Source organism: Bufo gargarizans, chromosome 11 (assembly GCF_014858855.1).
Source record: "Bufo gargarizans isolate SCDJY-AF-19 chromosome 11, ASM1485885v1, whole genome shotgun sequence".
In the NCBI taxonomy this organism is placed as follows: Eukaryota; Metazoa; Chordata; class Amphibia; order Anura; family Bufonidae; genus Bufo; species Bufo gargarizans.
In genome coordinates this window covers 84,835,433-84,907,521 of record NC_058090.1, presented here as the reverse complement: position 1 = coordinate 84,907,521, position 72,089 = coordinate 84,835,433, and the positions used below count along the sequence as shown (strand labels likewise).

Below are 72,089 nucleotides of genomic sequence, written 5' to 3'. Positions count from 1 at the left end.
TCAGTTCCTCGACATTTTGGGCTCCTGCTCCCTGATCCACGTTGGGTTCTACATTTTCTCCAGCATCTCTCAAGCCTCACGCCATGTTTTCCAGGGTCATCACAGAGGTCTGTCTGGTTCGATTTCCATTTAGGTGGTTTCCTCCAGGTACCAGTCTTAGGTCCCTCTCCATCCAGGTCATTCCAGTTCCACGGTATCATACGCCAAGTCCAGGTAAGTTTCGGTTTTTCACTACTTCGTCCTTCAGGATCTGGCCGGAATCATCTGTCGCCTTTCAGGTAATCTAGGCCAGCTCGTCAGGTAGGTCAGCCCTCTTACCCCTCTTCTTGGTGACGGCTTTTTCTATCACACTTCGGTGTTTACATTCAGAGGGTTCCGCAGGTTCATTCAAGGGTTCACCCTCCTTACTTTACGTCATTTATTTCACAGCACGATGTCCCACACTTCCAATATCGCCGAGACTCGCTCCATTCCGGAATCACCCAGCTCGGCCCATGGAAGCAATCTTTCATTCAGGCAGTGGACCATTCTAAAGCTAATGACCAAACTAACTAGGAGAGGCATCCGCTATCCTGCTTTGGCTCGCAAAGCAGAGTTGTACAGACTGCTAACTGCGGAAGAACAAGTGTCCCTGTCCACAATCCAGACAGCGCTGGCCCAGCTTCACTCAACCATCAACACTCTTGCCAGTTCAGTGTCTGACATCCAGACCAGGTTGCTGGCTGTGGAGACCAGGCTGTCAATTCTGAACATTCCTACCTCTCCGGTTCCAGGCCCCTCCGCCACTCGTGCCCCAACCCCAGGTAGGGCTCCCAGCTCCTTTACCATTACCCGGAAGGATATTTTGGCAGGTAAAGACATAAACCTGGCTTCCATACTCATTTCCACCCACGACTCCAACGAAAACAAGACAATTGCATGTGGAGACGTGTCAGTGGTTCTTAAATCCAAAGATGCCCGCTTGCACAAAAAACTCTCTATTGCGGAGTTTGTGCTGGCTCTCAGCCTATTCCGGGATATTCTATGCTCTGCCCAACCACACAGTAGGGTGGAACTTGACACCTACCTATACAGGGTCACTGATTTGGGTCACAAGTATGGAGGTCATGCTTTTTATGACTACCATTGCTCGTTCTCTGCCAAAGCCGCAGCTGCTCTGTCCCAATTCCCGCACATCACGGATTGTTCCACACTAGACATGGAGCTGTTCTACAGGTATTTTGCGGGTCTAAAAGCGCCCACCTGTGCCACCTGTCAATCCATCTTGCATTCCTCCGACTGGTGTCCCAATTCAGGATCTCTTGCCCAAGGTAGACCCTCTGCCATCCCTTCCGGTTCCTCAAGTTCAGGGCAGAATGTTGACAAATGGGGCAGGCCCATAGTGTTTTTGGGCAGGAGTTAGGTCTGCAATAATTTTTATTAGTCTGTCTGTTATTTTACAAAATGCAAGGCTTTGCACGTTTGCTCCATTTGTTTCAGGGCCCATCCCCAGTCGTCTTGTCTGCAAAGATCATCCAAACATCTATGACTAGCTGGAGTCAATATTGATCTATTAGCTGCCCTCCTTTTGCATCATCACGACACCACATTCGTGCAGTTTTTGATTTCAGTTTTTTTTACAGGGGTTCCACACAGGGCTAGTTTCCTCCCCGCAGACAACATAGTCAGTGGACTACTTCATCCAGTCCGAAATCAGCAAGGGTTTTCTCCTAGGTCCATTTGCAGTCCCCCCCCCTTTTGACATCTGGAGGGTCAACCCCATTGGTCTGGTCACAAAAAAAAATTCAAATAAAAAGGCTGATATTTGACTTCTCTGCTCCTCATGCTTCCAGCACACCTAGTTTAAATTCGCTAATTCCTTTGGAAGACTTCTCTATGCAGTACTCTTCCTTGGATGAAGCCACATTCGGTTGATTCTCCAGCTGGGACCAGGCGCCTGGCTTTCCAAGGCAGACATTGCCGACACCTTTAAACTACTTCCAGTCTCACCTCAATTATGGACGTTTTATGGCATCAAGTGGAGGAAACTGTACTATTTTGCAGACAGATTGACCTTTTGGATCAAAGAGCAGCCCCTGGCTGTTTGATCAATTCGCCATAGCTCTCCACCGGGTCTTGGTCAATCACGGCGGATGTTCCAGGGTCATTCACTACCTTGATGACTTCCTGTTGATGGAGACCTCAGATCAAGCACCCAATCAGCTCCAGGTACTTCTTGACATATTTTCAAAACTAAACGTCCCGGTTGCCCCGGCAAAAGTTGAAGGTCCGTCTTCAGTAATAACCTTCCTGGGTAACATCTTGGACACTGGTAAGATGGAAGCCAGACTGCCCGACGACAATCAAAAAAAAAAAATCTAAGATTCTATCAGGAAATCAGTCACGGCCAGGACCCTCGCCAAGGTTGAACTCCAGTCACTTTTGGGAATGTTAAATTCTGCCTCAAATATCATGCCTTAGGGGCGAGCTTTCATTTCCAGATTGCTGCAAACTTTACCTGCTGCCTCGGATCAGGACGCTTTGATCCATCTCGATGCCGCCGCAACGGCCGATTTACACATGTGGCACCATTTCCTTTCAAACTGGAATGGCATCTCCCTCTTCGTCCCTTCGTGGGACCACAATTCACCCACAGTCTTTTCCGACGCAGCAGCTTCAAAAGGTTTTGCAGCCATATTTAACAACCACTGGTTCGCAGGTCCTTGGCCGCTTCAGATTTCTTCAGTTCAGAGTTCCATCAAATCCTCTCCACTTCCAGAAATCTATCCCATTGTCGCACCTGCCCTGATCTGGGGGGAGATTTGGAGGAATAAGCCAGTCATCTTCGTCACAGACAATCAGGCAGTCGTAGAAATCCTCAGCAAAGGCCGTTCCTCTTCTCCACAAATCATGCCTTTTGTCCGCAGACTAGTGTCTTGCTTTACAGTTCAATTTTCATTTCTCATGTAGGTTCATACAGGGTTCAGCAAACACGGCGGCTGATGCCCTCTCTCATTTCAACTTCCCTGTTTTCTTTCAGGTAATGCCAGACGCAGATCCATCGGGGGTCCCTCCACCCACCCTCGAGACCCTGACGATGGCCTAAGCAAGCGCGTCAGAACGGCTAAATTACTCATCCATAATTCCTTGTCCCTCAATACAGCCAAGAACTACAAGACAGGGTGAGAAACCTTCATACAATTCTCCCTCAGACATCCGCAAGAACAATTGGCCAGAACAACTTGCGTCATGGCATTCCTGGCCTATTGTCACACAGACCTTCACCTATCATTCAATACCATCAAGTTAAACTTACCAGGGGTGCAAATTTTTTCACTTTAGATCATCCAGCCAGTCCATATTTTCTTCTCAAGCCATAAAATCCAACCTGAGAGGAATTCAAAAGAACAGCAACAAGCCAGAGTCCCGCAGGAAACCAGTCACCGGGGCAATGTTCAGGGCCTTTTCCACCTCCCTAGACAATGATCCTTTCAGGCCATATAAAAGCATAGTGATCAAAGCAGCCATGTACCTCTGTTTTTACGGGTTCTTATGGCCCGGGGAATTCACCAGCTCTCCTGTACACGCAGGCCCCACATTAGATCAATTAGCCTGGCAGCAGACGCATTGCACCCTATCACTCCACTCCACCAAAACCTCAAGTTGGACCGCCAGTTAAAATTTGCTATTTCCAGACCTTCAATGACTGGTGCCCTGTTGCCGTGTTCAAACAGCTATTCGCCACCTTAAAAGACCCTACGCCAGGCAGCCCTCTTTTTCCCTTCAACTCCAAACATCTCACGGCATCACAGTTCGTTCACCACATCAGAATCTTAGCTTCCGGACTAGGGTTCGATGCCAAGGCCATTTCGGGACATCCGTTTCGCATAGGGGCGGCATCTGCAGTGTCAAGTCATGGGATCCCAGCGCATGTCATCCAAAAAATGGGCAGATGGCAATCTTCCTGTTTTACGCACTATGTTCCAAACCCGCAGGTCGAGATTGCCAAAGCCTTTACCAGCTTAGCTCTGAGTCCCGTAATTAACCATTTCCTACCTGATTGATTTTTGCCCCTCATTTAGCTCGCACACGGCCATGGCTTCCGGCACACCTCAGCCATTTATAGTTGAGTCAAGTCACTCTTCCCCCAACTTGGTTCGTCCACTCTGTTCCCACCGTAGCCAGGACCACAAGTGGTTAAGGCTGAAGCTCAGCCTGCGTTTGTGGGAGGGGCGAAGGAGGCCTATATAGCGCTGCCTCGCTTTTCAATCATGGACGCCGCGCTACCCCTCCCATCCTTCCCCTTTTTTCACCTCTCACCATCAAGGCATGCCCCTCATTTAGCTCGCACACTGCCATGGCTTCCGGCACACCTCAGCAATTTATAGTTGACAGTCAAGTCACTCTTACCCAACTTGGTTCGTCCACTCTGTTCCCACCGTAGCCAGGACCACAAATAATATATTCAATCTTTATTGATTAAAAAATGTATAAATACATGATTGTGGACACTAAAAAGGGTTCACTCCTTACAAAAATTCCTGCTGACAATAATACAGATTTAACAAGAAAGCTGCATAATGGCTATAATGTGCTGTGCTATCTAGGACGACCAATTGGACCAGGTGTAATTACCCTATGCTGGTCAAAATAATGATGCTTTATCATGTTTGCTTAAGCCATAGGGTCCAACCTTAGAGGCAAATGGCCATGTAGATCAAATCGCTGGTTGCATGGTACAAAAATGTGGGCAAAATGATTCAGGCGCTGCATGAATTACAAATTGTAAAGACCTATATCTGTGGGCTACAATGATGCAAGAACCGGTAGTGTCCGCACCGTGATAGCGCAACAGAAGGTAGTGTCTACACTAATGGTAGCACCGCACAAGACCTACAAAAAGACCCCTCTGGTAGTCTATGGGTGATAGCAGTGGACCTCAATAGAGGTCTACACTATAACACCAAGCCATGCTGAGTGACACAATAGCCTAATAGACATACAGCATGCTTACATAAGAACAGGGGCACAACAGTCATACAAGAACCAAACAGAGATCCATTTTGTCATTCAAACGCGCTATGCTTCTATGTCTAATTTCTCTTAAGCGAGTTTCAGATGTTCGTGCCGTAGATATTGCTCACAGACTACTTACCTCGGGGTGTAAAGTTCTATATCGTCCATCGCACTAAGACCAATATTTCTTCAGTGTTCTACAAGATGTTTCCCCAACAAGAGAAATTGGGTAGTCCGCTGCTTACAATCCTACAAGGAGAGATCTCTTCCTCTTAGAAATCCTTCATGCTCTCAACTCCTTATTTCCTTCTGCAAGCTCCATGCTCCTGTTTCTGTTTCTACTTTATCCCGATGGATATCTCAAACTATGTCCCTAGCTGGGATTGATACTTCCATCTTTAAAGCCCACTCCACCAGGGCCGCTATGTCCCCTAAAGTCAGGCAGGCAGGAGACTTTCTGATATTCTGAAGGCATCTAACTAGGCTTCTGAATCTGCCTTCAAAATCTTTTATTTCCGCCCCGATCCTCAGTGTCCATGGTGTTATTTGACTGATACTAGTCTTATGTTGTCTTAACTGTTATTGTTGATTGCATATTTTAGAAGTATAATCTTTAAACATGTGTAATGGAGTCTCCTGTCTTGAAATTAAATTGAAGATTTTTCTAGCCTTCAGTGAAGGAAAACATAGATTTTATGAAAGAAAGGAGACGAACATTATCCTTCCCTAATAACCCACCCATGTATTGCTTATTCTCTTTCAGTCTAATCTACTTTAATGTTTGGAGGAGTTTCCAATTTCATCTTCAAGTTCTGAAAATTCGTCTTCATTGAGTTACTCCTTGGTTACCTTCAGTTCATTTTGGATCTACCGTATTTGTCTCCAGAAAGAAGGGAGTCACATGATTGCAGAGGCCATTTATCACCTGAGATACCTTGCTATTGGCTACTGACTACACCTGGTTTGCATATTTATGTAAATTTCTGTAACACATTTAACTATTCTGCTGCTGGGAGTAAAAAAGATTTATTAGCATAATGTTCATCTCTTGTCTTTCATAAAATCTATATTTTCCTTCACTGAAAGCTAGGAAAATCTTCAATTTTCCCACAGACTGACAGTTTGTGAAGGGTATGAATAATTTTGGACTGGACACTTTTTGCTCAAATCTAATTAAAAGCAGAGAAATGTTTTTTCCCCCCACAGTAATGCATCTTGTGTATCGTCTTATTATCTTTTTGGAGACACCTATGTCATTTCCTGTCAAATAATTACTTGCTGGTTGAATAAAAGTAACAAAGTCAAAATTTGCCAGGGGTATGAATAATTATGGGCAGCACTGTATATACTCTGTGAAACTGGCCTAATAAAAATATATATATTACATTTAATTTTTATACTGAAGAATGTGATTGGAATGGAGCTGACCAGGTCCTGGTGGAATGGTGGAACCAGCACTAACATGAGCTCTACATAAGATTCTCTGAAGGACGATGTTGATATCTGAGGGGCTTCTGGTCTGGAGGGATATGTTCTTGGAGCCGCTCTCATTGAGTTGGGCATCTCTGCGTTCTACCCAAAGCTATCCTAGCAGGATTTTACCTGAGTGGAGGATCCAAGATTTTATTTGTAAATGATGGTGTAAGATCCTATTGTACTGATGTGCACCACAGCCACCAGCACACCTACTGTGCTTTAGCCCTAATGAAAAGGGAAGGTATCAGAGATGTCCTCCAACTATCTGAGCCTCTGAGTAAATTTACTCCTGTGACTACATCAATTACTGAAGTCGGGGTCTATCTATTTACTTGGAAATGATGGATTCTGGTCTTAGTTATTCCAACTATTTTGTAAATGGTTGTTAATGGTTTTGCAACATATGCCTGGAGTGGTTTCTTACCTGTCTGTGGGACTGGTTTTTTTTAATTTAAAGAAAGTGTCCCTGGTTTTTCTTGTCCTCAACCATTGTACACAGATGATCAGTTTATACAAACCCCTTAGCCCAAAGAGAAGTGTCTACAATCGACTTCCTGCCATCAGCTGAAGGATAGGTACAAGCTCTTTATGATAACCAGTGAGGGGCCTGCACAGAGAAGACCATGTTGCTGGTTTGTCACCACTTGTGTCATCATGGTAGTATTGAGCTCCATGATGGCTTGTTGATAAGCACCAGTGTTCTTCATACCTGTCATCTTGAGGGCTTCTAACATTAAGGTGCTGCTTAATTGATTTGTAGGGGAGATGATGAGTCAATCAGGTTTGTGAGTGAGGATACACTCTACAGTGCTAGGAAAGTAAAATAAATGGTGGTTTATGGTAGAAAACACCAATGAATATTACTTCAGTTGGTGTATATGTTGATAGTCTGCCATCATCTTGAGAAATAAGTGGTTCCGCTGGTTTTGGCTACCAGATGATGAAGGACTTATATGATTGGGGAGAATAATAAAACCTTCTATGAAGATGCTGCATATTATCAGACCACCCTGGTCCTGTATGTGACCAGTCCCAGAAGATACCAGCTATAAAATGCCACTAATAAGACTTGTCACCCTGCTGTCCACAGACCCAGAAGACCACATAACGTGACATAGTGGTGGAGAGGTCCCTTCTCCCTCACTACTACTACTACTACTACTCTGCTTCCTATAACTGGTACTCCCATCTGTCCTGTACACCTTAATGCTCAGTTCAGCCAAGCGTGCATGAGTTCTTATTGGTGTCAGGGGGAATAAGCCGCAGCTTCATCATGGGCTAGGGCTGGTGAGATGATACTTCCAAAGGGTTTATTTACTGTTTATTGCTGCTGGTAGTAGACATTGCCCCCTGTGATCAAGCCTGCACTACGTGAATCCAGGTAATAGAGACAGTACTTATAGTGTTCTGTGCTTCTTATAGGCAGGGCAGTACATCATCATAGCCTTTAGGTACTTGGGTCATGTATGTGACCAGGGGTACTAGGCTTAGGAAGCTTGAGATACACTGGAACTACAGTGTTTCTCAAGCTGTTCTGACCACCATAGAAGTGAAAGGAGGATTCTGGGAGTTGTAGTTTCAGAACAGCTGGAGGTTGCTTATCTCTGACATATAGGCAGTCCTCCCATTGCTGGTACATGTCATCATTCGCCTCCTCGGACTTACTAGTACTGAGCTGAGTGGTGGCTCAGTGGTCAGCACAGGTGTCTTTCAGTTGTGAGGCTCCCCGGTTCAAATCCACCCAATGCTGTTATCTGATGGAGGTTCTGTGTTCTCCTGAAAGATGCAGGTTGGTGGTAAGAGATGAAGGAAAGGATTCTTTGTGCGATACAAGTATAATTAATGGTGGTCTCCCTGGGTGGGAGACCAAGGAACAACCAGTATATATAATATTTTTAAAAACTAAGTCCAAAAGTTACTTTTTTTTAAATCTTACCTCGCACTCTTTCTACCTACTCAAACATATTTCTTTTCCTCTCCCGGCTGACCTCCAAACATATTCTCTTTCTCCATCTCACACCAAATTACTACATTCCATTTTTCCATCTCACACCAAATTACCACCACTCACAACTCCATACAACTCTCACCCTTGGTCAGATTTGAACCAAGGACCTCACTGCTCTAACACACCAGCACCAACCACTGGAGCCACCACACTGCCCAACACATGAGACCACTCGGAGGTGAGCAATGACATGGTCCAGCAATGGGAGGAGGTTGAAATGCAAATTATTTTTGCTGACCCATATAACAGCAAGATATTACACTGCCATAGTCAAGTGTAAGAAGAAACCCAGTGAGAACACACAATCTTCAGGAAAGTGTTGGGATTTGAACCAAGTATCACAGTACTAGTAATACACCAGCACTAACCACCAAACCACCATGTTGAAAACACTATGAAGGAAAGTATTCTTTGTGATATGCAATTACAATTCACGGTGGTCTCCCTGAGTGGAGACCAATATATAATTTTTAAAAACCTAAGTCCAAAAGTTTCTTTTTCCTACATCACACTCTTTCTCACCAGTCAAACATATTTATTTTTCTCTCACAGCTGACCTCCAAACATATTCACTTTCTCCATCTCACACCAAATTACCACCACTCACAACCAATTAACAGACAGCACTTGCCATTGCTCAGATTTGAACCAAGGACCTCATTGCTCTAAGAAACCAGCACCAACCACTGGAGCCACCACACTGCCCAACACAAAAGACCCCCTTGGAGGTGAGCAATGACATGATCAAGCAAAGAGGAGGCATATTTCCATTATGCCCACTGTGTTTTCAAAAATGCTTTTGTGTGTGTTGGGCAGCATGGTGGCTTAGTGGATAGCACTGGGATGCTTGGTTCAAATCCAATTTGCTCTCCCATTTAATCCAGGGAGAACACACAAGCTTCATGCAAGTGATGCTCTTGATCAGATTTGAACCAAGGACCTCTCTGCTTTAAGACATCAATCCTAACCACTGGAGCCACCACACTGCCCAACACAGGAGACAACTAGGAGGTGAACATCAAGTTTGTTAGGATATTTTCATCAGTCCCATAGTGGTTTCAGAAATGTTGGTGGAGGCCAACAAATACTTAGGTTTTTTAATAGTTAAAAAAATACGAAGTCCAAAACTCTTCTGTTTCCCACACCCATCATCACCACTCACATTCAAACTTCATAGAGAATTAGACCTTGCTCTCCCGCAACCACTCTTGCTCACATTTGAACCAATGACTTCATCACTCTAAGATGGTAGCATGGTGAGTGCTGCAAACATAGGAAACCACTCTGAGGTAAATGATGACATGACCCAGCAAGGGGACGAGGCCCCGATTTGGCTTTATTGTTATGTCCATCATGCTCACTGTGTTTTTAAAAATGCTTTTGTGTGTGTTGGGCAATATGGTGGCTTAGTGGATAGCACTGGGATGCTTGGCTCAAATCCAATTTGCTCTCCCATTTAATCCAGGGAGAACGCACAAGCTTCATGCAAGTGATGCTCTTGATCAGATTTGAACCAAGGACCTCACTGCTCTAAGACATCAATCCTAACCACTGGAGCCACCACACTGCCCAACACAAGAGGCCCCTAGGAGGTGAGCAATGACATGATCAAGCAAAGAGGAGGCATATTTCTATCACGCCCACTGTGTTTTCAAAAAATGCTTTTGTGTGTTCGGCAACATGGTGGCTTAGTACATAGCACGGGGATGCTTGATTCAAATCTAATTTGCTCTTTAATCCAGGGAGAACACACAAGCTTCATGCAAGTGATGCTCTTGATCAGATTTGAACCAAGGCTCTTTGCTCTAAGATATCAATCCTAACCACTGGAGCCACCACACTGCCCAACACAGGAGACTGCTAGGAGGTGAGCATCCAGTTTGTTAGGATATTTTCATCAGCCCCATAGTGGTTTCAGAAATGTTGGTGGAGGCCAACAAATACTTCGTATTTATTTAACTATTAAAAAACCTAAGTCCAAAACTCTTCTGTTTCCCACACCCATCATCACCACTCACATTCAAACTTCATAGAGAATTAGACCTTGCTCTCTCGCAACCACTCTTGCTCACATTTGAACCAATGACTTCATCACTCTAAGATGGTAGCATGGTGAGTGCTGCAAACATAGAAAACCACTCTGAGGTAAATGATGACATGACCCAGCAAGGGGAGGAGGCCCCGATTTGGCTTTATTGTTATGTCCATCATGCTCACTGTGTTTTCAAAAATGCTTTTGTGTGTGTTGGGTAACATGGTGGCTTAGTGGATAGCACTGGGATGCTTGGTTCAAATTCAATTTTCTCTCCCATTTAATCCAGGAAGAACACACAAGCTTCATGCAAGTGATGCTCTTAATCAGATTTGAACCAAGGACCTCACTGCTCTAAGACATCAATCCTAACCACTGGAGCCACCACACTGCCCAACACAAGAGACCACTAGGAGGTGAGCAATGGCATGGTTGGGCAATGGGAGGAGGCATCCAGTTTGCTAAGATATTTCCATCAGCCCCATATTGGTTTCAAAAATGTTGGTGGAGACCAAGAACTACTTTGTATTTTTGTAACTATTAAAAAACTTAAGTCCAAAACTCTTCTCTAGAAGAAGGTGAAAACTAGGATGTGAGCAATAACATGAACCAGCACTAGGCAGAGGTCCCATTTTTTATGTTATTTCCAGCACCCCATAGAGTTTTCCAAAAACACGTTTGTGTGGTGGCTCATTGGATAGGACTGGAGTCTTGTAGTGCTGGGATCCTTGGTTCAAATTCATTTTATGTTTGCGCTCACCCATGTAACAGCAACGTATTACACATTAATAGTCAGGTATAAGAAGAGTGTATAGTGAAATTATTAATTTTATTAAGTGAGTATAACCTAAACTACCTAAACATTTTTAAAAACATGTAGGTTCCTTTGGGTGAGGAGGCCACCACAGGTAGTGAGAAATGGTGCGGAGGGGCTTAGTGAATGCGGATGACCTGCACTACCAAACAGAGTCTATGGCAGTGATAGCTAACCTCCGGCACGCCAGCTGTGGTGAAACTACATCTCCCAGCATGCTCCATTCATTTCTATGGAGTTCTGAGAACAGCCAAGCAAGTGTACATCTTGGGAGTTGTAGTTTTACTTCAGCTGAAGTGCTGTAGTTTAGCAATCACAGGCATAAATTATGGACAAGAGTGGTGCTAAATCAGGAGGTAATTGACCAAGTCTTTCTAATCTCATTCGCCGCTACTAACATGTTAATTTCAGAATTTGGCTTCAGCAATAAATCTGTCCTTCAGGACAACACTTGTCCTGTCTTGTAACAATCTGGTGCTCCCTGTGGTATGTGGATAAAAGCTATGTCCAGAATAGAGGAATTAAGGAGAACCCATGCAAAGGAATGTGATGTCAGGATCTATGAAATGGGTGTAGATAAATGATATCTGGAGCAGTTGAAGTTTTTTTGGGGTCATTCTCTAATATACAGAAGAGCCAAAAGAATCTCTGTTTCCCAGTAGCGGCCTTCATCCATGATCTTCTAGTCAATGAAGGATCAGCTCAATGGAAAAAGCTTGTGCAGGGACTACAACTCCTTTTCACTTCTGAACACCAGAACCTGACTTTCTTGTCTAGGGGGAGAAGACCAGTGGGAGCTTCAGAAATGATTTTTAGGCCATGTCCAACCAGACCAGCCTAAAATATTTTAAGTTAGATCATGTTTCCTCAAGAACCGAAGGATGGATGTGATCCACTTTTTGGAAAAAACATGCATAGCCAATGGTAGATCCATGAAATGAGGATGAAAATTGGCATAAACCCTTTAAAAGCGTTGTCCAGGATTTTTTTAAATTCCCCCTCCACCCAGTGATACCTATGAAGAAATCTATCCTTACTTGCTCCCCGCAGCTCAGCTCCGACTCCCTGGCACCTGGGCCATCTTCAGTGGACTTCCATTTCCCTTCTGTCATATTCTTGCTCGGATGGGGTCATCTGCGCCACTGCAGCAAATAACTGGCCCCACAGTGATGTATCCCCAAGTGGCATGTCCCTGATGGATCACATGCTGCTTGAGGACACGCCACCACGAAGACAACGCATTGGCTGCAGCAGCTTGTCCAAGCAAGAAGTTGACAGACATGGACCAGAATTCTGTAATGTAGATCTGAGATACGTGACATCCTGATCCGTTTCCTTTCTCGGTGGAAGGGAAATCATCACCCCGGATCGTGAAGACTTGTGTTATATAGTTATAGCTTTATTACATCCGCTTAATACTACAGAGTCACCTCCCCTTCTAGTCACAGGAAATACAAGACGACGCCGGAATATTCTTGGTCTGATGGAACCTCCAGGAAATATAAAACTACAACTCGCAACATCAGCTGCTCTCAAGTCCCACAGAACTAAATGGAGCATGCTGGGAGTTGTAGTGACTCCCGTTCTAAGCTGTGGAGAAGGACGATTAGTCTAGGGCAGTCACATTGTCTCTGGGAGGTACATTGTCTGAATGTGCTAGAATATTGTAGAATTCCACCCAAGTTTATAAAAGGAAAGCGATGACGCAATGTGGAGCAGGCAAAGAAGTTACTGGTGAGGGAGAAGGAGACCCTCCTGATTATATATATATATATAAATATATATATATATTTTTTTTTTTTAAAGAAAACCATTACTTATGAAATCATTTTGACTAAAATCAAAGAAGAACTGACGTGTCATATCTGTCTTGGGGTTTTACACCAGCCTCTAATACTAGGATGCGGACACAGCTTCTTAGCTGTATTGTACAATTTGTGCATACAGCTCTGAAGGCACAGGAAGGATCTGAGCGGCCCACTTGTACCCTCTGTAGGATGAAACTTGAAGAGCCCCGAATGACGATCAGGAATATAAAGGTGTTGTATTCGATCTGTTGTCCACACCACCAGACGAGGAGAACCCTCCCCTGGATGCAGCTATACAGACAAAAATCTTCTCGGTAATCATCATTTTCCTAGCTCTGCTTTCTTGTTTAAATCTTTTTTGGATGTTTTATATTTTATTACATCAGATGAGGTTAACGTCTACCACTAATTATGAAGATACATCAATAGTACCAACAAAGATAAGTGTCAAAATATCCTAATAGAAAAAATGCCTCTTTCTCCACTTATAAGGATTCAGCCAGACGGTCAGGTTCCGGGATGAAGTTTTGGAAGCCAAAATCAGGATTGAATAGGCACCGATGGAATTTCGGCACTGCTGTTTAAGAGTGTTGAGCGAACTTCTGTTTTCAAGTTCGGCATACAAGGTTTGGGTTATCTAAGGGCACTTTCACACTAGCGGTTTTTCTTTTCCGGCACCGAGTTCCGTCCTAGGGGCTCAATACCGGAAAAGAACTGATCAGTTTCATCTCCATGCATTCTGAATGGATGCATCAGGATGTCTTCAGTCTTCAGTTCATTGCTGTACCCACACTGGAAAGCTCTGCCCTTTCATATGTTTTAGTCCTGTCAGCTTCTACTCAGACACCATCTTGAATTTTAGATTTAAAGGTAGCCTGTCAGCAGTTTTGTCCATGCTAAACTGCTGACAGCACTAGGCAGGGACTGCAGCGAGCAATACAAATGTATCTTTTATTATCAGAAGTCATTAAAGTATTTTATTCTGCCAGATTCTGCTCCTGCACAGGAGGCGGACCTTCACGGTGAAGTGCTCTCTGCATTGATCTGCTTCACAGCCCCACCCCTCTGCTCTGAGTGACAGCAGTAGCATCCAACCAGGAGACCACTCAGAGGGGAGGGACTGTTAAAGAGTAAAGCTCCGCCTCCTGTGCACTTGCAGGAGCAGAATCTGGAAGAATAAAACATTCTCATTACTCCTGATAATCAAAGCTCTACAAAAGGTAGGATGAGATGATAAAGTGTTGTCAAACTACTACTAACTACTGGAGAAGCCCTTCAATTTTCAGGTCTTGGGCATCAATCTGGGGGCATGACATGGGGTGTGGTCTCTAAAAGGGGTGTTGTGTGTGTGTGTAGAAATGTTTGCTATTGGTCATTTTTGGTTTGGCTGTCCAGAAAAATTTGAAGATAAGGGTTGGGAACTTTCATAATATCTGCGTGACATGAGCTATCTAACATAATCAGTGAACAGTCCATGCAGTTTCATCATAGAGGAGCTTCTGGTGCCTATATGAATTACACATGGTTCCCATGGACTTAAGACTCAGTTAGTAGATGGAGCCTGATGATTGAGTCACACTTTTACTACAGCAATGAAAACAATGGGTGAGAGACTGGACACATGGAACACAATTTATGTACCGATACCTTAGGCGCATGCCCTAGCTCCACCTGCTTTTTCTACAGCGTCTGGCTTCCGCCATGTCCTTGTTAGTTTTGTCAATGGCTTTACTGATGACATCAGTGTCGTCTGGTTGCCATGGTAAATGGTGCCAGAAGATGACGTCGGGCCCAGCAACCTATTTAAGGGGGAATCATCCTCATGTTTGAAGGACCATGTTTTCCTGTCTCCTGTTCCTTGGTATTGCCTCCTGCATTGATCCTGAACCTTGTTTTTCTTTCTGACTAGCCTCTTGGCATGTCCCTTGGATCGTCTACCTGGTATTTATAGTTCTATATCTGGCTGACTCTTGGCAATGTGTCTGATACTCACGCGTTGTGTCTTCTGGTTTGTCACATTTTTATGGACCTCCTGGCGTTGACCGTCAGCATTGTTCCTAACCATGCCACGGCTTCATCAGTAATATTGTCAACAGACCAAAAAGGTGTGCTGATGATTTCAGAAGAGCTGCCATGTCTACTCCTTTGCCTGTAAACATTGATTACCCGACTCTAAGAAGCCTCTGTGGTGCAGAAGACCTACATTGTGACTGCTCCACCAGAATGTTTCACATCAGCTTCTCATGGGACCTCCACTGTTTGATTGGAATCCTAAGGCCTGTCCCCCACAATTGCACTATGACTGAGCTGAGGTGGCCATGGCCTCAGCATTACTCCAGTCATCCTTCCTGGGTACATTCTGGAGGATCTGTAAGGAACCCGATTGGGCCTCTTCCAATGCTTCTTCCCTGTAGATTCTACAATTGGTTATTTTGCTAAAAAATAAGTAATATCTGATTCGAACAGAATAAAAGTTCTTAAAAAAAAAAGTCTTTGTATTTTATTTTTTACATAAAGGAGAAGAACCAAAGGTGACAGGTGGACATACACTGTTTACTGTTCTATGGAATAGCGTTGTCTACTTCATTATTTTATGCCAGATTTTTTTCACAATGGAGGCCAAAAGTACAGTCTTTTGGCCTCCTCGGGTGAATGCAGCCCAATGGAGATGCTTAGCATTGGCCCACTGGGGGATCCTTTGGCGGGGTCACCCTCTCTTAATGCAGCCATTTTCTCTTAACCCTATCTGCCTCTGATCAGGAATACATTACTCCTCTTTACCGGCAGGAACTATATAGATCCTTCTTTCCACTTCCTCTTCTGCTTGCACTGAATTCACTGACGACAGGTTCTGGCTGTTGTAACTTGATACAGGCAGCCGAGTAGTTGGTACAGAAGAGGGAGACTGCAGACACTCATCGCTACAGAAAGCAGGACTGGGAAAATACATGATCCTGTCCTGTGCGCACTCCTCTGTCTCTTCTCCGGTAATGCTATCCTGGATTGCCTACCTAGATAACTGATGTCCAGATAAGTGTAATACGTAAGCTGCTATCAGGGAATGTGGCTTCATGGAGCTTGACCATCCACCCTAAAGTTCAGACCCGGCTCCCAGTAATTACTTTCTCTTTCACAACCTGAGGAAATTTCTGTGCGGGCAACGATTTCCTGATGATAATGCAGTAGAAGAGGCGTTGACTAGGTTCCTTCAGCAGAAAGAAGTCTACTATTCTGGGGGCATCTGATTACTGGAGTTGAAGTGGAATAAGTGTGAAGTCAAGGGAGATTACTTTGAAAGGTAGTAGGTTCAAATTTCTCAGAATATTTTTTTTTTTATATACCCCTCTGGCCACCAATCAATAGTCTGTGGAAGCGTTCATACGAATGATCCCACATGACAGACCCAACCGGCAGACCAAGGAATCCTTGAACCCAATGACAAATGATCAGATGAATTAAGAGGAACACGCCACAAACGTAGTCTTATCTGACACCGGATGAAATTTTACATCTTCAGCACTGATCGGTCACAGAAATTAGCCATCACGGACAGTTTTACAACCGATGGTCCATGACTCCACACATTATCCAGCTGACATATATGAGTGTCTCTGCAAAAAAATAGACCTTTTTTCTTTCTAACCCTGGACAACCAACTTGAGTGCCCGAAGTTCAGGTGGACAGATCCCTAAGGAGTATGTCTAGATGCCATAAAGGACCTGAAGACAAGATGATCTTGATGTCTCCTTGAGGAACCTACTGATTCTCTACAATAATTCTGCGCACAGGTGAGGCTTCTCATCAGACACAGCACACTACATGTTACCACTTCCACCAGAAGCGTGTGTCCAAGATATATCAATGAATATTGGGTCATGTGACCAAAACTTTTTACATTGCTATGAATGACTCCCGAGATACAGGTCAAAGTCACTTTATTTACATGTTACATACAATTCTTGTACTTTTATTCCAGCATGGCTCCCGTTCCCTCTGTCCTCACTTTCCGCAAAACACATCAATGGCACATGGTAGATGGGGGCCCAGAGCGTCCAGCTGATCAGACAAGGGTCCCCAGATCCACCCATCACAATGGGGATGCAATCATTAAATGGGCCCACACCACAAGATTTTGTCAAGGGTGAAAATGATATTCTCCCAATTAATATTATAATTTAAAGGGATTATCCGGACTTGTGTAAAATAATAAAAGAAGTCATAGCTCCTCAACCTGTTACTTTCTAAGGCAGGTCACTAAGGCCAGTGACTGGCTGAGTGGTCAGAGGGAGCAGGAAGTACAGCTCACCACGGGATCGTGAAGCACCTGAATAGAAACAGTGAGGGATCGGTGAGGCGAGTATTGACTTATTTTATGGTTTTGCACCAAGCAGAGCCTTTTTTAAGAATTTTTTAATTACCAGACAACCCCTTTAATCAAAAGCAAGGAGACAAAATATCTATATCTTTCACTTGGGCACCTTAAGACTCAACATGCCTCCTGGGATCTTCTAGCAAACTGATAGACTGGACGGTCACACTCACAAAATGGCTTCTTTCCAAATGATGAGTAAACTTTAAGACACTCGAAGGCAGTGTTACCATAGAAGGTGGTCATATGAAGTATGAGACACTCACAGAGGAACCATGGGGAAAGGGGGTGAATGGATGTGATGTATACCAATGAAGCCTGGGCAAAAATGGGACAGGGACACCACCTACGAGATGAATGAGGTTGGACACATAAAGCTGATTCATTGGGCGGTCTTCTTCTTCTTGCGGCCTGTCAGAGAGAAAAAAAAAAAGGTTGAGGTTTACAGTGAGACACTCCCCCCCCCCACCTTAAAGGGGTATTCCCATCTCAGCCAGTTATGGCTCCTGCCAATGCGATCACTGAACACAGAACTCTAAGACTAGTTTCACACTAGCGTTGAAACCATCCGGCAGGCTATTCTGGCAGAGGATCAGCCTGCCGGAGTTCATCATGTCCAGCGTCGCCGGAAATGGCCGGAGCACTGCCAGACCCTATTGACTATAATGGGACTTGGCGGGGATCCGGCCTTTTTCTAGCATTAGTGCCAGGTTCAGATGGCCAAAAAACGGCGCTTGCTGGCATAATCTTGGCACTAATGGCAAATCCCATTATAGTCAATAGACTCCGGCAGGGAGTGTCTATTATACTGTTCTGTTTTTGTTTTTTAGATTTTAACAGTATGGGTATTTTGAGACACGGTGATGCTAATAACGTTCATTATTTTAATTGTGAGGAAAGGGGGGGGGGTGATTTGAATTTTTATATTTTTTTTATAACTTTTATTTTCTTTTTTACTTTTTAAAAGTTCCACTGGGAACATTCAATCGCTTCTCTCATAGACTCCAATGCATCGATCGCGTCTCTCATAGACTCCAATGCATCGATCGCGTCTCTCATAGACTCCAATGCATCGATCGCGTCTCTCATAGACTCCAATGCATCGATCGCTCCAATGCATTAGTACTATAGTCTATGAGAGATTTGCTGTGTTCCTAAGGAGCCCTGTCACAGGCAGGGTCTCCACTGCATCATAGTTCTCATGACTAACCTGTTCTCATGACTAACAGAGGGACCCCCCAACCACCAGATTCTCAGGATTGTAGCAAGACACCACTGGGCACAAGTTAAAGTTGCCAATGGTCTTTGACCTTTAGTGGTTCTAGGTAAAAGATGCCCATCAATTTAAAGGGGTTGTGCCAAGTCCTGAGCTTACCCCCTATCCATACTAAGCTTAAACGAGGTCAGGAGATCGGAGATAAGGCTTCACATGAGTCGTCAGCTGACTGGACAGAGATGTGATACTCTGCAAACAGACTGACTTTTAACCCTTGTATCTCTCAAACAGCTGAACATTTTTAATAAAGACCAAATGAAAACATGATCTTTATCCCAAAATGAGTAAAATGCAGTCAAGAAACCGCCCTGAGGGTGTCCATAGCCCCCAGAATGGGGGTCCCATGTCACTGTATGAGTGGAGTGCCAAGCTGTGCATGCTTACATGAGATACTGATTCACTATCCTGTGGATATGCAAAGTTTTCTTTTAGACTGGTCATCTTGTGTCAAGAGACAAATGTCAGGAAGGACGCATCTTCATGCTATTACTTCCATACCAATCTAACTTCTCACAAGGAGTAAACTTACGCATCTCCAGATTTCTGGTGATGGCATTTGAAGCTCGGGCCCTTGGTCCCTGCTGTGTAAAATGGTACCCAAATCGGACCACAGAAGGACAATTCTCCAGCATGGAGGCCATCTCCATCTCTACCGTGTCTCCAAGGTTCTGGTGCTGTAGGAAATATGAAAAATAGACGACTTATGATCAGAAGATGGAAATGTCTTGTCCACATCTGGGGTTCTCCAGAACATCAACACTGATCGTCTATACCAGGGATGCCCAACCTGCTGCCCTCCAGCTGTTGCAAACTTACAACTACCAAGATGCCCTTATATCTGTAGGCTGTCTGGGTATGCTGGGAGTTGTAGTTTTGCAACAGCTAGAGGGCCGTAGGTTGAATATCCCTTGTCTATACAACCATTAATGTTTGATTGGTCGATTGGTTTCAGACCCTAGGGCCATCAAAGATCAGTCCCACAAAATACCCATCAAATACAGATAGCCTGTTGTAAGGGTGTCCTGGAGAATGCTTTACAGTGTATCTACTATAGGATCAAGTCCTACCATGGGGTGGAGGTTCACAACTTGTGTGATTGGGTTATATCATTACTTCTAAACCCATTCATGGCCTAGTGAGAAACATTTTACCTGGTTGTCCACTTTGAGTTCGGTCAGTGTGGGATTTTTCTTCACGGCTTGAATTACGGCCAACATCCCTGCACTGGAGATAAAGTTGGACTCTATGTTTAAGCTCTCGAGAGTCTTATTTTCCTTAATCATTTCGGCCACAGCCTGCAGGGAACCAGAAAATCATTATGGTGAAGAAGAGGGACCTAAAAACTTCTCACATCTCAGGGGTAACGCATTAAACACAAGTCTACGGTCAGTCTCAGATATGTTCCTGTCACAGGAAGTGGGTATGGAACTACTGTGTCAACCAATCGGTTTGGCTTTAGGCTACTCCTAATGGCGTTATCTGGAAGTCCCCTGTTTTTCACCCTTTAACTACTATACAGGGATCAAGACTTCGCTGCAGTGGAACCATCAAACCGATACCTCCTGGAATAGTCTCTGTGTGGTTGGTGCACGGGCAGACAACAGGATACAACATACCTTAGCAGGAACACGAAGAAACCTATTGCTCAGGCATCCTACCACTGAAAAAGATGCCTGAAGTACTCCAGGGTTGCCAGCCATTTGCTGGTGAAAATTAAGGTGTAGATGCTGGAGGGAGCACACGTGAGTAAGGCGCTGCCTACATGGAGGAAAAGAGCAGGTCCAGCGGCAGGGCCTGCCTTACAGATGACAGTGGGAGGAAGGTTAGACCCACAAGGTAAGAATGACAGAACAGCAGTGGGCTGACAGCCATCACTGTAATGGTTCCACTCTGAGGTATGGATTGTGAAGACAACATGGAAGTGATCAATGTGCAGGTGGAGCTCAGAGCAGTACACCTTGTTTTACCGTGCATGTGCATAGCACAGGTGGAGCTAAGAGCAGTACACCTTGTTTTACTGCGCATGTGCACAGCACAAGTGAAGCCGAGGACTGTAAACCTTGTTTTACTGCGCATGTGCACAGCACAGGTGGAGCTGAGAGCAGTACACCTTGTTTTACTGTGCATGTGCATAGCACAGGTGGAGCTGAGGGCAGTACACTTCAGATCCCTGTGTATGTGCATAGCACAGGTGAAGCCGAGAGCAGTACACCTTGTTTTGCTGTGCATGTGCATAGCACAGGTGAAGCCGAGGACTGTAAACCTGGTTTTACTGCGCATGTGCACAGCACAGGCGGAGCGAAAGACAGTACACCTCAATGAAGCCAAGAGCTGTACACCGCTCTGCATTGTGCAGGGGAAGTCAAAGTAGTACACTTACTCACTTCTTTAACTACCTTATGCTGCAAAGGCCGGTTTTAGAAAGCTAAACCCCAGCTGCACAGTGACCCCCAAACCGAGTAACAGGTTATCTTTAAGGGCACGGTGCTATGTTAAAGGGGTTGTCTCATCATGGACAATCGCTAGAATATGCCCCCATTGTCTTATAGGTGCGTGTCCCACCTATATCGAGAATGGAGCCCCGCAAGTGAAGGAGGGCGCACTGCGTATGTGCAGCCGCCCTCCATTCATTTTCTATGGAGTCGGCAAAAAAATAGCCAAGCACTGGCTCAGCTATTTCCGTCAGCCCCATAGAAATTAATGGGAGCGGGGGCCGCACATGCGCGGTACGCTCCCATTCACTTCTATGGGGAGCCGGCTTGGTGGTGGCCAGACCGGAGTCCTCCAGCCATCAGCTTGAGGGGCTCCTTTCTCGATATAGGGACCCACGTCACCCACACCTATAAGACAATGGGGGCATATACTAGCGATATGCCCCATTGTCCATGATGAGACAATCTCTTTAAAGGCTTCACTGCATGGGACCTCTACTGTACCTCCATGTGCCTCAAATTTCATAAGAAGACATACAAAAACCATGGTATTCTCCATATATATATTTTCGTACATATGACAACCTGTACAGCAATACACAGAGGCCAAGGGCTTTATACTAGGAAGCCACATATTCTGCATGAGCCCTAAAGAAAAAAAATCCGTCCTTCTGCATGGTCAGTCCACATTACAGAAATCATTCTAACCATGGCGGACTTATGGAATGACTATGTCCTGCCGATGTCACTTACAGCTTATGTGGATCACTTTACACTTTGGTTTATCTGCGCCGCCATCTGGTGGTGACGTGGTGGTATAGCAGGCGTCTAAAAATTGTTTTCAGTTTCATAGTGAAATTGTACATCAGTCACATTCACAATGGTCAGTACGATTACAGTGATACCACATTTATATCGTTTTATGGGTTTTGTTTTTACGTTGTTCCCTATGAGATAAAACTGACCTGTTCTCTTCATTCTCCAGGTCAGTACAATTACAGAGATACCACATTTATATACCGGTAGTTTATGGGTTTTGTTTTTACAGTGTTCTCTATAAGATAAAACTGACCGGATCTCTTCATTCTTCAGGTCAGTACGATTACACAGATACCACATTTATATAGTTTTATGGGTTTTGTTTCTATTCGTTGTTATTTGTTGTTATTCATATAAAGATACATAGAGAGAAGTATAACTAACTAAGATATAACGGTTACAATAATAAGGGTATAAGAGTTAAAATAAGTTAAACTGATTTAGTTTTAATTATATATTTAGGTATAATACTATTTCATTTTTTATAATGTCATTATTATTTTTAGATTATGAAGTAGATAAAAGTAATAAATAGTTGACTCAATTTAAATGATTATCATTTAATATTAATGATAATTTATTAGAAAATGGAATTGGACATTCCGATTCTAGAGAAAGAAAAAAATAGATTTTTGTGAACTCACCTGTAAAATCTCTTTCTCGCCTAGTTCATTGGGGGACACAGGACCATGGGTATAGCTGCTGCTGCCACTAGGAGGCGACACTAGGCTAAAGCAACCAGAACACAAGTAATGCCGGAAGGGCCAAACTAAACTGAGGACCCCACTGGCAAACAAACCACCAGCACATTCGGCCATAATGGAAAACAATGGGTGGGAGCTGTGTGCCCCAATGAACTAAGCGAGAAAGAGATTTTACAGGTGAGTTCACAAAAATCTTGTTTTCTCGCTCGTATCATTGGGGGACACAGGACCGTGGGACGTTCCAAAGCAGTCCACGGGGCGGAAATAACACCCTCATGGAAACTGCCTCGCGGAAGCTCAAGACACCGCTGCCTGCAAGACCTTGCGGCCCAGCGCAGCGTCCACTGATGCAAAATAATGCACCTGGTAAAACTTGGTGAACGTGTGCAAGGATGACCACATCACTGCCTTGCACAGCTGTGAAGCTGAAGCTTGGTGGAAGCGAGCTCAAAACGCGCCCACCGCCCTGGTCGAGTAGACCATGATACCGAGGGGCAGCGCCTTGCCCCGGGAGCGGTACGCCTCGGCAATTGCCAAACGGATCCACCTGGCAATCGTCACCTTGGAGGCTGCCAAACCTTTGCAAGGACCTTCCGGAATAATGAACAGAGAGTCCCATACGGCGGAAAGTTCTCGAGACAGGTAAGTAAATCCTGAGAGCTCTAACCACATCCATCTGATAGAGAGCCCGCACCATAGAATGCAAAGGAGAGGGGCAGAACGACGGAAGAATGATGTCTTCATTGACATGGAAGGCAGAGACTACCTTCGGCTGAAAGGAAGGTATAGGTCGGAGCACCGCCTTGTCTTGGTGCAGAATAAGGAAGGGTTCCTTACAGGAAAGCGCAGCTAACTCCAAAACGCGCCTGATGGAAGTGATAGCCACCAGGAATGCAACCTTCCAGGAGAGAATACGGAGGGGAACTGTGTCTAAAGGCTAAAATGGAGCCGCTTGGAGGGAACCTAGAACCAGGTTTAAGTCCCAAGAAGGCAAGGGGGGATGATAAGGAGGGATGGTGTGGGCCACTCCTTGCAGGAAGGTCTTAACCGGAGCCTGTAGTGTTAGAGGACGCTGGAAAAACATTGACAGCGCCGACACCTGCCCCTTCAAGAAACTCAGGGCAAGGGCCAAATCCAGACCCTATTTCAGAAATGAAAGGATGGCGGGAAGAGAGAAGCATAGCGGGGGGAGGCTATGTTCCTGGCAGAAATGCAAAATATAGAAATGCAAAAAGGACTTCCAAGTCCTGTAATGAATCCTGGAGGACACCAGTTTCCTGGCTTTAATCATGGTGCGGATGACCCTGTCTGAGAAACCATGTTGCTTCAGAATGGCGGTTTCAACAGCCACTCTAAATGCTGGTGGAAGACAGGACCCTGAGAGAGAAGATCGGGCCTGAGCAGAAGGAGCCACGGTGTGTCTCCTGTGTACCACGAGGAGGATCGTTTAAATGCCCTCCATCTTGATTCTGCGTAAGACTCGGGGCAGAACAGGGAGAGGCGGAAACACGTACACCAGAGATAACCCGTCCCATGGCGCCACCAGTGCATCTACTGCGCGTACCCTGGGATCTCTTGTTCGATAGAAGAAGGCGGGGAGCTTGTGGTTGAGTCTGGATGCCATCAGGTCTACCTATGATTGGCCCCACCGGAGACAGATCGCTTGGAACACCTCCGGGTGCAGAGACCACTTTCCCGGGTCCACCGTTGTCCGACTGATGAAATCCGCCATCCAGTTCTCTACTTACGGAATATAGACCGCCGAAAGAGCTGGCACATGGGTCTCCACCCACCACAGGATCTTGACTAACTCTGCCATCACTGCTTGACTGCAGGTTCCTCCTTGATGATTGATATAAGCCACTGCCGTGGCGTTGTCTGACTGTACACGGATCGGCCGTCCCTTTAGGAGAGGGGCCCAATGTAGAAGGGACAGATGAATGGCTCGGAGTTCCAGTATGTTGATGGGCAGTTTTGACCCCGACTGAGACCATACACCTTGGACTGTCCAGGGCGGGAAGACTCCACCACTGACTCCAGTCTCCAAGGTTGGGGTGATGACCGTCCATGAGATCGGGAGAAAAGATTTCCCCGACTCCAAGGTTGGGGTCGAAAGCCACCACCTGAGTGCTGAACGCACCCTTGGGGGCAGGGCCATGTGATGGTCCAGGGAATCCGGTGACTTGTCCCACGACGACAAGATTGTCCGCTGAAGTGAACGAGTGTGAAATAAGCGACCATTGCACTCTATACATTTATGCAAAACAGAATTGAAGGGTACCTGCGCCGAAGGGGAAGACAGATTGACCGACGAAGGGCCAGCTGCTTGTCCAGAGGAAGGCGCACCAACGTCGTGGCAGTATCGAGGATCATGCCTAGAAAAGTCATCTGTCTGGTAGGACGCAGGGAAGACTTCTGGAAGTTCAACAACCACCCAAACCGCGCCAGGGTAACCAGAGTGATATGCAGGCTGTCCTCGTTCTGATCGAAGGTCGCCGCCTTGACCAGAATGTTGCCCATATAGGGAATCAGGGTGATGCCCCTGGTACGAAGTAGTGCCAGGAGAGGAGCGAGTACTTTTGTAAAGACTCGCGGTGCCGTTGCCAGTCCAAAGGAAGGGCGACGAACTGATAGTGGTGGAGCCCCACTGCAAAGCGGAGGAAACAGTAATGTGCTGGGGCAATGGGGACGTGTAAGTACGTGTCCCGAATGTCTATAGAAGAGAGAAATTCGCCCTTGTCCAGTGAAGCAATCATGGAACAAAGGGATTCCATTCTGAAGTTTTGAACCCAGAGGAACTGGTTTAGCTAGCAAATAGAGGTCCAGAACCGGGCGAACTGACCCTTCTTTCTTGGGGACGAGAAAAAGGTTTGAATAAAACCCTGAGAATTTCTCCGTCCGAGGAACCGGAGAGATCACCCCCCGTGCAAGAAGGGATTGAATTGTCTGGAAAAAGGCGACAGCCCGACCTGGATCCCTGGGTGGTTAGGAGGAAAGAAACGTTGCGGAGGAGGGGACGCAAACTCGATCTTGTAACCGAGGTTAGGATCTCGAGTGCCCACACGTCGGAGATGTGGGCCCACCACACTTCCTGAAAAAGGAGTAGGTGACCCCCCATCTACCATCTTCCTGCGGAGGACTGCTTGCCGGATGAAGGACAGGCAGGCTGTGCCCACGGGCGCCAGGCTGGTTGAGGCCTGAAGAATGGCTTCTTCCGCTGGACCTGCGTGAAGGACCTGGGAGGGGCTGCTGCCAAACGCATGCCAGAGAAGCGACGAAAGGACTGGGCCTGGGCACTTGTCTGCTTAGCGTGAAACGTGCGCCTGGATTTGCCCTGCGGGAGGTGAGTACTTTTACCGCCCCTAGCCTCCGAAATAATTTCATAAAGCCAGACCGCAAACAATCGGGAGCTGGCAAACAGAAGGCTGGTAAGGGAACGCTTTGACGAGGAATCAGCTGTCCAAACCTTCAGCCAGAGTTCGCGCCTCAAAGTTACAGCGAGAGCCGATAAGGCGGGAAACAAGTGCATCTGCGTCCAAGGACGCCTCACAGAGGTACTTCCCTGCCTGTGAGATCTGCAGAGCCAAGGACTGAAGCTCGGTGAGCGGGAGGTCCGCCGCCAAGTCATGGTTTAACCGGAGTGCCAACTCCAAGACCGCCTTAGCCACCCAAGCTGAGGCGAAAATGGGCCGAAGTGCTGAGTGACTTGCCGCGAAAATGGACTTCGCCCAAGACTCCATGTGGTGATCCACAGGATCCTGAAGGGCTGAGCCATCGGTCACCGGATGGCAGTGTTTTTGGTGAGGCACGCTACCGGAGGGTCCACCATCATGTAAGGGGAAGGCTTTAGGAGTTTTCCTGGCTCAGAGAAAAGACACTCCCTGGTGACTTGTAGAGGGGGACTCATCCTGCACCTGGAAGGTGTCACAGACAGCAGAAACTAAGCTGTCCACCATGGAAGCAACCTTTGAAGATTGTTCCGGATCCATATCAGAGTCTGAGTCACCAATTTCCCCATCTGACAGAACTTCCCCTGGGAGGAAGGATGCGTCTGAGCGTGACCCATGGGGGGGGAGGAGATGCTGGGGCGTCAGAGGAGGAATGACGTCCTGCTCATGGGCCGTTTGTGCGAAGTTCTGCCCCTAAGGCGCTCTCCAGAGGAGGGGGCGGACTGCTCAGGTGGAGATTTATCAACCAATCGACCCATGAGAGTGAGGGTGGATTGGGATATCTTAGAGAGGTCCTCCACTGCCCGAGATAAGGCACGGGGCCCAGTCCGGTTCCACCTGGTCAGGGCGGTCATGCGGCTGCGTGGGCTGGGGGGGGCAGAACAGATGCATAATAAGTGATGGCTGTTGGAATGCGGGGGTCACTAGTGGGTTCGGACATGGCTGCCCACTACTGTTCTCAAGGCTGTAGAGAGAAGGAACCGTCCTACCAGTATCCAGGCTCTGTGGTCCCTGAAGAATCGTGATGCCGGCTGAAGCAGAGTCCACGCGGATAGCCGCGGTCCTGCTGGGTCCTCTGAGCTGCGGCGGGAAGCTTAGCCCCACCCCCTTACGTAACTGCTGGAGGCGCCGATTGAGGCCTACACTTGCCAAAAGTCGTGGGCCTAAATTTGTGGCGCGCGGCCGTCCGGGAGGCACTTCTGGTCGGCTGGAGAACGGAGGGACCCGAAGCAGTGCGCGGAGGCGTCCGCTTGCGTATACCGGCCGCGGGAGCCCACCCCCCCAGCCGGGAATAAACCAGTGCGGGCCGGAGCCCGAATTCCGGGTAGGCCCGAAACGAAGCCGGGGTCTAAAGTGACAGGTGACCGGCCAGGAGCAACAGGGAAAAATGAAACAGCGTGGCCCCCCCTCAGACATGGTATCCCAGTGACCCTACCCAGGACCGTCTACTCTAATGAGGTGGCCAGGTGGGGGTGAGGGGGTTGGAGAGGGGGGGCGGAGAATACTCACCCAATCCCGACTACTCAACCCATCTTCATCCTCTTCTCTTCGCCCCTCCTCAGAGTACCAGCAGGGTCACCTCTTCAGCAGCTGGCACCCGAAGTGGCAGGAGACTGGAATGGCGGGGGGTCTTGCCGGATCCAGGTGACCCTTTGGCTGGCGGGAAGCAGGGGAGCTGGGCTGCACTGGTCCACTTTTGCTTCTTGGGGGAGGTCGAGAGGTGAGGGAATCCGACTCCAGTCTAGCTCCCGGGGTAGACAGAGGGGCTAGGCGCCTCTGTTTCCTCTACCTAAAAAGGGAAAAAGATAAAACAAAGAAGAAAAAATAACAAAAGGAAGCCGCCCTGGAAGCAGGGAGGTCTGCCTCCTACAACACTAAGCTAAAAACTGATATGCCCTCTCCTGGCTGGAGGGGGTATAGCCGGCGGAGGAGGAGCTAACACTTTTTAGCCTAGTGTCGCCCCCTAGTGGCAGCAGCAGCTATACCCACGGTTCTGTGTCCCCCAATGATACAAGCCAGAAAAGTAATTTCTTAATGACAGGATCTGTAATTGTAATAACTGAGCAGTAAGGTATTTTATAGATGAAAAGTTAATTAGGGGATGTTGCTAGAAAGTTCAGCTTCCATAAGGACCGGTTTTGGCAAATCGGCGATTTTGATATTTTTTTCCATGACGTCGTTCGCCATATAGGATGTATATTTTTATATTTTAATAGCACAGGCGTTTTCACACGTGGCGATGCTTATGCCTGACTTCCGCGGGGAAGGGGTTCGATGAGAATAAGTGTGACAATAACACATGAAAGCTGCAGCAGGTAGAACTTACGAAAGCCACGGGATCATTGCTACGTGTAGCCACTAGACTCAGTTTCTTCACATGGTTGTTCACCTTCATGGCTTCACAAATCTCCCTCAGTGTCGGTATGGGAATGTCCTGCAATAAGAAGAGCACAGAATGGAGGTATCTGCCATGAGCGACCATAGAGCGGACTCCTACAGCCTTCCGCAGGATAATTACATGGATATTATTCAGATTCACTTCCACCAGGTCGGAGGTGTTGCTCTTTATTTTCCGCAGCGTTTCTTCCACGTTGGTTGGATTTGGGGGCTCGTCCGGGACAGGTTTATATTTGTCGGGTTGTACAACACCTGTAAGGAAGAGGCACATACACAGAAGTGCTGAGCGTCACGGTGGAAATGTACATGTCTGTGCTGCGGACCCTCACAGTTCTGTTTGTAGCTACATTCAACGGGGCTCTTGAGTGTCCACCAACGCGGTTTTCAAATCCGTGCTGTATGGACTATGGTGCGGATTCCCATTTATGCTACGCTTTTTTTTTTATGTGGATTTCTGAACGAACAGGCACCAAAGGGTACAGTTACTAAGCTTCCATTCAGAAGGGCCGCTAATCGCGGCCCAAGTCCTGCTTTGCACCCACATTTTTGGGCAGGAGAGAGCAGGTGGTGAGTGGGACCGCACAAAAAGCCCCAGGAGATTTTACGTTTTTGCGTTTTCATTCTTTACTCCCTGCCTTAAAGGCACATTTTTTTTTTTAAGTCACTTTTTGACTTTTACGGGTTCGTTTTTGGCAGGGCGATCAGTACTTCTCGAGGATACTATTTTGAAGTTTGGAGGACTTTTTTATCATTTTTTATTGGAAGGGAAAGCAACGAAAAAACAGCAAATTGGCCAGTTTGATGTTTTTTTTTTTTACATTACACTGTTTGCCATATGGGATAAATATTCTTTTTTATAGCCTGGGTGATGCCCGTGATGTTCATGCATTATTTTAACTTTGGGGAAAGGGGGTGAATTGAAGATAAATATTCTATATTTTTAAAACACCCTAGCATTAGATGGCCACTTATATTATATGTAATCACCATATTGTGACCCCATAACGTCTTTATAGTTGTGTCTATGGAGTTGTGTGAGGGATTTTTTTGGCGGGGTGATCTATACTTTTCATTGATACCATTGGGGTGACTTTTTCATCACTTTTTATTAAAAAAAAATTTGGGGGGGAGGTGACGCAAGGAAAATACGTTAAATCGTCCATTTAGATTTTTTTCCGTTACACCATTCACCTTATGGGATAAATATATTTTGGGGGAGGAAGATGAAACGGCGGGAAAAAGGTGATTCAACCATTTTGGTTTATTTTTGTTATGCCGTTCACCGTATGGGATAAATTGTTTTTTGGGACAGGCATTGTCAGATGCAGAGATGCTGATGAACTTTATTTTTAATATATATATATATATATATATATATATATATATATATATATATATATATATATAAATCCAGAAAAAGGACGGCACTCCGGTCTTGAAAAGGTAAAAGTGGTTTTAATCAACCTTGCGGTACAACGTTTCGGCTCCAATACTGAGCCTTTCTCAAGCACAAATACAAATCAAGTGTGAGCAATTATATAGGTGAGTTAATTAAGTTACAAATCATGTGATCACTACACGTCCCACCCCAAGGGGCGTGTTCAAGGTTAGCCAATACTTAAACATAATTACAAAAATTACAAGTGCAAAAATAAAACAAATGTCATCAGTTACATATATCCGATGTTAATACAATGTGAAACATCATTCAAGTGCATATATCAGACATTTGTATACATATAGTGAATAAAAGAAGAAAGGAGGGCAGACCCATCGGCTGCACTTATATTAGTACACAGCCGGTGGATGTGTCCAAAGCGTGTGAACATACTGAGGGAGGAGCTGAGAAATGGATCAAAGGACACTTTCAAAAACTTGTAGCTATGCTATTACTTGATCCTATGTAAGATGAACGCCGCAGCTGTACGATCGCTGGGTCCCATTACCGACTCACTGTTGTCTCGGTCCGGCACCAGGAAGGGGATATCGCCTGTTGTCTGTCGCCTTGCGTCATCAGAGGCCGCCCTCTGCTGCGTCACCACTACATCATCACATCCGGCCTAGGTGCTTCACTGCGCATGTCCCATTCACGTCCCATGCCGGGACGCCATCTTGGAGACTGGAAAGATGCCCTTTACCCAGATTATGGTACTTCAGGGTATAGCGAACCAGACCGACACAGACAGCCCGGAAACCAGATTGTCCTCATGCCATGCCTGGATAGGAGCCCACCATCACAACGAAAACCGTTGTATGTAGGGGGTTACCCATCACTAGTGTCCGGTCGCTCACATACCCACGAGGGTTCTCCTCCAATCTGTACCCAGGTGTTGCAGGGGGCAAATCTAAACCAGATAGATGATGGAACAGCTGTGACACCATATCGGCCCAGTTGTGGTGCCCCTGGTGTGTGCCTGATCGGACAGTGAGAAATACCAAAAAGAGAAAAAGAAAAAGAAAAAAAGCATAGCTGTCAGAGGTATTGACCTCCTGTGTATAAAATTGTGTCAATTTCATTCTCAAGCTCAACCCCTCCGCATGGTAAGTGCTGGTGATCTGTGAAAAAGAAGAAAAAAAGAGTGAGGAAGAATCAAATTTACTGTTGATTCAACAGTTTTTGAATAAATGTATATTCTGTGTGTACACAGGCACACCTAGGCATAATCCACATGACACAGAGGGCAAGCCACTCTTCTCAACACCTCCCCAAAATTAAACTCAATGTTCAATCCATTGGGTTTAAAGGGAGTCTGTCACCAGATTGTGACCTTATAGACCGCTTACATAGCGCTCTAGCATAGCAGTCTATGATTCTAATGGTACCTTAGATGTGTGCTTCTGAAGTTCCCCCAAGGCAAAAACGGACTTTTATTCAAGGGATCGCAAGTGCCCAGGGCGGGGTTCACCTTGTTGGAGCCCAGGCTGTTCTGCCTCTTTTCGTCATATCCCCGCCTCTTCCTCTGCCCGCCCCGCTTTTCCTTTGCATCCTCTTTCTCTGCAGCCGGATCCCGCGCCTGCGCTATCCATTGCTTGACCGGGGCATGCGCACGGCGATGCCCATTGTGGGCACGGCATCGCAGTAGCTACTACGCATGCGCCGGCCAACGGCGAGAAACAGCGGCGAGGAGGCGGACCAGATACACCCACAATGGGCATCGCAGTGCGCATGCCCCGGCCAAGCAATGGATAGCGCAGGCGCGGGATCCGGCTGCAGAGAAAGAGGATGCAAAGGAAAAGCGGGGCGGGCAGAGGAAGAGGCTGGGGCGGGGATATGGCGAAAAGAGGCAGAACAGCCTGGGCTCCAACAAGGTGAACCCCGCCCTGGGCACTTGCGATCCCTTGAATAAAAGTCCGTTTTTGCCTTGGGGGAACTTCAGAAGCACACATCAAAGGTACCATTAGAATCATAGACTGCTATGCTAGAGCGCTATGTAAGCGGTCTATAAGGTCACAATCTGGTGACAGACTCCCTTTAAGGCTGTTAAGCCTATGGATCCAGCGGAGTTCCCTACGTTTCAGTAATTTAGCGGTGACAGGTCTAAATTACTGAAACGTAGGGAACTCCGCTGGATCCATAGGCTTAACAGCCTTAAACCCAATGGATTGAACATTGAGTTTAATTTTGGGGAGGTGTTGAGAAGAGTGGCTTGCCCTCTGTGTCATGTGGATTATGCCTAGGTGTGTCTGTGTACACACAGAATATACATTTATTCAAAAACTGTTGAATCAACAGTAAATTTGATTCTTCCTCACTCTTTTTTTCTTCTTTTTCACAGATCACCAGCACTTACCATGCGGAGGGGTTGAGCTTGAGAATGAAATTGACACAATTTTATACACAGGAGGTCAATACCTCTGACAGCTATGCTTTTTTTCTTTTTCTTTTTCTCTTTTTGGTATTTCTCACTGTCCGATCAGGCACACACCAGGGGCACCACAACTGGGCCGATATGGTGTCACAGCTGTTCCATCATCTATCTGGTTTAGATTTGCCCCCTGCAACACCTGGGTACAGATTGGAGGAGAACCCTCGTGGGTATGTGAGCGACCGGACACTAGTGATGGGTAACCCCCTACATACAACGGTTTTCGTTGTGATGGTGGGCTCCTATCCAGGCATGGCATGAGGACAATCTGGTTTCCGGGCTGTCTGTGTCGGTCTGGTTCGCTATACCCTGAAGTACCATAATCTGGGTAAAGGGCATCTTTCCAGTCTCCAAGATGGCGTCCCGGCATGGGACGTGAATGGGACATGCGCAGTGAAGCACCTAGGCCGGATGTGATGATGTAGTGGTGACGCAGCAGAGGGCGGCCTCTGATGACGCAAGGCGACAGACAACAGGCGATATCCCCTTCCTGGTGCCGGACCGAGACAACAGTGAGTCGGTAATGGGACCCAGCGATCGTACAGCTGCGGCGTTCAACTTACATAGGATCAAGTAATAGCATAGCTACAAGTTTTTGAAAGTGTCCTTTGATCCATTTCTCAGCTCCTCCCTCAGTATGTTCACACGCTTTGGGCACATCCACCGGCTGTGTACTAATATAAGTGCAGCCGATGGGTCTGCCCTCCTTTTATTCACCATATGTATACAAATGTCTGATATATGCACTTGAATGATGTTTCACATTGTATTAACATCGGATATATGTAACTGATGACATTTGTTTTATTTTTGCACTTGTAATTTTTGTAATTATGTTTAAGTATTGGCTAACCTTGAACACGCCCCTTGGGGTGGGACGTGTAGTGATCACATGATTTGTAACTTAATTAACTCACCTATATAACTGCAGACACTTGATTTGTATTTGTGCTTGAGAAAGGCTCAGTATTGGAGCCGAAACGTTGTACCGCAAGGTTGATTAAAACCACTTTTACCTTTTCAAGACCGGAGTGCCGTCCTTTTTCTGGATTTATTGATTGGGGTAAGAAGTCGATTCCCCTGGAACGTGCACCCTATTTTTCCCTCATTGCAGTCAGTGCCGCCATTTTTCGTATCTATATATACAGACGTGGACAAAATTGTTGGTACCCTTTGGTCAATGAAAGAAAAAGTCACAATGGTCACAGAAATAACTTTAATCTGACAAAAGTAATAATAAATTAAAATTCTATAAATGTTAACCAATGAAAGTCAGACATTGTTTTTCAACCATGCTTCAACAGAATTATGTAAAAAAATAAACTCATGAAACAGGCATGGACAAAAATGATGGTACCCCTAACTTAATATTTTGTTGCGCAACCTTTTGAGGCAATCACTGCAATCAAACGCTTCCTGTAACTGTCAATGAGACATCTGCACCTCTCAGCAGGTATTTTGGCCCACTCCTCATGAGCAAACTGCTCCAGTTGTGTCCGGTTTGAAGGGTGCCTTTTCCAGACTGCATGTTTCAGCTCCTTCCAAAGATGCTCAATAGGATTGAGGTCAGGGCTCATAGAAGGCCACTTTAGAATAGTCCAATTTTTTCCTCTTAGCCATTCTTGGGTGTTTTTAGCGGTGTGTTTTGGGTCATTGTCCTGTTGCAAGACCCATGACCTGCGACTGAGACCAAGCTTTCTGACACTGGCTAGTACATTTCTCTCTAGAATTCCTTGATAGTCTTGAGATTTCATTGTACCCTGCACAGATTCAAGACACCCTGTGCCAGACGCAGCAAAGCAGCCCCAGAACATAACAGAGCCTCCTCCATGTTTCACAGTAGGGACAGTGTTCTTTTCTTGATATGCTTCATTTTTTCGTCTGTGAACATACAGCTGATGTGCCTTGGCAAAAACTTCGATTTTTGTCTCATCTGTCCACAGGACATTCTCCCAGAAGCTTTGTGGCTTGTCAACATGTAGTTTGGCATATTCCAGTCTTGCTTTTTTATGATTCGTTTTCAACAATGGTGTCCTCCTTGGTCGTCTCCCATGTAGTCCACTTTGGCTCAAACAACGACGGATGGTGCGATCTGACACTGATGTTCCTTGAGCATGAAGTTCACCTTGAATCTCTTTAGAAGTCTTTCTAGGCTCTTTTGTTACCATTCGGATTATCCGTCTCTTAGATTTGTCATCAATTTTCCTCCTGCGGCCACGTCCAGGGAGGTTGGCTACAGTCCCATGGATCTTAAACTTATGAATAATATGTGCAACTGTACTCACAGGAACATCTAGTTGCTTGGAGATGGTCTTATAGCCTTTACCTTTAACATGCTTGTCTATAATTTTCTTTCTGATCTCTTGAGACAGCTCTTTCCTTTGCTTCCTCTGGTCCATGTCGAGTGTGGTACACACCATATCACCAAACAACACAGTGATTACCTGGAGCCATATATATAGGCCCAATGGCTGATTACAAGGTTGTAGACACCTGTGATGCTAATTAGTGGACACACCTTGAATTAACATGTCCCTTTGGTCACATTATGTTCTGTGTTTTCTAGGGGTACCATCATTTTTGTCCATGCCTGTTTCATGAGTTTATTTTTTTACATAATTCTGTTGAAGCATGGTTGAAAAACAATGTCTGACTTTCATTGGTTAACATTTATAGAATTTTAATTTATTATTACTTTTGTCAGATTAAAGTTATTTCTGTGACCATTGTGACTTTTTCTTTCATTGACCAAAGGGTACCAACAATTTTGTCCACGTCTGTATATATATATATATATATATATATATATATATATGTATATAAAATATCTTAAAAAATATATTTATTTTTATTTTTTTACACTTTTTAAACATTCCTCTAAGGAGCTTGAACATGCGATCACCTCTGTCAATGCATTAGCATTGGAGTCTATCAGAAATCTGCTGTATTCCTAAGGAGCCCTGCCACAGGCAAGGTCTCCATAAGAAGATACCGTATTTTCAGACTATAAGACGCACCTCGGATTTGGAGTAGGAAAATAAGAAAAAAATAATATTTTTACATTAGACCTCAGAGCAGACCCCCAAATCAAACCCCCAAGCTCCATAAGCCTCAGTCAGACCGTTGAACCTTTATCTGCCTTAGATCAGACCCCCCCGCCTCCATTAGCCTCAGACAGCCTCCCATCAGCCTCAAATCAAACCCCCTCAGCCTCCATTAGCCTCAGACAGCATCCCATCAGCCTCAACTCAAACCCCCTCAGCCTCCATTAGCCTCAGACAGCATCCCATCAGCCTCAACTCAAACCCCCTCAGCCTCCAATAGCCTCAGACAGCATCCCATCAGCCTCAACTCAAACCCCCTCAGCCTCCATTAGCCTCAGATCATCCCCCATCAGACCGTCCAGCCCCCATTAGACTTAGATCAGACCCCCCAGACCCAATCAGCCTCAGATCAGACCCCTCCCAACTGTGGCCCAGCTCCGGAGCAGGCGGCATCTTTCAAGAGACGACATCTGCTGGACATGTACAGCTGAAGGAGTTAAATGTCTGTGGTCGGCATTACTGCTGATCACAGACATCAGTGTAAATCCGCGGGCTCCCGGCGGCGAGGGCGCCATCTCCAGCGTCCCCTCTGCTGGGCTGCAGCAGTGACATACTGTTTGGTATGCAGTCAATCACTGATCTCAGCAGTGTGCGGATCTATACCGCTGAGGCCAGTGACTGGCTGCAGTGATAAATGGGACATCCGCCCAAACAAGACATCACTGCTGCAGCCAGTGGAGACCAGAAGGCGCTCATGAAGGTGAGGTAAGTGAGTTTTCATTTTTTATTTTTTAACCCCCCCAAATGGGTTAGATTAATAATTACACGACTAGGCTTGAAGGGGGCAACACTTCCCATACTGTAGGTGTGCGTGTGAGGTATACATGGAAATGGTGAGGCATTTTAGGATGAAAAGGCTGGCGTGCACTTACTGTTGATGCCCTCCTTATTACTAATGATTCCAGTGGTGATGGCGTCATAGTACTGCTTGTTACTCATCAGTGTATACATCCCCAAGATGGCTGCAACAGAAGAACACACCGCCGTCAGTACCGGCTCCACCGTGCAAGGCCCCATATAATATAATGGAAGAAAACAAGAATCCATGTCTGAACTGAGATTAGTGGTCGTGTACAATGTAGAAGGACACAGAGACCAGGCTCCTTCCCGAGGAACCCATGGAATGAACTGGAGGGTCAGCTCATCCCTCTTGGTGGCACCAAAGCTTGGCTGTGAGAATAAATGATTAATATACCACGTCCTCGCCCCCGACACACAGTGTAAGGAGATACCCCCGGCCTCACACTCTCCCATACTAAATATACACTTGACTCAGATCCAAATCTTCAGAGTTCTGCTGACTGGAGGGAAATGGTGTGGACTCAGCTACTGGTGCAGAAGACGGCGAGGACAACATGGACAAATCATAACCCCAAGAGTGGGCAGCACATCAGACTTACCCATTCAAGTTAGTTCAAGTTATCCCCTACCCACAGGATGGTGGGACCCTCTGCCGAGCCATTCAATCTGCTTAGGAGTGCCAGAGATGGCCGCATACAGCACTGTGGATAGGGGAGAACTTATAAACTTGGCACAACCCCTTTAATTCTGCCTTTTGCAACTTGTTTATTTCAATGAGTAGTCCTTAAAGGGGTTGTCCAGTGCTTAAATAGCTACGACTAGGGATGTGCAAGGTGATTGATCTCATCAAGCAGACTTCATCATCTGTGAGAACCTGCCCCCGCGCTGGTAAGGAATCTCCCCTGCCACTTGACTGACAGCGTCGGACATCTCACGCCTGTGCCACTACTCTAATTCGCAGGGCAAACTCTGAGTCTCTGCTCCAACGACTGTTCAGGAAGTGTGGAGGAGCAGACACAGTTGCCGCTCCATTAGTGGAAGCAGAACCTCTGCACTTGGGCAGATACTTGGAGCAGGAGTGACAGTGTCAGGGCCCACTGAGAAAAAGAATCGATTCGCTCATCCCTATTTATGACCTATCCTGTTGAAGGGTCATCGATATCTAAACCAGTGGTGGTCCAACTCCCAGTCAGCTGATGAAAGGTGCTATTGGGTTTGGTCAAGCACTGCGCCTCTTCCTCGGCCTGTGACACCATGGCCTTCAAGTAAATAGGACTGAGCTGCAATACCAAGCACAGCCACTATACAATGGACAGCGCTGTGCTTAGTAGACAGTGAAGAAGCCACAACTTTATTTAGCTGCAGTCACATTGTTGAAGTTGAAGGAAGCATTCAGAGAACCACTACAGAGTCAAAGTTTGTGAGAAATCTCTTCCGCCACTGCATTATCACTTTGAGATGTGCCAAATGACAAACTAGGCACTGCTATATTCGTAAATGTGGAGTGTTTGTTTCTCTTCTGACTGGTTGCCATGAGTATCTCCATTGTGTCCCTCAGTAAATGTTCACGTCATCTACGATGGAGGTGTTTGATCTTTAAGGCTCCTGGAGATGGGCATGGTTTCTCAGTGAGGTCACATCGGAGCTTCTGACATTTGAGTCAACCATCTAACCATACCCATCTGAATCACCACCAGCTGAATTAATATCATGCACTCATCCCTCTGCAGATGCCCTCACATGAGGTGCTCTCCTAGATTGCTTGACCTCCTTCAGTTTTATAAAGCCTTGCCATAGAGGAGATAGACCTTCACTAGTCTGGTGACCCCAACACCAAAAAGTCTGGACTGTAGACTTAAGAGCTTTCTGGTTGAGCTCTTCATGAGTAAAATGTACTAGGACCACCTTCCAACATGAATGAGGTGGCAACCTATGACTGGTCAGAAAGCCAAGCCTTACCATTGGTGGTAATCTAAGTAGGGGTGGGACCTCTATGTACACTCCGTGTGGTTAGCCCAACGATTGGAAGTCATGAGGTCCCTGATATAACTGGCATGTTCTTGTGCACGCCATCATCTACTCATCCATTCTAATGATGATGGTCCAGTCTTCTGCCTCATGTTCTTGGTTTTGTATATTGATGCACACAGAAGATTATACCGCCCACATGGCTCGTACCTGCAATGTCGCACATCTCAGCATCAGTGGCGTTGGCCAAGGCCTCCTCCAGCTCAGGTTCTAGAGTGATCTGCTCCTCTTTAGGGATCTCCCTCTTTGCCTGTTTTGGGATAAAGGGTTTTCCTGTTGAGAAAAGAGAAGGTGACTGACGATCTGAATAGTCTAACTCCAGTCACCTCCAGAGCTGCACTCACTATTCTGCTGCCTCTTCCTTGAAATCCAGCACACCTGTGCGGACACGAATCCTACCATAACGTTCAGCTGAAACCTTTCGATTCAAATGCATTGTGGGAAATGCTGCTGTTTATAGACAGTGGATCGGCAGAGGGCAGCACGGTGCTGTGTACCCTCCTGACAGCTAACTGGCAACCGGCAGAATTTTGATGCAGCTTTGGCTATGACAGGAGACAACGTGCAATGACAAGGACACAGACATAACTGCACCCTTCTCTTGAGATAAAAAAGTCTTACAAATCATTATACATTCAAATGGAACAAGGCAGGGCAAGGAAGAGGTCAGTGAGTTCAGCACTGCGAATATAGCCTGCACCTGTCTACGCCCGTCACTATCCAACTATGGGGGGGGGAGGGAACTGAAGGGGCACGGCAGAAGCTACACTCCACAACAGGAACAAGAATATGTGCCCCTTCTATGGATTCCAAGACGCGCAATGTCAGAGAATAAGATGCGTTATAGGCAACTTCCGGATTTGTAGATCTAGTGTATAAGAGATCATAGTAAGAGATGCCGGAATAGGAAATGTAACTTACCCTTCTTCTCTCCAGTGAATGGAACAAGGTCTTCTCTCTCCTCCGAATCCAGAGCCTCCTTCTCCAGATGCTGTAAGAGGGCGTCTCTGTCCAGAGGGCCGGTGGCGGTCTTTGCGGTTTGGTTTCTTTGGCGCATCCCGGCCGGTAGAAGAATGTTCTAGGAAACCATTAAGAAAAAAATCTATGTAGTAAACACGATAACTACTATAATACTGCTCCTGTGTACAAGAATTTAACTGCTATAATACTGCTCCTATGTACAAGAGTATAACTACTATAATACTGCTCCTATGTACAAGAATATAACTACTATAATACTGCTCCTGTGTACAAGAATTTAACTGCTATAATACTGCCTCCTATGTACAAGAATATAACTACTATAATACTGCTCCTATGTACAAGAATTTAACTGCTATAATACTGCCTCCTATGTACAAGAATATAACTACTATAATACTGCTCCTATGTACAAGAATATAACTACTATAATACTGCCTCCTATGTACAAGACTATAACTACTATAATACTGCTCCTATGTACAGGAATATAACTGCTATAATACTGCTCCTATGTACAAGACTATAACTACTATAATACTGCCTCCTATGTACAAGACTATAACTACTATAATACTGCCTCCTATGTACAAGAATATAACTACTATAATACTGCTCCTATGTACAAGAGTATAACTACTATAATACTGCTCCTATGTACAAGAATATAACTACTATAATACTGCCTCCTATATACAAGAATATAACTACTATAATACTGCTCCTATGTACAAGAATATAACTACTATAATACTGCCACTATGTACTAGAATATAACTACTATAATACTGCTCCTATGTACAAGAATATAACTACTATAATACTGCCCCCCTATGTACAGGAATATAACTACTATAATACTGCCCCCCTATGTACAGGAATATAACTACTATAATACTGCCTTCTATGTACAAGAATATAACTACTATAATACTGCTCCTATGTACAAGAATATAACTACTATAATACTGCTCCTATGTACAAGAATATAACTACTATAATACTGCTCCTATGTACAAGAATATAACTACTATAATACTGCTCCTATGTACAAGAATATAACTACTATAATACTGCTCCTATGTACAAGAATATAACTACTATAATACTGCCTCCTATGTACAAGAATATAACTACTATAATACTGCTCCTATATACAAGAATATAACTACTATAATACTGCCTCCTATGTACAAGAATATAACTACTATAATACTGCCTCCTATGTACAGGAATATAACTACTATAATACTGCTCCTATGTACAAGAATATAACTACTATAATACTGCCTCCTATGTACAGGAATATAACTACTATAATACTGCTCCTATATACAAGAATATAACTACTATAATACTGCCCCCTATGTACAAGAATATCACTACTATAATACTGCTTCTATGTACAAGAATATAACTACTATAATACTGCTCCTATGTACAAGAATATAACTACTATAATACTGCTCCTATGTACAAGAATATAACTACTATAATACTGCTCCTATGTACAAGAATATAACTACTATAATACTGCCTCCTATGCACAAGAATATAACTGCTATAATACTGCCTCCTATGTACAAGAATATAACTACTATAATACTGCCTCCTATGTACAAGAATATAACTACTATAATACTGCTCCTATGTACAAGAATATAACTACTATAATACTGCTCCTATGTACAAGAATATAACTACTATAATACTACCTCCTATGTACAAGAATATAACTACTATAATACTGCTCCTATATACAAGAATATAACTACTATAATACTGCTCCCTATGTACAAGAATATAACTACTATAATACTGCTCCTATATACAAGAATATAACTACTATAATACTGCCTCCTATGTACAAGAATATAACTACTATAATACTGCCTCCTATGTACAGGAATATAACTACTATAATACTGCTCCTATGTACAAGAATATAACTACTATAATACTGCCTCCTATGTACAGGAATATAACTACTATAATACTGCTCCTATATACAAGAATATAACTACTATAATACTGCCCCCTATGTACAAGAATATCACTACTATAATACTGCTTCTATGTACAAGAATATAACTACTATAATACTGCTCCTATGTACAAGAATATAACTACTATAATACTGCTCCTATGTACAAGAATATAACTACTATAATACTGCTCCTATGTACAAGAATATAACTACTATAATACTGCCTCCTATGCACAAGAATATAACTGCTATAATACTGCCTCCTATGTACAAGAATATAACTACTATAATACTGCCTCCTATGTACAAGAATATAACTACTATAATACTGCTCCTATGTACAAGATATAACTACTATAATACTGCTCCTATGTACAAGAATATAACTACTATAATACTACCTCCTATGTACAAGAATATAACTACTATAATACTGCTCCTATATACAAGAATAGAACTACTATAATACTGCTCCCTATGTACAAGAATATAACTACTATAATACTTGCTCCTATATACAAGAATATAACTACTATAATACTGCCTCCTATGTACAAGAATATAACTACTATAATACTGCCTCCTATGTACAGGAATATAACTACTATAATACTGCCTCCTATGTACAAGAATATAACTACTATAATACTGCTCCTATATACAAGAATATAACTACTATAATACTGCCTTCCTATGTACAAGAATATAACTACTATAATACTGCCTCCTATGTACAGGAATATACTACTATAATACTGCTCCTATGTACAGAATATATACTGCTCCTATGTACAAGAATATACTACTATAATACTGCCTCCTATGTACAGGAATATAACTACTATAATACTGCTCCTATATACAAGAATATAACTACTATAATACTGCCCCCTATGTACAAGAATATCACTACTATAATACTGCTTCTATGTACAAGAATATAACTACTATAATACTGCTCCTATGTACAAGAATATAACTACTATAATACTGCTCCTATGTACAAGAATATAACTACTATAATACTGCTCCTATGTACAAGAATATAACTACTATAATACTGCCTCCTATGCACAAGAATATAACTGCTATAATACTGCCTCCTATGTACAAGAATATAACTACTATAATACTGCCTCCTATGTACAAGAATATAACTACTATAATACTGCTCCTATGTACAAGAATATAACTACTATAATACTGCTCCTATGTACAAGAATATAACTACTATAATACTACCTCCTATGTACAAGAATATAACTACTATAATACTGCTCCTATATACAAGAATATAACTACTATAATACTGCTCCCTATGTACAAGAATATAACTACTATAATACTGCTCCTATATACAAGAATATAACTACTATAATACTGCCTCCTATGTACAAGAATATAACTACTATAATACTGCCTCCTATGTACAGGAATATAACTACTATAATACTGCTCCTATGTACAAGAATATAACTACTATAATACTGCCTCCTATGTACAGGAATATAACTACTATAATACTACTCCTATATACAAGAATATAACTACTATAATACTGCCCCTATGTACAAGAATATCACTACTATAATACTGCTTCTATGTACAGAATATAACTACTATAATACTGCTCCTATGTACAAGAATATAACTACTATAATACTGCTCCTATGTACAAGAATATAACTACTATAATACTGCCTCCTATGTACAAGAATATTAACTACTATAATACTGCTCCTATATACAAGAATATAACTACTATAATACTGCTCCTATTACAAGAATATAACTACTATAATACTGCCTCCTATGTACAGGAATATAACTACTATAATACTGCTCCTATGATACAGAATATAACTACTATAATACTGCTCCTATGTACAAGAATATAACTACTATAATACTGCTCCTATGTACAGAATATACTACTATAATACTGCTCCTATGTACAAGAATATAACTACTATAATACTGCTCCTATGTACAAGAATATAACTACTATAATACTGCTCCTATGTACAAGAATATAACTACTATAATACTGCTCCTATGTACAAGAATATAACTACTATAATACTGCTCCTATGTACAAGAATATAACTACTAGAATACTGCTCCTATGTACAAGAATATAACTACTATAATACTGCTCCTATGTACAAGAATATAACTACTATAATACTGCTCCTATGTACAAGAATATAACTACTATAATACTGCCTCCTATGTACAAGAATATAACTACTATAATACTGCTCCTATGTACAAGAAGATAACTACTATAATACTGCTCCTATGTACAAGAATATAACTACTATAATACTGCTCCTATGTACAAGAATATAACTATAATACTACCTCCTATGTACAAGAATATAACTACTATAATACTGCCTCTATACAAGAATATAACTACTATAATACTGCTCCTATGTACAAGAATATAACTACTATAATACTGCTCCTATGTACAAGAATATAACTACTATAATACTGCCTCCTATGTACAAGAATATAAACTATAATACTGCCTCCTATGTACAAGAATATAACTACTATAATACTGCTCCTATGTACAAGAATATAACTACTATAATACTGCTCCTATGTACAGAATATAACTACTATAATACTGCTCCTATGTACAAGAATATAACTACTATAATACTGCCCCTATGTACAAGAATATATACTATAATACTGCTCTATGTACAAGAATATAACTACTATAATACTGCTCCTATGTACAAGAATATAACTACTATAATACTGCTCCTATGTACAAGAATATAACTACTATAATACTGCTCCTATGTACAAGAATATAACTACTATAATACTGCTCCTATGTACAAGAATATAACTACTATAATACTGCCTCCTATGTACAAGAATATAACTACTATAATACTGCCTCCTATGTACAAGAATATAACTACTATAATACTGCTCCTATGTACAAGAATATAACTACTATAATACTGCTCCTATGTACAAGAATATAACTACTATAATACTGCTCCTATGTACAAGAATATAACTACTATAATACTGCTCCTATGTACAAGAATATAACTACTATAATACTGCTCCTATGTACAAGAATATAACTACTATAATACTGCTCCTATGTACAAGAATATAACTACTATAATACTGCTCCTAGTGTACAAGAATATAACTACTATAATACTGCTCCTATGTACAAGGAATATAACTACTATAATACTGCTCCTATGTACAAGAATACAACTACTATAATACTGCTCCTATGTATAAAAATATAACTACTATAATACTGCCTCTTATGTACAAGAATATAACTACTATAATACTGCTCCTATGTACAAGAATATAACTACTATAATACTGCTCCTATGTACAAGAATATAACTACTATAATACTGCCTCCTATATACAAGAATATAACTACTATAATACTGCTCCTATGTACAAGAATATAACTACTATAATACTGCCACTATGTACTAGAATATAACTACTATAATACTGCTCCTATGTACAAGAATATAACTACTATAATACTGCTCCTATGTACAAGAATATAACTACTATAATACTGCTCCTATGTACAAGAATATAACTACTATAATACTGCTCCTATGTACAAGAATATAACTACTATAATACTGCTCCTATGTACAAGAATATAACTACTATAATACTGCCTCCTATGTACAAGAATATAACTACTATAATACTGCCTCCTATGTACAAGGAATATAACTACTATAATACTGCTCCTATGTACAAGAATATAACTACTATAATACTGCCTCCTATGTACAGGAATATAACTACTATAATACTGCTCCTATAGTACAAGAATATAACTACTATAATACTGCTCCCTATGTACAAGAATATCACTACTATAATACTGCTTCCTATGTACAAGAATATAACTACTATAATACTGCTCCTATGTACAAGAATATAACTACTATAATACTGCTCCTATGTACAAGAATATAACTACTATAATACTGCTCCTATGTACAAGAATATAACTACTATAATACTGCCTCCTATGCTACAAGAATATAACTGCTATAATACTGCCTCCTATGTACAAGAATATAACTACTATAATACTGCCTCCTATGTACAAGATATAACTACTATAATACTGCTCCTATGTACAAGAATATAACTACTATAATACTGCCTCCTATGTACAAGAATATAACTACTATAATACTGCCTCCTATGTACAAGAATATAACTACTATAATACTGCCTCCTATGTACAAGAATATAACTACTATAATACTGCCTCCTATGTACAAGAATATAACTACTATAATACTGCTCCTATGTACAAGAATATAACTACTATAATACTGCTCCTAGTACAAGAATATAACTATATAATACTGCTCCTATGTACAAGAATATAACTACTATAATACTGCTCCTATGTACAAGAATATAACTACTATAATACTGCTCCTATGTACAAGAATATAACTACTATAATACTGCCTCCTATGTACAAGAATATAACTACTATAATACTACCTCCTATGTACAAGAATATAACTACTATAATACTGCTCCTATGTACAAGAATATAACTACTATAATACTGCTCCTATGTACAAGAATATAACTACTATAATACTGCTCCTGTGTACAAGAATATAACTACTATAATACTGCTCCTATGTACAAGAATATAACTACTATAATACTGCCCCCTATGTACAAGAATATAACTACTATAATACTGCTCCTATGTACAAGAATATAACTACTATAATACTGCCTCCTATGTACAAGAATATATCTACTATATACTGCTCCTATGTACAGAATATAACTACTATATACTGCTCCTATGTACAAGAATATAACTACTATAATGCTGCTCCTATGTACAAGAATATAACTACTATAATACTGCTCCTATGTACAAGAATATAACTACTATAATACTGCTCCTGTGTACAAGAATATAACTACTATAATACTGCTCCTATGTACAAGAATATAACTACTATAATACTGCCCCCTATGTACAAGAATATAACTACTATAATACTGCTCCTATGTACAAGAATATAACTACTATAATACTGCTCCTAATGTACAGGAATATAACTACTATAATACTGCCCCCTATGTACAAGAATATAACTACTATAATACTGCTCCTATGTCAAGAATATAACTACTATAATTACTGCTCCTATGTACAAGAATATAACTACTATAATACTGCTCCTATGTACAAGAATATATCTACTATAATACTGCTCCTATGTACAAGAATATAACTACTATAATACTGCCCCCTATGTACAAGAATATAACTACTATAATACTGCTCCTATGTACAAGAATATAACTACTATAATACTGCTCCTATGCTATGTACAAGAATATAACTACTATAATACTGCTCCTATGTACAAGAATATATCTAATATAATACTGCTCCTATGTACAAGAATATATCTACTATAATACTGCTCCTATGTACAAGAATATAACTACTATAATACTGCTCCTATGTACAAGAATATAACTACTATAATACTGCTCCTATGTACAAGAATATAACTACTATAATACTGCTCCTATGTACAAGAATATAACTACTATAATACTGCTCCTATGTACAAGAATATAACTACTATAATACTGTCCCTATGTACAAGGATATAATACTACTACAATACTACCTTCTGCAAATACATGGACCCCAGACCAGGCCTTACTCATGGTTGTAGTCCTCATTACCTCAGGGTCCATCTCTTGCAGCTCCAAGTCCAGTTGGGCCAGCTCCTCTGCAGACATTGCCCCCATGATCGCATCTTCATCTATGTCCCGATACTTCTCCAGCTCCTTCTGGTAAGACATGGTGGTGGTGGAGGAGGTGGCGGCTTTTCAGCCCCTTCTACAAGAGAAGAAACAATGTTAGACCATAGGCTCCATTCACACGTTCGTAGTGGTGTATTGCGGATCCGCAGTACACCCGGCTGGCACCCCATAGAGTTGCCAATTCTTGTCAGCAATTGCCGACAAGAATAGGACATGTTCTATTATTTTCTGGAGCCTGGACCGGAAGATCGGCGGTGCGCTCCGGAAATGCGGATGTGGACAGCACACTGTGTGCTGTCTGCATCCATTCCTGCCCCATAGAGAATGAATGGGTCCGCACCCGTTTCGGATAATTACTTAACGGGTGCGGACACATTCTACGGACGTGTGAACGGACCCTTAGTAGGTGGTTGTGTTTTTTGGGTCCTCAGGTTGTAGCCCACGTTTCCCCTGCAGGGTGGGTGTACTGTGATCCCCCTTGGAGTTTGGGTTAAGTAGTAGTTGTTCCCTGTGACACCTCCGCTGTGATAATGACACATCCATAAAGCGAGTATGCAGAAAGCAACCATAAAAAGGTATGGCGGCACATCTCCTCACATGCAGACAGTAACACTGGGACATCGGGATTATACTAACTAGAAGCGGAATATAGTGGACGGGCCGGACACACGTGTGACCAAAAATGTGCGGAGAGAGCTTCTATTTATCATGTATAATATAGTATAATCCCTATCTCCCAGTTATATTGTTTGTATGTGAGACCTTGTCATGTCTTCATTACAACCCCCCCCCCCAATGTTCTGGTATCTATAATACCGCAGTGTAGATCTTGTGTAGTCTTTATGGACCTTACTACATAGACTATATCCCCCTAGGATTAACATACACTGCATAAATAATACCGCCATACAGTGCATTAATAGTAACAAATAGTGTATAAATAATACTGTCATAATGTGCATTAATACTAACAGTATATAAATAATACCAAACAGTGCATTAATACTACTAACATTGTATAAATACTGTACAGTGCCCTAATACTACTAACAGTGTATAAATAATACAGCCATCCAGTGCATTAATACTACTAACATACAGTATATGAAAAATACTGTCATACAAGAACATTAATACTACTAACAAATAGTGTATAAATAATACTGTCACACAGTGCACTAATACTGCTAACAGTGTATAAATAATACAGCTATCCAGTGCATTAATACTACTAACATACAGTGTATAAATAATACCATCACACAGGGAACTAATATTAATAACAGTGTATAAATAATACAGCCATCCAGTGCATTAATGCTACTAACACACAGTGTATAAATAATACCGTCATGCAAGAACATTAATACTACTAACAAATAGTGTATAAATAATACTGTTACACAGTGCACAAATACTACTAACAGTGTATAAATAATACAGCCATCCAGTGCATAAATACTACTAACATACAGTGCATAAATAATAATACTGTCACACAGTGCATTAATACTAACATACAGTGTATAAATACAGCGATCCAGTGCATTAATACTACTAACATACAGTGTATAAATAATACTGTCATGCAAGAACATTAATACTACTAACAAATAGTGTATAAATAATACCGTCACACAGTGCACTAATACTACTAACAGTGCATAAATAATACAGCCATCCAATGCAATAATACTACTGACACAGTGTATAAATAATACAGCCATCCAGTGCATTAATACTACTAACATACAGTGTATAAATAATACCGTCACACAGGGCACTAATACTACTAACAGTGCATAAATAATACAGCCATCCAGTGCATTAATACTACTAACATACAGTGTATAAATAATACTGTCATACAGTGCATTAATACTAACATACAGTGTACAAATAATACAGCGATCCAGTGCATTAATACTACTAACATACAGTGTATAAATAATACTGTCATGCAAGAACATTAATACTACTAACAAATAGTGTATAAATAATACCGTCACACAGTGCCCTAATACTGCTAACAGTGTATAAATAATACAGCCATCCAGTGCATTAATACTACTAACATACAGTATATAAAAAATACTGTCATACAAGAACATTAATACTACTAACAATGTATAAATAATACCGCCATCCAGTGCATTAATACTACTAACATACAGTGTATAAATAATACTGTCATACAAGAACATTAATACTACTAACAATGTATAAATAATACCGCCATCCAGTGCATTAATACTACTAACATACAGTGTATAAATAATACTGTCATACAAGAACATTAATACTACTAACAATGTATAAATAATACAGCCATCCAGTGCATTAATACTACTAACATACAGTGTAAAAATAATACTGTCATACAGAGCATTGATTGGTTCCGATGACTTATCCTCATGGTAGGTCATCAGTATCTGATCGGTGGGGGCTCGACACCCAGGACCCCCGCCGATCAGATGTTTGTGAAGGCACAGGCACTCCTGTGCGCGCTGCTGCTTTCCCTAGGTCATGTGACAACGCGCTTATTGGTCACGTGGATCAGGAGTAGTTCGGCCCCAAAGAAGTGAATGGGGGTGAGCGCAATACCGAGGACGGCCGCAGCCCACAGGAGCACTGGTGTCGGCGGGGGTCCTGGGTGTCAGCCCCCCACCGATCACATATAGACGACCTATCCCGAGGACATAAAATCCTGGAAAACTCATTTATTACTAAAAATATGTAGTGCATAAATAATACCGCCATACAGTGCAGACCACCATGCAGTACCATAATAATTCTCATCAGTCTTACATACCGTATACACGGCACATTAGTACAACACGCCGTATACCGTACACATCATGCATATAGCGGCGCACACACAGGGGACCCACAAATAAGAATATGACCCCTTACAGGTCCTGAGACGAGACTCCAAACCCCCTGACTGGAGTACAACCCAAAAACCCTGGGGCCCCAGTGCAGATCCTCACCCCAATGTAAAGCCTGGGATGGGCCCCTCTGTGCAGGAGCCTGTGCTGCCTCTGTATACTGTACAGTCCTGTGTACCGCCAGATGCAGCACACAGGGGGTCCTGGGCGGAGAGCTCGCTGTCAGTGCCGCCTGCTGCCCACGAAGAGTTAATCAGCCTCAGACAGAACTGACTCAGCAGGGGCCCGAGCCGCCAGGATCCTAATCTAAACTGACAGGGGGCCGGGACTACTACCTACTACTACACCCAGTATGGAGGGAGAAGTGGTACTGTGCACTACACCCAGTATAGAGAGAGAAGTGGTACTGTGCACTACACCCAGTATAGAGGGAGAAGTGGTACTGTGCACTACACCCAGTATAGAGGGAGAAGTGGTACTGTGCACTACACCCAGTATAGAGGGAGAAGTGGTACTGTGCACTACACCCAGTATAGAGGGAGAAGTGGTACTGTGCACTACACCCAGTATAGAGGGAGAAGTGGTACTGTGCACTACACCCAGTATAGAGGGGGAGAAGTGGTACTGTGCACTACACCCAGTATAGAGGGAGAAGTGGTACTGTGCACTACACCCAGTATAGAGAGAGAAGTGGTACTGTGCACTACACCCAGTATAGAGGGAGAAGTGGTACAGTGCACTACACCCAGTATAGAGGGGGAGAAGTGGTACTGTGCACTACACCCAGTATAGAGGGAGAAGTGGTACTGTGCACTACACCCAGTATAGAGGGAGAAGTGGTACTGTGCACTACACCCAGTATAGAGGGGGAGAAGTGGTACTGTGCACTACACCCAGTATAGAGGGAGAAGTGGTACTGTGCACTACACCCAGTATAGAGGGAGAAGTGGTACTGTGCACTACACCCAGTATGGAGAGGGAGAAGTGGTACTGTGCACTACACCCAGTATAGCGGGAGAAGTGGTACTGTGCACTACACCCAGTATAGAGGGAGAAGTGGTACTGTGCACTACACCCAGTATAGAGGGAGAAGTAGTACTGTGCACTACACCCAGTATAGAGGGAGAAGTAGTACTGTGCACTACACCCAGTATAGAGGGAGAAGTGGTACTGTGCACTACACCCAGTATAGAGGGAGAAGTGGTACTGTGCACTACACCCAGTATAGAGGGAGAAGTGGTACTGTGCACTACACCCAGTATAGAGGGGGAGAAGTGGTACTGTGCACTACACCCAGTATAGAGGGAGCAGTGGTACTGTGCACTACACCCAGTATAGAGAGGGAGAAGTGGTACTGTGCACTACACCCAGTATAGAGGGAGAAGTGGTACTGTGCACTACACCCAGTATAGAGAGGGAGAAGTGGTACTGTGCACTACACCCAGTATAGAGGGAGAAGTGGTACTGTGCACTACACCCAGTATAGAGGGAGAAGTGGTACTGTGCACTACACCCAGTATAGAGAGGGAGAAGTGGTACTGTGCACTACACCCAGTATAGAGAGGGAGAAGTGGTACTGTGCACTACACCCAGTATAGAGGGAGAAGTGGTACTGTGCACTACACCCAGTATAGAGAGGGAGAAGTGGTACTGTGCACTACACCCAGTATAGAGGGAGAAGTGGTACTGTGCACTACACCCAGTATAGAGGGAGAAGTGGTACTGTGCACTACACCCAGTATAGAGGGAGAAGTGGTACTGTGCACTACACCCAGTATAGAGGGAGAAGTGGTACTGTGCACTACACCCAGTATAGAGGGAGAAGTGGTACTGTGCACTACACCCAGTATAGAGGGAGAAGTGGTACTGTGCACTACACCCAGTATAGAGGGAGCAGTGGTACTGTGCACTACACCCAGTATAGAGGGAGCAGTGGTACTGTGCACTACACCCAGTATAGAGGGAGCAGTGGTACTGTGCACTACACCCAGTATAGAGGGAGAAGTGGTACTGTGCACTACACCCAGTATAGAGGGAGAAGTGGTACTGTGCACTACACCCAGTATAGAGGGAGAAGTGGTACTGTGCACTACACCCAGTATAGAGGGAGAAGTGGTACTGTGCACTACACCCAGTATAGAGGGAGCAGTGGTACTGTGCACTACACCCAGTATAGAGGGAGAAGTGGTACTGTGCACTACACCCAGTATAGAGGGAGAAGTGGTACTGTGCACTACACCCAGTATAGAGGGAGAAGTGGTACTGTGCACTACACCCAGTATAGAGGGAGCAGTGGTACTGTGCACTACATCATGGAAAAGTGAACAGTCAGCTCCTGAGGTTGATGTACTGGAAGCCGGTGAATGGGCAAGCGTAAGGACCTGAGCGACTCCGAAAAGCGAAAATATGGGGGGTTCAGCATTTCCAATATGGCCGTTCTTGCAGGGTGGTTGCGTTATGTGGTGGTTAGTACCTACCAAAAGTCTCCAAGATGGGACAACCGGTGGCAGGGTCATGGCTATGCAAGGCTCAGTGCACATGGGAAGTGAAAACTAGCCCGTCTGTCCCATCCCGCACAGAAGCTACTGCAGGGCCCGGTGCTGTGTGGCCCCTGGGGTGATACTGCTGTGTCCTGCATTCACTACGGCCACTAGAGGCGCTGTACTGCTGCTCCCTTGTCCCAGGAGGTTGCACTCGGGGGATTATGGGAGGTCGGGGATGCTGCCCGTTACTAGACATGGAGAGTTAGAGGGGCTCCGGAGAATTCCTCGATGTCCACTCTGCGGCACATTCAGCCAGTGCCAACCCGGATTATCCCTGACTGCACCGCTGCTCACGAAAGGGTTCACCCCCGGGCCAAATAACCCTTCGTGTGCCAGCGGGACAACAGCTGCCACCCCCTGCAGTCAGAGCGTGCCCGGAAACTACAAATGCCAACATGCCCTGTCAGTCTAGGCCGAGAACACTGATTGTCCTAGAGATGTTGGGTCAGCTGACGGGCATGTCAGTGGTGGTGGAGGTGCCGTGACTGGCACTTTGGAGGGTGCTAACCATAAAAAGACGGTCAGATCACAAATATATGACATTTACTTACATAGTGTGGCGCCACCTGGTGTTCAAAGTGTAAAGCCATATGAACGTCCACCTAATAAGCAGGGTGCTGGTGGATGTGTATGCTCAATCACCGTCCCTACTCTTCTCATTCCTATTCTCAGCCTATACAAAGTGCTTCTCCACTGCTCGTCAGGGAAGGACCAGAGCCGGTGCAGTAGTATGGCGGTATGCAGCAATAATCAGCAGTCTGAGGAGTGACTTGTGAGCACACAAGTGCTATTTATCTTCATTGCATTGTACAACTATTATTTTTACCATCTGCAGGAGAACCTGCTGGATTCTACCTTTAAGGCTGCCAGAGGGGGGAGAAGACTGATTAGGATTGCATTAGGGACTATACATACAGCTAACAGGGGTGTAAGGAAAATTACTGTGGACTATATTTACTGCTGCTAGAAGTGTAAGGAGACTGACTGGTGAACAAACTTGGGAATACATTTACAGCTTTTAGAAGACGAGTGAATGGGAACTTACTGGGGACTACTTTTACAGCTGCCAGAAGTGGAGGGAGACTGACTGGAAACTCATTAAGGATAATCTTTACAGCTACCTGAGGAGGAAAAATACTTACTAAGGAATTTACTTGATATTATATTTACTGTTAGCTGAGAAGGGAGGGAACTAAATTTAAGGCTGCCAGAGGAGGAAGGAGATGGATTGGGAATTTATGAAGTACCATGAGATATTTACAGCTGCCAGAAGTGGAATGAGACTAAATGGGCACTTACTGGGAACAATATTTATAGGTGGTACTAAGGACTACATTTACTGTTGCCAGAGGTGGAAGAAGATTGCCTGTGAACTACATTTACAGCTGCCATAGGAAGCAGGAGACTGACTGGGAACTTATTGTGGATTATGTTTAAAGCGACCTAAAAGTGACTCACTATGGAATTTACAAAGGATTATATTTACTGCTAGATCAAAAGGGAGGAGTTTGACTGGGAACTATATTTAAGGCTGCAAGGGGAGGAAGAAGACTGACTGGGAACTACATTTACAGCTGTCAGAGGAAACAAGAGACTGACTGGGAACTTATATTTAAAGCTACCTGAAAGTGACTGGCAAGGGAATTTACTTAGAATTATATTAAACTGCTAGCTGAGGGAGGAAACTGAATGAGAACTATATTTATTTAAGGCTGCAAGAGGAGGAAGAAGACTAACTGGAGGTGAAATGGAGCATACAGGTATGAGAGTCATAGAATGGGTGCCAAATGTCTCAGTTGTAGGCAAAAAACAGAGACAAGGGTTATGCGACGCTGCCCAATATTACCACCCCCCAGCAACAGCAGAGTACCCCTTTATGTGATTAGTGGGGTAACCCCTTTATGTGGTTTTGGACTCCCAGCATAACCAGTGGTGGCATTCTGGACCCAAAATACATTCGGCTGCTTACAGAATACGGACATCTGCACAACATCCTATGAAAGCTGGACCTGCAGGTAGAACTCAGCAAATAAATAGGCCCCAAACGTTCCCGGGGCCCGAGGGGGGGGGGGGGGGGGGTTGAAGTCATGTGACAGGATAGAGCGTAATCCTGCTCAAAATCCCAGATAACCCAGCTTTCCCATAGCTTTGAAAGGCATTTATCACATACACTCCATGTATACACAGACTGGTAAGGGATTGGCACCCCCCCACCCCCCATCATATATAACCACCTGTCTGTGTCCGCTCCCTGAGGGGGCCCTTGTTAAAAATAATCCCCCCATGCAAGACCCTTAAATCTGGAAGAAAACACAGCAGCTGCACTGGGACCCGTGTGCTCGCCCCACAGGGACAGGGCTGCAAACCGGGATTTACACCCTCGGCTCTGACCGCGCTCAGAAAAGCGCAAAATTTGCAAAAAGTAACTAAAAACTAATTAAAAAAATAAACTAATTAATCACTTGCATTAGGAAAATAAAACGCAAACTCTTTGGTCTAAGAACACCGATCCCAGTTGTCAGGTTTGCACACAAATAAGGTCCGGAGTTGTCAGGAGCCCCCAAACCAGGATATTTCTGGCACCAAGGCCCCCGCTATAGCGTTACCGCTACCAGAAATATACTTTCCAAGAGGCATCGGCACATGAAAATCAAAAAAATGATTAAAACTATTTTAACCCGAATGACATAATAAATAAAGTTTGAAAAAATAAATGAAAAATTTCCAAAAATTCCTATAAAGAAAAATCAAGGCTGAATTCAGTTACGTAATCACATAAAAGTAATACAAATGCTACTAATGTTCTTACCACATAAAAATACAACCCGGCGCAGAAAATAAAATAAAAAACTATTGTAAAAAGTTACAGAACTTCTACATAAAGCCCCCATAAACTTGGGATCCTAAAATATCAGCAGGCTTACCTTGTGACTCTCCTGCCCGCAGTGTGCAGGGGGTCTGACCGAGCCTCAAAAGGGGATACTTTTGGAAGGGGTGTGACCCGGGCTGTCATTAGGCTGCAGCTGGCGTACGGATCTTCCTCCGGGGGACACCTAGTGGTCACTTTCCAGTACTGCGTCCTGGCTACCCCTATCACCTGCTCGAAAAACTCACAAAGACAGGGAGTCATTGCATCAAGAGGAGTCTGTGACTGGAACTGTATGAGCATGCGGGAAAAAACACTGCTGCAAAAATAACATCTTGGGGGAAAAAAATATGTGGTTTCTAAAATTTTAAAAAAGATCTGATTTTTTTGAAAAAAAAGTGGTTTACAAAGTTAATAAACAGAATCAGATTTTTAGGAAAAATATGTGGTTTATAAGGTTATAAAAAAATCCGATTTTAGAAAAAAAAATGTGGTTTACAAAATAAAAAAAATCTGATTTCATAAAAAAATTAAATAATCAGATTTTAGAAAAAAAATATGGTTTACTAGGTTAATAAAACAAACTAAAACTGTCATTTATAATGAATACAATTCAGGAAAATTTTCAATAACTGTGCTCAATTATAACAAAATAAAAACTCAACAATAAGATAAAACATCATATAATACAATAAAATAAAAAGAGATAATATAAAAATGGATTACATTACTGTAAATAAAATTTTTTTTTTTTTTTTTTAAACAATCTAAATATTCTCTCTTTATCCCCCTGACATCCTGTGCTAAATTCAGGAACAAACCCGCAGGACTGTAAGAACTGTTTACTTAGTTGTCCCCAGACACCAGTTTTTTGTTTTTTTTTGGTGGGGGTGGTAAAATGTCCTCTTTTGAAAAAATAAAAAAAAGAGAGCACAAGTTCAGCAAATTAATAAAAATTCTTGAAATTTCTGAATATTCGTGCAGCGGTATTAATTCAATTGCCATCAGAAGTATTTTGTTAGATTTTTTTTTTTTTTTTACATTTTCTCAATTGCACAAAATTTTAAAAAACACTTTTGGTTTTGCTCCCATTTTGCATGAGCTGAACTCAAACATTTTAAAACATTTTCTACAGACGCAGAAGACCCGTTACTCTCAAATATTGTTCACAAATCTGTCTAGATCTGTGTCAGTGAGCACTTCTCCTTTGCCGAGATAATCCATCCCACCTCACAGGTGTGGCATATCAAGGTGCTGATTAGACAGCATGAATATTGCACAGGTGTGCCTTAGGCTGCCCACAATAAAAGGCCACTCTGAAATGTGCAGTTTGATCACACAACACAATGCCACAGATGTCGCAACATTTGAGGGAGCGTGCAATTGGCATGCTGACTGCAGGAATGTCTACCAGAGCTGTTGCCCGTGCAATGAATGTTCATTTCTCTACCATAAGGCGTTTCAGAAAATTTGGCAGTACATCCAACCGGCCTCGCAACCGCAGACCACGTGTAACCACCCCAGCCCAGGACCTCCACATCCAGCATGTTCACCTCCATGATCGTCTGAGACCAGCCACCCGGACAGCTGCAGCAACAATCGGTTTGCATAACCAAAGAATTTCTGCACAAACCGTCTCAGGGAAGCTCATCTGCTCGTCGTCCTCATCGGGGTCTGGACCTGACTGCAGTTCGTCGTCGTAACCGACTTGAGTGGGCAAATGCTCACATTCGATGGCGTCTGGCACGTTGGGGAGGCGTTCTGTTCACGGATGAGTCCCGGTTTTCATTGTTCAGGGCAGATGGCAGACAACGCGTGTGGCGTCGTGTGGGTGTGCGGTTTGCTGACGTCAGCGTTGTGGATCGAGTGGCCCATGGTGGCGGTGGGATTATGGTGTGGGCAGGCATATGTTATGGACAACGAACACAGGTGCATTTCATTGATGGCATTTTGAATGCACAGAGATACCGTGACGAGATCCTGAGGCCCATTGTTGTGCCATTCATCCACGACCATCACCTCATGTTGCAGCATGATAATGCACGGCCCCATATTGCAAGGATCTGTACACAATTCCTGGAAGCTGAAAACATCCCAGTTCTCGCATGGCCAGCATACCACCGGACATGTCACCCATTGAGCATGTTTGGGATGCTCTGGATCGGTGTATACGACAGCGTGTTCCAGTTCCTGCCAATATTCTGCAACTTCGCACAGCTATTGAAGAGGAGTGCAATCTTCCACAGGCCACAATCAACAACCTGGTCGACTCTATGTGACTGAGATGTGTTGCACTGCGTGAGGCAAATGGTGGCCACACCAGATACTGACCCCCCCCCCCCCCAGAAAGGCAAAACTGTGCACATTTCAGAGTGGCCTTTTATTGTGGGCAGTCTAAGGCACAGCTGTGCAATATTCATGCTGTCTAATCAGCACCTTGATCTGCCACACCTGTGAGGTGGAATGGATTATCTCGGCAAAGGAGAAGTGCTCTCTAGCCCAGATTTAGACAGATTTGTGAACAATATTTGAGAGTAATGGGTCTTCTGTGTCTGTAGAAAATGTTCCAGATCTTTGAGTTCAGCTCATGCAAAATGGGAGCAAAACCGAAAGTGTTGCGTTTATAATTTTGTTCAGTGTAGATACAGATTAATAAACGTACAAAAACATCTATAAAAAAAAATACAAAAACAGAGAGCACCGAGGCTGGGACTTCACTGAGGTAAAAACGGTGACGTCTGCTATTCCCCAAGGGGGAGGTGTCACACGTGGCCTTGTGTTGGGGTATATCCACACTACCGTTTCCTGTTATCGTGTAGCCTATTTTACAGGTCCATGGCGGCGGCCATTTTGCATCCTGCCCCAACATGCAGGAACATATATATCTCCAAGGGTCCTTTCACATGTCCGCAAAATGGGTCCGCATCCGCTCCGCAATATTGTGGAACGGGTGCAGACCCACTCAATTTCAACAGGAGCCGCAAAAGATGCAGACAGCACACTGTGTGCTGTCCGCATCCGCACTTCCGTTCCGACGCGGACAAGAAAAGGCATTTCTATTCCCCCTTTTGCCTTCAGAACTGCCTTAATTCTACGTGGCATTGATTCAACACGGTGCTGATAGCATTCTTTAGACATGTTGGCCCATATTGATAGGATAGCATCTTGCAGTTGATGGAGATTTGAGGGATGCACATCCAGGGCACGAAGCTCCCGTTCCACCACATCCCAAAGATGCTCTATTGGGTTGAGATCTGGTGACTGTGGGGCCATTTTAGTGCAGTGAACTCATTGTCATGTTCAAGAAACCTATTTGAAATGATTCGAGCTTTGTGACATGGTGCATTATCCTGCTGGAAGTAGCCATCAGAGGATGGGTACATGGTGGTCATGAAGGGATGGACATGGTCAGAAACAATGCTCAGGTAGCCCGTGGCATTTAAACGATGGCCAATTGGCACTAAGGGGCCTAAAGTGTGCCCAGAAAACTTCCCCCACACCATTACACCACCACCACCAGCCTGCACAGTGGTAACAAGGCATGATGGATACATGTTCTCATTCTGTTTACGCCAAATTCGGACTCTACCATTTGAATGTCTCAACAGAAATCGAGACTCATCAGACCAGGCAACATTTTTCCAGTCTTCAACAGTCCAATTTTGGTGAGCTCGTGCAAATTGTAGCCTCTTTTTCCTATTTGTAGTGGAGATGAGTGGTACCCGGTGGGGTCTTCTGCTGTTGTAGCCCATCCGCCTCAAGGTTGTGCGTGTTGTGGCTTCACAAATGCTTTGCTGCAGACCTCGGTTGTAACGAGTGGTTATTTCAGTTCACGTTGCTCTTCTATCAGCTTGAATCAGTCGGCCCATTCTCCTCTGACCTCTAGCATCAACAAGGCATTTTCACCCACAGGACTGCCGCATACTGGATGTTTTTCCCTTTTCACGCCATTCTTTGTAAACCCTAGAAATGGTTGTGCGTGGAAATCCCAGTAACTGAGCAGATTGTGAAATAGTCAGACCGGCCCGTCTGGCACCGACAACCATGCCACGCTCAAAATTGCTTAAATCGCCTTTCTTTCCCATTCTGACATTCAGTTTGGAGTTCAGGAGATTGTCTTGACCAGGACCACAACCCTACATGCATCGAAGCAACTGCCATGGGATTGGTTGACTAGATAATCGCATTAATGAGAAATAGAACAGGTGTTCCTAATAATTCTTTAGGTGAGTGTATAAAAATGAGTTTCTGTCTGCACGATGAAACGACTGAACCGATCTTCACCAAATTTGGCACACAGGTACATCAGGTGTCCGGGAAGGTTTTAGACCGGGTCTCAGTTCTCTAGGACGCACCGTTCCTGAGATATTCCCAAATGACCTGCAATAGCCAATACAAGCCCCCATCTGCCATACACACGGTCACATGTCCCTTATCAGCCAATAGAAGCTCGCAGGCCCTTAGTCTCCACATACACACAGTTTTACTCCAGGTTACGCCATTTTTCTTCACTGCTGTAGGTCAGCTTTAGGCTAGGTCTACACGACGACAATAAGTCACACGACACAGGGCACTACACTGCTACATGCATCTATCTTGGATGGATTTTTTGCGACTGTCGTGTCGCAGCGCGACACCATAGCCTATTATTATAAAAATTGTTGTGCGACACATGTCGTCATGTAGCCCTAGCCTTAAAGGGGCAGGGCGCTGTGGAGGTCACTGTTAAGTCAGCAGGGTACTGTGAGGTCTCTGTTAAGGGAGCAGGGGACTGTGGAGGCCACTATTAAAGGGGAAGCTGCTGTGGAGGTCTCTGTTAAGGGAGCAGGGGACTGTGGAGGCCACTATTAAAGAGGGAGCTGCTGTGGAGGTCTCTGTTAAAAGGTCATGGTACAGTGGAGATCACAGATAAGGGAACGGTGCCCTTTGGAGGTCAGTGTTAAGGGACAGGGTGCTGTATAGGTCACTGTTAAGGGGGCAGGCCCCTGAGGAGGTCAATGTCAAGGGCGTGGGGTGTTGTGAAACCCACTGTTAAATGGGCAGGCTGCTGTGAAGGTCAAAGTTAAGGGGATAGGCTGCGGTGGAGGTCCCATTTTAAGGAGGTGGGGCACTGTGTGGGGGGGGGGATCAGTGTTAAGGGGTGAGAGGCTGTGGAGTTCACTGTTAAAGGGGCGGGGTGCTGTAGAGGTCACAGTTATAGGGGATACTGTTATCTGATATCTTTTAACGACACACAGAAACATTAAATTGAATAGATGAAATATATCAGGGTCCTTTGCTAGCATATATATATATATATATATACACACACACACACACACATATATACATACACACATACATACATACAACAGCGACTTAAAAAGATAAAAATAGACAAATCGCTAGGGCCAGATGGCATACACCCCCTAAGAGAATTAAGTAATGTCATAGCCAGATCCTTATTTCTGATATTTACAGACTCTATACTGACAGGGAGTGTTCCACAGGATTGGCGCATGGCAAATGTGGTGCCAATATTCAAAAAATGTCCAAAAACAGACCCTGGAAACTATAGGCCAGTAATTATAACATATGTTGTGGGTAGGGGTGCACTGAAATTTCGGCGGCCGAAAATATCGGCCGAGAATGCACCTAATCTGTTTCTGCCGATATTTTTACATATCGGCCGGAAATAGCGGGGAGGGACTGGGAGGAGGAGCTGGGGGCCGGTGCGTTCACTGTGCTCCGGCCCCCAGCTCCAGTAGTTATAAAATGTTGTACAATTAATAAGCATTCTATTCATTTGGCCCCCCTCTGCAGTATTACATTCAATACAGCCACATCCTACTCACAGGGCTGTGCTGGCCGGCCGGGCAGACGAGCGGCAGCGTCACGACTGACGTCACATGCCTGCGCCGCCTCCTTCATTCAGAAAGTAGGCCGGGCACATGACGTCAGTTGTGACGCTGCCGCTCCTCTGCCCGGCCGGCCAGCATTAAGATGACAGCCCTGTGAGTATGATGTGGCTGTATTGAATGTAATACTGCAGAGGGGGGCCAAATGAATAGATTTCTTATTAATTGTACAACATTTTATAACTACTGGAGCTGGGGGCCGGAGAACAGTGAACGCACCGGCCCCCAGCTCCTCCTCCCAGTTCCTCCCCGCTATTTTCTATTAATCTATTAATTGTACAATGGGGGCTGTGGATGGCACTGTTATGGGGTGGGGGTCTGTGGATGGCACTGTTATGGGGTGGGTGGGGGTCTGTGGATGGCACTGTTATGGGGTGGGTGGGGGTCTGTGGATGGCACTGTTATGAGGTGGGTGGGGGTCTGTGGATGGCACTGTTATGAGGTGGGGGGTGGGGGTCTGTGGATGGCACTGTTATGAGGTGGGTGGGGGTCTGTGGATGGCACTGTTATGAGGTGGGGGGGGGGGGTCTGTGGATGGCACTGTTATGAGGTGGGGGGGGGGGGGTCTGTGGATGGCACTGTTATGAGGTGGGGGGGGGTCTGTGGATGGCACTGTTATGAGGTGGGGGGGGGTCTGTGGATGGCACTGTTATGGGGTGGGTGGGGGTCTGTGGATGGCACTGTTATGGGGTGGGTGGGGGTCTGTGGATGGCACTGTTATGAGGTGGGGGGGTCTGTGGATGGCACTGTTATGGGGTGGGGGGTCTTTTAAAAGTATTTGGGCAAAAAGGCGGTTTCGGTCAAGGGGTATCCTGAATTTTCGGTTTCGGACCAGAATTTTCATTTCGGTGCACCCCTAGTTGTGGGTAAACTGTTTGAAGGTTTTCTAAGAGATGCTATCTTGGAGGATCTCAATGAAAACAAGCAAATACACCATATCAGCATGGCTTCTTGAGTAGTGATGAGCGAACTTCTGTTTTAAGTTCGGCGTCTAAAGTTCGGCTTCCGGTTAGCGGAGAATCCCGATATGGTTCCCGATATGGATTCCGACTTCCGTTGTGGTCCGTGGTAGCGGAATCAATAATCGGCCATTATTGATTCCGCTACCAGGGACCACAACGGTATTCGGAATCCATATCGGGATTCTCCGCTAACCGGAAGCCGGACTTTAGACGCCGAACATAAAACACAAGTTCGCTCATCTCTATTCTTGAGGGATCGTGTCACGGCGGGCGTGCACTCAGACTCACTGATAACCCACCAACCAGGCTCTGGGCGAGAGACAGGGGAAGGGTCACCTCCTAGCTTATCCCCGACCTCTTTCCCTGCACTGCTCCGCCCACATGCAGACCTTGAAGGTAGGTAAGATGTGTCCTCGTGCCTGGGCTGACCAAACCCTAAATACCCTGAGATGGTGAAGAGGGGAAATAGGAGCAGCCTGCTCGCACAGAACCTGGATGGGAGAGATGACACAAAACAACCAAACTAGAAATCCCACTTATCTTTCTGAGCTGGAACAGACAGACAACCTTCCTTCCTAGCTTCCAAGACCACAATGATTAGTATAATCCGCTCAGAGCACTGGGCTGGTGTGCCATTTAAACTAATGACCCCACCCAGTGCACCTGATGAGGCGGATCCAGCACGGCTCCAAAACAAAACTAAACTCGTGCTGCTATCCTGGCCGACCTCCACACATCGTCAGAGTGGGGCATGACCGATCGGTCATGTCAAACTAATTTAATCAGTTTCTATGAGGAGGTAAGTTGTAGACTTGACAGCGGCGAATCAATGGATGTCGTGTATCTGGACTTCTCCAAAGCATCTGACACTGTACCACATAAAAGGTTAGTATATAAAATGAGAATGCTCGGACTGGGGGAAAACGTCTGTAAGTGGGTAAGTAACTGGCGGAGAGATAGAAAACATTGGGTGGTTATTAGCGGTACACACTCAGATTGGGTCACTGTCACTAGTGGGGTACCTCAGGGGTCAGTATTGGGCCCTATTGTCTTCAATATAGTTATTAATGATCTTGTAGAAGGCTTGCATAGTAAAATATCAATTTTTGCAGATGACACTAAACGGTGTAAAGTAATTAACACTGAAGAGGACAGTATACTGTGTATACACACTACAGAGGACCGTATACTGTGTATACACACACTACAGAGGACAGTATACTGTGTATACACACACACACTACAGAGGACAGTATACTGTGTATACACACACACACTACAGAGGACAGTATACTGTGTATACACACACTACAGAGGACAGTATACTGTGTATACACACACTACAGAGGACAGTATACTGTGTATACACACTACAGAGGACCGTATACTGTGTATACACACACTACAGAGGACAGTATACTGTGTATACACACTACAGAGGACCGTATACTGTGTATACACACACACACTACAGAGGACAGTATACTGTGTATACACACACACACTACAGAGGACAGTATACTGTGTATACACACACACACTACAGAGGACAGTATACTGTGTATACACACACACTACAGAGGACAGTATACTGTGTATACACACACACTACAGAGGACAGTATACTGTGTATACACACACACTACAGAGGACAGTATACTGTGTATACACACACACACTACAGAGGACAGTATACTGTGTATACACACACACACTACAGAGGACAGTATACTGTGTATACACACACACACTACAGAGGACAGTATACTGTGTATACACACACTACAGAGGACAGTATACTGTGTATACACACTACAGAGGACAGTATACTGTATATACACACTACAGAGGACAGTATACTGTATATATACTACAGAGGACAGTATACTGTATATATACTACAAAGGACAGTATACTGTATATATACTACAAAGGACAGTATACTGTATATATACACTACAGAGGACAGTATACTGTATATACTACAGAGGACAGTATACTACTACAGAGGGATCTGGATAGATTGGAGGCTTGGGCAGATAAGTGGCAGATGAGGTTTAACACTGACTAATGTAAGGTTATGCACATGGGAAGGAATAATGCAAGTCACCCGTACATACTAAATGGTAAAACACTCGGTAACACTGACATGGAAAAGGATCTAGGAATTTTAATAAACAGCAAACTAAGCTGCAGAAACCAGAGTCAGGCAGCTGCTGCCAAGGCCAATAAGATAAGCGTTGCATCAGAAGGGGCATAGATGCCTGTGATGAGAACATAGTCCTACCACTTTACACATCACTAGTCAGACCACACATGGAGGACTGTGTACAGTTCTGGGCTCCTGTGAACAAGGCAGACATAGCAGAGCTGGAGAGGGTCCAGAGGAGGGCAACTAAAGTAATAACTGGAATGGGGCAACTACAGTACCCTGAAAGATTATCAGCATTAGGGTTATTCAGACGACTGAGGGGAGATCTAATTACTATGTATAGATATATCAGGGGTCAGTACAGAGATCACTCCCATCATCTATTTATCCCCAGGAATGTGACGAGGGGACATCCTCTGCGTCTGGAGGAAAGAAGGTTTGTACACAAACATAGCAGAGGATTCTTTACGGTAAGAGCAGTGAGACTATGGAGCTCTCTGCCTGAGGAGGTGGTGATGGTGAGTACAATAAAGGAATTCAGGAGGAGCCTGGATGTATTTCTGGAGTGTAATAATATTACAGGCTATAGGTACTAGAGAGTGGTCGGGGATCCAGGGAGTTATTCTGATTGGAGTCGGGAAGGAATTTTTTATTCCCCTAAAGTGGGGAAAATTGGCTTCTACCACACAGTTTTTTTTTTGCCTTCCACTGGATAAACTTGCAGGATAACAGGCCGAACTGGATGGACAAGGTCTTACTTCGGCCTTATGTTACTATGTATATATGAGCATGACCCAGTCTTACACTGGGGGGGGGGGCGAGCAGACACCAGCACATGGAGGTGTAAGAACTAATACCCAGTCCCTGAACCCTCCCGTATCTTAGGAATCATGGCTGCACTGTGACTGGTTGCTATGGGCACCAAAGAGCTCAGCTGCTCTGGTAAAATGAAAGCTGTGCTGTGATTGGTTGGTATAAGCAGCTCAGGTGCTCCGGTAACATTAAAGCAGTGCTGTGATTGGTTGCTATGGGCAAAATGAAAGCTGTGCTGTGATTGGTTGGTATAAGCAGCTCAGGTGCTCCGACAACATTAAAGCAGTGCTGTGATTGGTTGCTATGGGAAACAAGGTTACGTTTTTCGGTTTGACAGTTAATATATAAAGGTCGGTGGGGCAGATTTAACTTTACTGGCGTTCCACACAAAAACGCCCACAACTGCCCACTCTGAGGTAAATTTGCCCCAAAACGAGCTTGTTAACAAATTTGGCACATTTTTAGGCATAAATGCCAATGTATCCCGGGACATTTAAGCCCCGCCCTTGGGACCACCCCAGAACACCTAGTAAACCCCTATGAGCCCCCGGCTGATGACTACTATACTTCAGGCTGACCATAAAATAGTAAATACCACTTATTCCACTTTTTGAACCATTCAGTCGCTAAATTTCTCACAGCATTTCCGGTCACGCCCCCTGTAGCTTAATCCCACCCACTTTTCAAAAGAAGCGGAAAAGGTAGAAAATTTCTGCTCAAAGATGACGTGCATCTTATTAGGGATTTTTGAAAACTGATGCAATGTCGCGAATAACCTGTGCGTGAGAGACTCGCCACTTCTAGCTTCCACTTCATTTTTTATTCGTTTTTTTTTTTTAAGTAAAAAAAAAAAAAAAGTATGAAGCCTGCCCCTCTCTGCTGACCCCCATCTTTCACCCACCCACAAGAGTTCACATGGATCCACGGCCTGCGGAGATTTGGATTTTACCGGTCGAGCAGACGCCACACAGGGGGTCGGGAAATAATTTATGTAGAAAAACACTAAAAAAAACTAAACATAAAGGCGGCTGTTACACGCCCGCTTTCCTCTCCTTCCGGGCAGCGGCGCGGTCTTTAGGTTCCCGGGACGCTCTGTTTGAGAACTATTTTCTGCCGGCTGTTGCGCTGGCTGGCGTCCTGCGTGGTCGCGGTGGGACCCATGGAAGCGGCTGCCATGGCTGCATTGGGCAGGCCGTGAGCGGTGATGTATTTTTTGTAGGCTTCTCGGATGATCTTGAAGGAGCGGGCGTTGTAATACGGAATGTCGGTGATGGGGTCCCGGTACTGGGCGGGCTTATGGGTGACGGGGCACAGCTCTCGGATCGGGAGCTTGGCTTTGTTCCTGGGGAAAATACGTTCGAAGGTCTCGTCTTCCGAGAAGGTGATGAAGGTGCGGGAACACTTGCTGCTAGGGGGCGCCATGGAGTCACCAGTCTGATCATGCTCCAACCTGGAAAAGCAATGGGCATTTAGTATTCTGGGGCGTATCCGGTAAGGTTTGTTCTGGGGGTGATGGTCACAACCAATATGGCCTCCATGACTCCAGGCCTTTTAGGTGCCATCATGGTGGCCATATTGGATGTCCAGGGGGAAAGGTTTCACGGGATGACCACTCACCCTTCCACGTCTACGTTTTCCTCTTTCACGGTGACGTCGGTAATGAGCGGCATGGACACGGAGTGGTAGCGGATAGTCGGCCCCACATATCTCTGCTTCTTCTGCACCTGCTTCTTCTTGTCGGCCTCCAGACGTTCGTAATTTTCTGCCCGGAAGAAAAAAAAAACATTTTATAAAAAGGACCAAAAAGAACAATTTCTGCCTCTAGAGGCGATGGCCTCCTTGGCTGGTATAGAGAGCCATGCAGCCCCTGTGACGCCAAGACGGTCCATGGCTGGCAGTGTACCTACCCAGCGACCGGATGTTGATCTCCTCTGTAATCTTGGCCTCCTCCAGAAGTTCCTCCTGTGTCAGCGGCCTGTCAAGAGGAGGACCTTTCTTCTTGCGGGACTGCACCTGCCTCTCCTGCACCCTCAGGAAGGTCTGCCGCGTGTGCTCTGTGGTCGACTGGCGCACCTGCTTACGGCCTGTCAGGATAGGCAAGGTCAGAGACTGGCACCAGGACGACAGTTAGCCCAGAAACTGAAGCCTTAGATATATTCCCGCTTACTCTTCACCACGGACATCGGTCATCCATGGAAATCGGCTAGGCTGTAAAGGTTACGCCTTACCCCTTCGAATACAAGGATTAATAGCTCACGGGAACTCTATCAGATCAATGCTGGCACTGCCTCACCTGGTATAGTGCGGGGCACCATGACCGCCTGAGGGGTGGCCTCATTATAGAAATCACCACTATTAAAAACCGCTAATGGCACATGGAGGTGCAGCAACGGAAACAAATTACATGGCCGCCCCTGGTACCGAGGCTTTATAAGGTTGGAAGGAGGCGCAGTCCAATTTCATCTCATACTCCTTGGAGATGGACATTTACTTGGAAGACCTAAGGCCCAACAGACGTCTAGTAACGGACACAGAATAACAGACGCTGAAGGGCCCAGCGGGATCGGAAACCTTCTTCTATTCTAATCTGTCCAAATCTAGGGCCTCGTAACGACTTATCGAGAGGGTATTCCTCCTCCAGTGTTGTCTGCCTGAGAGAGGGAACGTCTGGAGGCCCCTCTTACCCTAGAAGAGCTCCACAAAGCATATGAAAAAGCTCCAGGGGCCGATGGTCTTCCCGTTTCATTTTGTTAATTGAATGAATGAAAAAAAAACACAACTTCTCTGATTAAAAAACATATCTTCTGGCTTACTCTCCGCGCTGTCTTCTGTCGTCTCCTGCGGGGGAGGTCGCTCCGGGCGGCTCTTTGGGGCAGCATCAGGTTTTGGTTTTGGTTTGGGCTTGAGAAGTTGAATGGGCTCCTGTAGGGGAGGGAGATAAAGAAGGGGCCGGATACCAGTGAAACCTGGGGACACGCCCGCATCCATCACACGCTGCGCCCCACGCCCCCGCATCCATCACACGCTGCGCCCCACGCCCCCGCATCCATCACACGCTGCGCCCCACGCCCCCGCATCCATCACACGCTGCGCCCCACGCCCCGCATCCATCACACGCTGCGCCCCACGCCAGCATCCATCACACGCTGCGCCCCACGCCAGCATCCATCACACGCTGCGCCCCACGCCAGCATCCATCACACGCTGCGCCCCACGCCAGCATCCATCACACGCTGCGCCCCACACATGCATACATCCATCACACGCTGCGCCCCACACATGCATACATCCATCACACGCTGCGCCCCACACATGCATACATCACAAGCTGTGCCACATACATCACACGCATGTATGTGGCGCAGCGTGTAGTCAATGCAGGCTATTATAGCCAGGTGGTAAAGTACAGGGAAGATCCGCCATATTGGCTATAATTTCCTGATGTCAGACCAGTAATGGTCCCCCTACCTCATAGCGCTGGTGTGAACGGGGCCTATTTATTTCTGTTGTTCTGCTCATCTAATGGAGCAGAACAATGAAAATAACAGAAGTGGGTTTTTGTCATACGTTCAACACACAACAGCCGCCATACTGTGGCATCCGTCACCATGGAGATCCATTGGAAAAGCAAACAAAACAGAACTCTGCAGGATGGGAAAGCCTCGTCTACCACGTTTTTCCATCCTGCAAAGTCCAACAAAAAACATGTAGGATAACGTATACAATGGAATTCTATGGTGACGGATGCTACAGTATGGCGTCTGAGGCGTCTGGTAACATATATACGTTTTTTGTGCGTACATTAAATGTATGACAAAAACGAGATGTGAACCCGGCCTAACTGACAGGGAAGAAGCTGAACATGATGGAGTCCGTTCAGTTTCCGTTCGTGGGTCTGTCTCTTTACCAGACAAAGAAGTCCTGCAGACGAGGCTTTATGTCTGATCTTTGGACACAATCTGCCACAGAGGCTCCAAACAGTATCTGGTTTGGCTGCTGCAGCCAATGACTGACTGAAGTGGGGACGTGTCCTCCATGCATCACATGATCCACTGACAAGGGGGACACGTCACCAACGCAGCATCCACGTGACCAGTGTCAAACAAACACTGATGCAGGGAGAGCGGAGACAAGAGATCTAAGAGCCAGGGATGCTGGGGGCTCTGCCTAATGGGCGCCCAGAGTGAACACCCCCGTTAAAGCTGCCTCTCAGACAGGAAGCCATTAACCCATCCTGCGGTGTTCGTACTATGACAGGACCCGGTGGATCCCCCGGGCACAAGAGCTGTGGGTGCACATCCAACGGTACCAGCCGGAATCGCATTTACCTCCGCTCCTGGCCAGGTTAACCCCTTGGATACCGCTGGAGTCAACAGCAACAGTGGCATCTAAAGAGTGTGCTCAACCTCTATGAAGGCTGGACCCCGACCGCTCTGACACCTATCTCCTATCCTGTGGATAAGTGACAGGTTGTCACTCTGGGACGACCCCTTTAAAAAAAAAAGAAGGCTCTAAGTCTCAGCTGGGATACAATAAGGAGCCTCCCTGCTGACGGTGTCCATCTTACCGCCTTACACAGAACGCTCCTCACCAGTTACTACTCTAGTTTCAGAACCATACAACAACAAAAATGGCGGCTCTGATGGAGCTTCCCCTCCAACTCTGCACAAATTTAGATCTCATCGCGGTTTGTTTCTAAGGACTGTCAGCAAGTCCGCTTGGAACTGCTGATTGTCTCCACACTGAGCGCTTAGCGAGGGTCCCTGCCCCTTACCCCGACGTCTGGAGCCTCACCTTATAGGCTTTGGTCACCACCCTGCGCTTCCGCTTGGGCTCGTCCTCCTCGTGGTCGCTGGTGGGCTCATCCCCTTCATCAATGTCAAAGTCGGAGTCCACCTCGTCCTCGCTGGCAGAGCGCTCATCGTTATACTCATCATCGCCAGATTCCTGGGGGGGGGGCGGAAAGTTACAGGGGGCTTCACCAAGGGAGTTCTATAGGAAGGGGTCACTGGTGGGGGAGGGACTCCTAGAGGCAAGTCACTGGACGCCTACCAACCTGGACAGAAAGCACGTTACCTTCTTTGTATCACGCCGTTCATCCTGGGCTTCTTGGTGCGTAAATAGAATGCTAGAGCTACAGTATAGACTGACACAATCAATTCAGCAGGAAATAGGGATAGGGTTAGGGTCAGTAGAAGCCCCTAAAATAGAATGACCCCCCAAAAAAACGAAGAGGACTGTAATTCCCAGCATGACTCACTGACAGACCAATAAGGAAATGCTGGGAGATGTAGTTCTCCCCACCTAGGCTCAGAACGTGTCCACATACAAACCTCGTTGAAGCCTCCATATGTAGTCTTATAGAAGTCATCCTCCTCCTCCCGGGTCAGCAGACCGGACATGCGGTTCCCCGCCGTCTTACGGGGCGCTCTACTCTCCGCCAAACTCATCTTGCAGCTCGAGAAATCGGTCAGCGACCGGACGAGTCTGAAGACCAAGGCGGAACAAGCGAGCGCCGAGCGCCGGGAGCGACACAGCCAATCAGAATCCAGCAGAGGGAGGAATAGCCAATTAGAGGAGGCGACACAATTCTTCACCGCTGGCAATAGAACGCGATGACGTCATCAGCTCTGCGACAGCCTAGAGAGATTTTTGTTTTCCAACCAAGAGCCAATCACAACATGGCTGATTCTGTCAAAACCGGTTCATAGATGGGAAAAAATTAATAAATAACAAATAAAGTGCATAATTAATGTTCAGTAATGTGTTCACGGTGTGTTATAAATGGCGGAGATGACAGCGCCACACAACACGGGTCTGGTCGCCTAGCATGGTGACAATAGGGACGCACCATCCGGATAAATCTGTATTTGACACCCACATTCCCGTTTTAGTTATCAGACGCAACTCTGGTGCTGAAAATGGACATTTGGCCCCGGCAGGGTGAAGAGTGGAGGGCGCTAGTGGTGGCAATGATGGCGGTAGTAGTTACAGTAGTGGTCCTCACCCTGGTAGCATACAGTGATGTGAGGGGCGGCACACCCTGAGATTGGAGCTCCTACCTGGTGGTTCACGGCGCCCTTGGTGTAAATGGCGTATTGCAGGGTGTGAGGCAGGGGTCACTGATGGAGGGCACACACTGCAGTATGGCCGCCATGATGAGGTAACAGAGGCGCCATTTTACTAGCAGTTCATGCATACAGGTGTGGGCAGAGGTCGGCATCGCTCTCATCACACATGGTGCACAGGCAGCGTTTCCAAGGTTGTGTATACGCACCAGGATCGTCTCCTAAAGAGGATTCAGCTGCGGGATCGGAGTGCCACCAGTGCAGAGCTTGCTCAGGAATGGCAGCAGGCAGGTGTGAGCGCATCTGCACGCACAGTGAGGCCAAGACTGGAGGGAAGATGGCCTGGTGTCAAGAAGGGCAGCAAAGAAGCCACTTCTCTCCAAAAAAAAACATCAGGGACAGATTGATCTTCTGCAGAAAGTTTGGTGAATGGACTGCTGAGGACTGGGGCAAAGTCATATTCTCCGATGAAGCCTCCTTCCGATTGTTTGGGGCATCAGGAAAAAGGCTTGTCCGGAGAAGAAAAGGTGAGCGCTCCCATCAGTCCTGTGTCATGCCAACAGTAAAGCATCCTGAGACCATTCATGTGTGGGGCTGCTTCTCATCCAAGGGAGTGGGCTCACTCACAATTTTGCCCAAAAACACAGCTGTGAATAAAGAATGGCACCAAAACACCCTCCAACAGCAACTTCTTCCAACAA

General features: G+C 44.8%; 2 protein-coding genes across 3 annotated transcripts; both read right to left on the bottom strand.

The window, feature by feature from the left end:
• Positions 1-17,051: 17,051 nt before the first annotated feature.
• Positions 17,052-55,702, bottom strand: TMOD4 (tropomodulin 4). 2 transcript variants are annotated; one of them, XM_044272514.1, is made up of 10 exons: positions 55,555-55,702; positions 47,119-47,275; positions 39,300-39,456; positions 38,529-38,651; positions 36,422-36,511; positions 28,701-28,831; positions 28,509-28,616; positions 19,930-20,073; positions 19,308-19,452; positions 17,052-17,913 (listed from the first exon to the last, which is right to left on the bottom strand). In XM_044272514.1, exons 2-10 carry the CDS (start codon positions 47,236-47,238, stop codon positions 17,885-17,887), a joined length of 1,047 nt encoding a protein of 348 aa, XP_044128449.1. In that variant the 5' UTR covers positions 47,239-47,275; positions 55,555-55,702; the 3' UTR covers positions 17,052-17,884. The 2 variants fall into 2 exon arrangements, with proteins under 2 accessions (XP_044128449.1, XP_044128450.1); XM_044272515.1 differs by lacking the exon at positions 55,555-55,702 and adding an exon at positions 50,190-50,334.
• A 10,469-nt stretch (positions 55,703-66,171) lies between these two features.
• VPS72 (vacuolar protein sorting 72 homolog) lies at positions 66,172-70,815 on the bottom strand. The gene is made up of 6 exons (XM_044272020.1): positions 70,654-70,815; positions 70,115-70,267; positions 68,134-68,242; positions 67,228-67,404; positions 66,938-67,082; positions 66,172-66,770 (listed from the first exon to the last, which is right to left on the bottom strand). Exons 1-6 carry the CDS (start codon positions 70,768-70,770, stop codon positions 66,395-66,397), a joined length of 1,077 nt encoding a protein of 358 aa, XP_044127955.1. The 5' UTR covers positions 70,771-70,815; the 3' UTR covers positions 66,172-66,394.
• Positions 70,816-72,089: the final 1,274 nt, after the last annotated feature.

Excerpts from the sequence above, each read along its gene's own strand:
- TMOD4 (XM_044272514.1), bottom strand. The coding sequence starts at position 47,238 with ATGTCTTACCAGAAGGAGCTGGAGAAGTATCGGGACATAGATGAAGAT. Across the intron at positions 28,617-28,700 it reads TGAATCTGAATAATATCCAT|GACATTCCCATACCGACACT; the intron begins GTAATTATCCTG and ends TTCTTATTGCAG. Across the intron at positions 19,453-19,929 it reads AACTCAAAGTGGACAACCAG|CACCAGAACCTTGGAGACAC; the intron begins GTAAAATGTTTC and ends TATTTCCTACAG.
- VPS72 (XM_044272020.1), bottom strand. The coding sequence starts at position 70,770 with ATGAGTTTGGCGGAGAGTAGAGCGCCCCGTAAGACGGCGGGGAACCGC. Across the intron at positions 67,083-67,227 it reads GATCAACATCCGGTCGCTGG|AAAATTACGAACGTCTGGAG; the intron begins GTAGGTACACTG and ends TCTTCCGGGCAG. Across the intron at positions 66,771-66,937 it reads GAAAACGTAGACGTGGAAGG|GTTGGAGCATGATCAGACTG; the intron begins GTGAGTGGTCAT and ends TTGCTTTTCCAG.